At 39.7% G+C, this 72089-nt stretch overlaps 2 protein-coding genes across 2 annotated transcripts; one reads left to right on the top strand and one right to left on the bottom strand.

The window, feature by feature from the left end:
• Positions 1-31050: 31050 nt before the first annotated feature.
• LOC123289191 (uncharacterized) lies at positions 31051-39380 on the bottom strand. The gene is made up of 5 exons (XM_044778152.2): positions 39372-39380; positions 38707-39298; positions 35302-35395; positions 34606-34704; positions 31051-33214 (listed from the first exon to the last, which is right to left on the bottom strand). The coding sequence occupies exons 1-4, from the start codon at positions 39378-39380 to the stop codon at positions 34632-34634; spliced, it is 768 nt and encodes a 255-aa protein (XP_044634087.1). The 3' UTR covers positions 31051-33214; positions 34606-34631.
• ISL1 (ISL LIM homeobox 1) lies at positions 39104-49463 on the top strand. Its single transcript, XM_014854952.3, has 6 exons — positions 39104-39425; positions 40252-40441; positions 43138-43397; positions 45230-45516; positions 46774-46941; positions 48993-49463. Exons 1-6 carry the CDS (start codon positions 39398-39400, stop codon positions 49107-49109), a joined length of 1050 nt encoding a protein of 349 aa, XP_014710438.1. The 5' UTR covers positions 39104-39397; the 3' UTR covers positions 49110-49463.
• Positions 49464-72089: the final 22626 nt, after the last annotated feature.

Genomic DNA, 72089 nt, shown 5'->3' with positions numbered 1-72089 from the left:
CTCATTTGAATCACAAAACCCATAAATATAGGCTGGGTAACATTTTTCCACACCAACCAAAATGTAACCTAAAACCATACTATCATACTTTTAATTGCTTTATTCAGAATTCATTTCTTTTCAATTAGCCAAAGACTATTACATTTAAAAATTTTTTGTTGTAGTAAAATGTATGTATTTGTAATCATGAGACCATATTAAATAGATGTCCTACTTGGAAAGGTGAATTAAGCAAAATCCATTATTTATTTTAATATTGAAAGAATAGGAAAATCTGGCAAAGGAGTAAGCTGTCAAGCATGCAAGTCATTTTAAATTACTACTAGGTTTGCCTTTGTTTACATGACAATGGTACTCCCTTTCTGCAATAATACGGTTTTCCCATTTTCAGAATTCTTATTTAACACAAGCTCCAAAACTACCATGTGCCCTGTCACTCAACTAAATCTACATCTTCCAGTTTACAAGTAAAGGGAATGAAGTGTGCTGTTAAAATCCATGCTTTCAGAGCAGATTCTTTTAAAATGCTTTTCTGGTGTATGTTCCTAAGTTCTCAGCATGGGCTTAATATTTATATCTTAAGAGTAGATTATTTTATTTACACACCAAGCCCAACACATCCACTGAACTAGCAAAGCAATGTCATAAATGTGCCATTCATCATTTGGATCTGATGAATTATTAAATTTTATCAATTTTTTCAGTTTTCAACTTCTCTAGGAATATAGGAAAGGCTGTTTTCAGAGACATGCTTTTAATGCATTTATTTGCCATCCACAAAATTATATTATTTGGTGCTAAAGAGAAGAGACTTTTATTTTAGAAAAACATAGTTTCTAGCTTTGAAATTCCCAGAGGAGGCTTTGCTCAGTTTATAAAGGGACATTAACAGGAGTGCTGATATAAACAGATCAATTGATCAATCGACTGTTTGTAATATAAAGGGGATGATTCCAGACTAACTCAATATGGTGTCTTAGCCGAGTTTCCTCCAAATATCAGAGCCTTGGATGAAGGCCTGAATATTAGCAGTTTATATGGGAGTATGATCCCACATAGCAGAAGTACAGGATGGAGAGAACAGTCATTCTGGAATCATCGGAGGAGTCTTATGAAATGCATTTCAGAACTGTCATCCCAAGGGTCAAAAGGGGAAAGCATTATTCTATCAGCTCCAGACACATATTGGTCAAGGGTGACTCCACTGGCATTCATTTCAAGAAAATTCAGATTGCATGTGCATAAGTGCTGGTAGGTTCTCATAGTCATCCCATGCTAAGACATCAGAGAAGCCTGGAGCAGTAAATGAGAGGCAAGAAGCACAAACCTATGGTAAAGTCCTACCTAGTTGCATCTACACTAAGCCAGCCAAAGATGAGTTGGGTTCTGTCAATCCTGCTGGAACACTGGCAAAAATACAAGGTAGAGCTGAGAGAATATTGACGTGTCCAATACATATGGCAAATGCTAAGATCAGGGGTGCTGTAGAAGCAAAGAGGAAGAAGTTTTTTAATCCAACTTGGGCTTTAGGGAAGCCTTCTGAGATAACATTATGCCCAGATAAAGAAAAATCAAAATAAGAAGATGATATTAGATGCTCAGAATGGAATTGGACCTAAGGATCATCAATAAGAATATCATGCTTTAAGAACTCTGAACTACAAATTCAGAAGAATCATTAGCTGTTGAGATCAGCCACCTCTCCACAGGACTCACTGAAATGAGAGTCATGTCACAATGCCAGCTTCCAAGCAACTCTTGTCCATGTAAGACAAAAGCCTTGCCTCTTGATGGCTTACGGTATTCATAAAAGATAAGAATTACCTTTGCATTCATTTTACAGATAAGGTAACTGAGGTTTGGAGAGGTTAAGTAACTTTTCAAAGGACCCACGATAGAGTCAAGATTTAAAATCAATCTGCGTGCCTGACGCCACAGTATACTCTTAACTGGAGAATAGAGGAGCACTGAGGCCAGGTCAGCAGGTGGGAACAAGTTCATGGAGATCATTTTGTGCACAATCCTTGGCCAAACTGTAGGCAGTAGGCAATAGGGAAATTCAGAATGGTTTGTAGGCAAGGAAGTAATGTGGTCAAATCTGTGACTTCTGCCAAGGTTAACTCTTTCATACATCTGTTAACTTTGCTTTAGGCAGATGTGGAACTCTTAATCTTCACCCACTAACTTTAAAATTCCTTTTGGTGACTATAAAAACCAAGCAAAAGACAACAGGAAGTTGCGTCTCCTGGCCACGACCACTAATAGAAGAACATCTTAAAGGACATCATAACAGGGTCCACATTCAAGAATTAAGAGCCAGAACATTCCATTCTCAACCCTTAATTGAAAATTACACAATTCATTTGCTTCCTAGAATCACTTTCCACACAAATATATGAGTAACCAGTACTTTAAAGATCTTCATAATTGAACAGTTTTTGAAATTTGACTGTGGCATTTATTTTTTGCAGGAAAAGATTGATCACGATGTAATTTTAATGTTTATGCCTAGAATTTCATATGACTAATTTAAAGGTAATTCTTCTTAACTCTTATGAGTATTTTTTCGACGGATCTTTTGACATTATAAAATGAAATATAATCTTATAACACTTTAAAATTCCTTTACCCTGAGGATTTTATTTCATACCATAGGCAGCTTCACATCTTGAGAGTATGGAATTTCAACCCAATTCTTAGAAGAAAATTAGCACATATTGTGAAGTTGATTACAGTGTTACCCAATGTGAATAAAGGATCATAACAGGGACAGACTACTAACTTCAAGTCTTTGGAAAAAAGCTAAAATGCAATCACCTCTGAATCTTTATCAGAATCCTTATTTTAAAGAAGCCATATTTAATAGTACAAAATAAACCTAAAAGGAGACGTAGTTAATTGTAAAAATTAAAGCAGACATTCTTATATTTAGTATTCATATACAATCCACTACAATTTCAAGTTGCTAAAAATGTGCTATCACATTTTCTAGTGTTTTTATGTGTAGAGTTAAAAAAAAAGGGGGAACAAACAGTATGAAAGGACCCTCTCACCTAAATAGACAGAGATATTTGTAATTTTCTACGCACCACAAAATGCATGGCATTCTGGCTGCAGCATTGAAACCATAAAGTAATAACTTTAGATAACATGTTAAATCAAAGTTTTCCAGAGATTAAAGATTACACGGTAAATCTGGAAAAGAGAAAGGGTTACAAATCTAGGATTCTGAAAAATGTCTTTAAAACTCTTCTTATTCTCTCCCCAAAGCAAAGGCCTCAATATAACATTAACTTAAAAAAAGATTTTCTGCTCAAAAAAGCTGCCAAGAGATTATTGGATCTTTAGTATTGTAACACACATTTATAATTTGCAATTTATGGAATGCCACAGTTTCATGGTTACTTTTAAAGCTAATTTTGTTTCTTTTCACAGCACACAGAATGGGCGGGGGTTTGTTTTATCCTACAGAATCTGGAAGTTTACAGTATGACAGTAAAATAGTAAAGAGTACTGATGAAAAGAGAAGGCTGAGCAACTGGCTGAAGCTCCAGGACTCTTGCAGGTACCTTCTGAAAGCGAACATTTTCTTCTTTTACCTTACAAAACAAGGTAACAATCATAGTCAGCATGGTTTATACTCAAATAATAGAAAATGCTTTAAACAATAAAATACTTAGAATTCACAGTCAAGAAAATTTTTTTCATTTAGTATCACTGGTTTAGCTAAATGCATTTTAGGAAAAAGGTAACAATAATAATAATAATTCCAACAGAAATTAATTCTGATGTAATAAGGACGTTTGTGTTATTAGTGGCTTTTTAATAATGACTATTTATGCCAAAAGAGATTTGTTTTTGAATTAGTGAAAATAGGCAATGAATTATTGCAAAATATTTGTCTCAGTTCTTCCCATTTTTAGCAAAAGGTGGATCAGTGGAAAAAGAAAGGTGGATCAGATCTTAAAATCCTGGAAAAACTACTTTTTGAAAAGCTGTTGGAAAGTATTGCTGAGGTGGTCGGAAAATTAGGAATGTCCCCCAAGACCAGAAGCAATGAGAAAGCTCTAATTCAAAGAGACAAGTCAGTTTCGGAACCAGAGCATCTTGGGGAGCATGTGATGATCCCTAGTGTCCCTGAATTCCATTTTTTAAAAATTTAAAAAATTTTTTAAATTTTTTGCAGGCAAAGATTCATCCTGAGCTAACAACTGTTGCTAATCTTCCTCTTTTTTTTCCTCCTCAAAGCCCCAGTGCATGGTGATATATCCTAGTTGTAAGTCTTTCTAGTTCTTATGTGAGCCACTGCCACAGCACAGCAACTGACAGAGGGGTGGTGTGGTTCTGTGACCGGGAAATGAGACCAGGCCACAGAAGCGGTCAGCGCCGAACTTTAACCACTAGGCTGCCCTCAATTCCATTTTTAGTAGGCACTATAGTGGTCAGAAGATAAACTCAGGACTCATGAACGGAGAGAGATTAAAACAGAGACCTCTGCATATAGCCAGGATTCCAAAAGGCAATGCCTTCAGTGGGAAAACTAGAAAAAACCTACCTCACAGAAGGAACTGGAGGAAACTCTTGTTTGCCTGATCTTGGCTCTAAGTGGAAGAAAAATAATGAAAATTCTTCCCAGAAAATGTCTACCAACAAAGCCCTCATTTAGGCCTGGCACTAGAATTCTTCTATTGTCCGAATCTGAAAATACCAAGTCCAAAATTAAGATGAACTCAGTCCTGTGTCAATAGCGCCCCCCAAATGCATGTAGGAAGCACATGCAAATACTTTCGGGGGAGATGTAATATCAACCCTGGCCCCAAGGAACTCCCACAGATAAAATTCCAAAGAACACAAATTCATAAGGAAAAATTGCAGAATATATGAGAATACGAGAGAGAGTCAATAGATACAGCAATTACAGAAATATTCCCACAAAAGCTCTAGACTCTTTAATGGTCAGAAACAGAATGCAAAAGAAATGCTTAATATCATTAAAGAAATTGAAGTGAGAGAATCAAAGTCTGACTAAAACACAAGACATTATAACAAAATAAAATAGGGCAGATGAGAAAAGAATCATCAAATAGGACTACAAGAAAGAGAAAAATAAAATATGATAAATACAAAATGCAATACAAAAATACAATAATTAAGATTATTCAAAATACAAGAGACAGATTAGTCAGCAGATTAAACATAGTTGAGATATAATTAGTGAAGTAGAAAAAAGATATTAAGAAATAACTCAGAAAATAGCAGAAAGAAATATATATTTTTTTCAATGTATCCATTCTGCAAACACAAGAAGATATTCTAAAATTTAAAATCCTTTGATAGTCTGCTAATTTAAAACCTTAGGAACAATTGAAGTCAGTTCACAGAACTAGTTTTTAATATTAACATGAAAATACAGTATTTTTCGATGTTAAAAGAGAATGCTACTTAAAATGCAGTATGAATAATAATCTAATAGAAAAAATTTTATTTTATGTAAAATTAATTTCATGTAAAGTTAAGAAGAACCATACATTTTATTTAATTAAGTAATTTATTTACTTATTTTTGGTGAGGAAGATTGGCCCTGAGCTAACATCTGTTGCCAATCTTCTTTTTGCTTGAGGAAGATTATGCCTGAGCTAACATCTGTGCCAGTCTTCCTCTATTTTGTATGTGGCACACCACCATAGCATGGCTTGATGAGCGGTGTGTAGGCCCATGTCCAGGATCCAGAGCCGTGAACCCCAGGCCACTGAAGTGGAGTGTGCACACTTAACCACTACAACACTGGGCTCGCCTTGTGTACATTTTAAATATATCTTACATTATGCATTGTATATAGAAGAAATTTGAGACTCAAGTTTTTTTTAACTCCCAGATATTTTAAAATCTATTTTTTTAAATGAAGGCAGAGTAGGAACAATAACTTTAGTCACTTTCATAATCAAAATATATGTACAGGATAAATTCTAACTATGTGTTAATGTATTCATTTTCTTCTTCAGTTCTAAAGCAATTTTAAAATTGAGGATCTACTGTACATAATATAAAAAAGGGTTTATTTTTAGAAAATTATAAAAAATTGTAAGTCATTCAACATTACGCAAATTATGTAAAGGAAGTTCTGATCAATAAATATGAATAGTCCTCAATTAGCCAATCCAGATATATTAAGCCATCCTTTGCCCAGTATAAGATATACACTGCGGAGGACACGGGAAAGTGAAGATATGACCCACGACATCAAGGGATTTGGATTTACCAAATACATGAGTACATACTTTTTCACAAATTAAAAAAAATAAAAGAGAACATGTAGTAAACGGATAAAATGCATGCAAAAGAAATCAAAGATGCAATGTGAGTATTCAATCGCTTCAATAAGCCATTACAATATTATCATATAGGTTCAAAATTATTTGGACTAGTTTCAAATTCTCAAATTAATAGCTTTAAATTTATTCTCTACCTTAAATTCTTTGCCTGCAAATACTCTTACATTCATATTGTCTCTCCCTCTCTTTCTCCCTCTCCCTGCCTGTCCCTCCCCCTCCCTCTCGCCCTCTCTCCCTTTCTTTCTCTCCTATATAGGTGAATTAAATCACATAGTTATTTTTTTAAAGTATATAGTAAATATTTTAAATACTGATTACTAACATTGTAAACTAAATTTGCATCTTAAATGGATTTGCTTATGTATGTTTAATCTAAAAATTGTCTCATCTAGATAATATTATCGAAATACATACATAGATCATAAATTGTATAATTAATATCCATTATGAAAATTTAGCAAAATATATTATAAAGTTACAGGAGGCTTAAATTGAAATAATATTATGTGCTGTATAGTTTTTCAATTTTAAAAATGTATTTTAGAGATTTTGGCATTTTTAAAAAATAAAACATAAAATGTTGCATAAGGATCCTAAAATACTGTTAAAAGTAACTATTGGAGATAAATAAATAATACTAAATAGAAATACCCTGCTTTATCTTACTGGTTGACATTTATTTGCTGAATAAGTAAATTATTTACCAAAAAAATCATTTGGCAGTTGGCCAAAATAAATTCTTATGAAACTTAAAATTACTATTTTATCCTTACTTCAGAAAAAATTTGAGCTGCTTTCAAAAGTGGTTTATGCTACTACCTACTATTTAAAATCCGTTTCCTCCCCTATTTACTGTGCTACAAGTTATGTTATTGACGACATAATTTAATTTCCCAATAATTATGCAAATTCGTGAAAAAATAGAGTGTTTTTATCTCTGTTTTAATTAATTTATTTGTTATGGCAATAATAAATGTGCGTATCAGAACAATGTTATAAGCTCCATATGCTTTAAGAAAAAAGGAATATTGTTTCTCTAAACACAGATCATAAAGAACAATAGCTATGCATATTGAATATAGGATCATTTATTTCACTTTCTTAAATCATTCATTCAATCCTGGCAGAGACCACAATTAATTTAGACCTTTTCATTTATTTCCTATTGGACATTTGGCTACAATACAATAAAAAATAGCAAAATTCAACATATTTTTGAAAGATCCTACTTGCTTGAAGTGTAGATGCTAAAGCCAAAATTGAATGTGACTAGATTTTTCTATAAACTAGTCGATCTGTTTATTCCATAAATAATCAACATTCAGCCACACTAACCATGACAAATCATCTACCTTGAAGATTTATTGAACATACCAGTTCATATTCAGTAAGTATTCACGTCTATAGCTTTAGGTGGACCGGCCTACTCTTTAGATATGACAAATTACCACCTACTTCAGATATTTTTAAGTAAAAAACATTCTTGGATAAGAATAATAGTTAATAATAGTAAATGATGAATTTTAAGCTAAAATTCCTTCCCACTTCTCAGAACTGCAGGTAGAAACGAAAGGAAAGTATAGAGTTAGTAAAATTAACATAGCTTATTGAATGTAAAAGCTAATTTGAAAATGCTTCACATTCAGGATATTGTAGTACCCCTGAAAGATGAGAGTGGCGACAAGATGAGTGGGGAACTTCAGTCTCCAACTGATACGTTTGCTGATGAAGTTTCTTCATGAATTTTCATATCCATATGATTGGTCCTCAGAACAGAATCAGTGCCTGGGGAACAGAACGGAGAAAGTCAGAGTGATAGGGAAAAAATATGTTTATGTATGTAGCTAACTTGGCTCCTTGAAGAATAGAAAGAAAAGCTCTTGAAGATGAGTCTTAATTTACAGTGTTTATAAGTAAAGTTATGAGGAAAGAGTAAATAGTACTTTTCTAGTTTCTAGAAAAGGGTAAATATTAAATGACACTGAGTGTCTTATTTGTTTTATAATATCTTTAACACAAACTAAAATGAAACAACTGTAATGGAGGGTAGGAAAAAACCAACAAGGTTTTCTTAAAGTTTCCAGACCAAATGCCAACATTAAAACAACAGTATTAAGTGTATATAAATGGAGGTGGTGTGACTCAGACAGGCTGGCAAATATAACATTTAAGTGAAAAAGGCACCAAAATGCTTCCTCCTCTATTAAAACCACAAAGAATTTTAATTTAAACTTAATTAGAGTTTTAAGTAAAACATTACGCATTAATTATCCAGTCTCTAAGGACATGCAAAATAATGTCCTTTCGAAGGAAGTTAGTTCAGCATTGACTGGTTGCCAACTGTCAAACTAAAGAATTTTTCAGGAATTTGTATGCAGAGGTTTAAAAGGTAGAGGTATTAGGATAATATATACATGTATAAATAATTAGTATAACTCTTGCTATAATTCTCTGTGACACTATACTGTTTTATAATGAAAGAGAAGCATATTGCAAATGGAAAAGTATTCATTTAAATCTTTCAAAGATGAGAAAACATATTATCATTTTAAATAAATTATCATTTTTTTCTATTTTAAGGGAAATAACTTCAATAAAGAAAATATTCAAGTTGAGAGATTCACATCCTTACAATCTACAAATCTTTTCTAATTTATTCTTAAATGTCTATTTGTTTATTCAAGTAAACAGATGATGAATCTATAAATTAAATACATAAATGACGATAAATGGTATCTAAATGAATTTATAGGGTAAATGCATCAATTTCTCACACGCAAAATATGTCATTTATATTTATTATCTTCATACTTTACATGTACATAATATAAGTAATTTAACTCAAAACACAGGAAATCATCATTCTTAAAGATGTAAGGTTGATCGTGAGCCTAGACATTGTCCAGTCTTCAATAAATAAGAAACTTTAATCAAGGGTCATTTGCAAAAGCTCCAGACCACCATTAGCTGTTTGAATAGAAACTGAAGTAAAGCTTCCTTTGGGAAATTTCATGTTGCCTGAAATTCTTGCTCCTAGGGAAATAATAAAGTTGCAATATACCTCCATCTTCTGATAGTATTTTGCATATTACCATGTGGACATAGTTTTAAATATGAATTTTTACATGTAACTGAAAACTATATTCAAATTAAACATTTGTTAAGAATAGCAAAACATATTTTGTTTTTAAATTTTTTGTTATCATTCCCCATCCTTATTCTGCTTCCCATAACAGCCATTCTAAAATGTTTGATGCTAAAGCTTTTGTTTGTATGCATTCTTAGAAGATGCATATTGTGTTCCTTTTCTAAATTTAGAAAAATATTTTGCTTTAGAGTTCCTCCTGCTACTTACTTCGTTTTCATTTAAAGCAACACTTTAAAGATCTGTAAATTTTTTTACCTTTAGACTTAGGTACCAGCTCCCAAGATGATCCCCAATAATTCACATTTCTTGGTAATTACGTCCATATGTGATTGCGTCTCATGTTGAATCAAAGCTGTACGTGACCAATAGGATACAGTAGATATGATGCTGTGTGACTTCTGAGGCTAGGTCTTAAAAGGCAATATGGCTTCTGCCTGACTGCTTCTCTCTTGGACCTCAGAGCCCAGGAATCATCTTGGGAGGAAACCCAGGTCACAGGGAAAGGAGACATGTAGACATTCCAGTGAACAGCCCCAACCAAGGTCTTAGCCAAGAGGCAACTTCAAATGTCAAAAATGTGAGTCAGTCTTCAGATAATTCCAATGCCCAGTCATTGAGTAGACCCACCTGAGACCAAGTGGAATGAGATGTGCTACCTCACTAAATTTCAGATCTATAAGTGTGTCAGTTTGGGAGCTCTGAGAGGTAAGTGCTAAGGAGAGATCAAATATACAAGAGATTTGGCATGAAAATTGCCTGTGAAAGACAAATGGGGAGAGAGCAGAAGGAGAAGGAAGTAGCCTTCTGATTGTGATGCAAGTATGCCATTTTTCAAAAGAGAGAAGGAAGAATGGAGATTTGGGTAAAAAGAGCCTCAGATAACACTGCATTTCTGAAAAATCTTGGCTAGGCTTATGGGGACCCCCTAAACAAAGGTTGCCCATAGAGGAGTCCCACATTAGGCAAAAATGGCCTGGCTCTAGTTCCCTTGCCCTGCTCAGTCATTGGCTGCGAGAAACCCTGGGACTGGATGGCCTTGGCCGTGAACACCACATGTAGATTCAATGGTATGGCAACTGAAGGTTGTCAGTTAGCTATGTTCCACACTGAAGGTTCTCTTTCTGGCTGCAACAGGCTACTCCTTTCAATGCACAGATCCACTTCTCCATGCATCTTTGGGAAGCAGTTCCCTCCTACTCCCCATGGACTTCATCTCTTGAGAGGAACTTCCTTACTAAAACATTCTCTTTTATTGGCTCTGATGGTGCTACACACGATTGATTTTCTCTTGTCATCCTCAGTCTCCTTGGCTGATTTATCTTTCTCTGCATAACCTTTTAAATAAGGGGTCTCCTCAGAAATTGGCCATAAGTCCTCTTCTTAGAAGATGGAGATCAGTGGGACAAACTACAGCCCCTATGAATGCAGTTGTACTCAGGATCACAACCGGTGTTCATTATGTTCCTCCTCCACTATCCATTCTATCTATTCTTCTCTCACCCCTGCAGGTTTTGATGACTCTGTGTGTGTGTGTGTGTATGGGGGGGGGGGTTATAAGGAATTTGCTCATGTGATTATGGAGGCTGAGACGTCCCAAGATCTATAGCCAGCACCCTGGAGACTGAGAGGCAGTGCGAAATTCCAGTCTGAGTCCAAACATCTGAGGACCAGTGGAGCTTGGGGGTCTAAGTTCCAGTCTGAAAGCCAGCAGGCTCAAGACCCAAGAAGAGCCAATCTTTCAGTCTGAGTCCAGAGGCCAGAAAAGACCAGTGGCCCAGTTCAAGCAGTCTGGGAGGAAAAGTCCCCTCCTACACGAGGCAGGATCAGCCTTTTTGTTATATGCAGACCTTTCACTGTTTGGATGGGGCCCACCAACATCAGGGAGGGCAATCTGCTTTATTCAGTCTACTGATTCAAATGTTATTCTTATCCAGAAACACCCTCACAGACACACCCAGAATAGCGTTTGACTAAATATCTGGGTCCCCTGTGGCCCAGTCAAGTTGACACATAGAATTAACCACCACAGTGACTAATGTGGTGGTGCAACACAAGTCTTCTTTCCTGAGGGGACTGATTGCTTGGTAATCATATCCTTCTCAGGCCAAGGTTGCTGTACATGTCCATCCACAGTTAAAACCAGAAAAGATAGCACCTCAAAGAACAAAGGGGTTGACCTGGGTTCCACACGTATTCCTCCATGTCAGGGTCACCTGCAACGGTTATTATTTTGTCCACAAGATATTATTTTAAAAATCTGGTGCTGAGTATGTGTGGGTCTTCTTCTTAATCTAACATTGAGCATAGTTAAATGAATTCCTTGGTGATAAGTTCTTTGCTATTTAAGCTAAAAGTTCTTCAGTATTTTCATTATTTACTTCAATAAATCTAATCTCCTTTGCAAGCTCTAAGATTTTTTGCTTTGCATCAATCATTTTCTTAAACTTTGAGAAAGAGCAACAAATTGCGAGACAAGTGTCTTCCATACCTTGCTCTTTATATGTTGTGATACATTTTGTCAAAGCCTGATTGATAAGTTTTAAGGACTTCTTTATGGTAAAACTATTTCATAAATGTTTTAGTGGAGTAATGTCACACCAGATACTACACATACTATTTGAGAGGCAAAAAACCAGTTAAGATCTTTCTAATCAATAACACTACAAGCAAAAAAAAAAAAAAAAAGAAAAGAAAAGGCTACTTTAGAACAGAAAGAATGTCTGGGAACATTATCTGTTATCAAAAGAGGCTTGTTGGCAAGATTTTCTTTCTTCATGTATTCCATTATGAATAATCATGAAGATAAGTTTTCCTATAATCATTAAACACTTGCTTCTCGAAGCAGTCTTCAATGGACCCTTAAGGGTTATGTCGTTTGAGGAGTGATAAGCCAACACATTTTTAGCTTAACAGTACCTCATAATTTCCATGTAAAAGCAACGTTAGCCTATCTTAGGATGCTTCAGGGGTGTGGCACTGTTTTCTCCTAGTTATCTGAAATAAATCTACATGATGACATTCATCTCCAAAGATATCTAGTTTCATCGATATTGAAAATGTGTTTTGCAGAATAATCATCACATTTATCACATTCATCAATAGTTTTCTGCAATTTATTGGGGAGGATCAACACAGTCTCAGTATCAACAGCAGCTGCTTCACCTATGACCTTCAGATTATGTGGTCATGTATAGTTTTTAAAGCTTCTGGAGCATCCTGGATCTATTCAGACTAAGGTCTTTTGGTGAATATCTCTCTTCTCCATCTCCTTTTTCTTCGGATCTTTGAAGATGTTCAATGCTTTCTGCTGTATCGACATGGTTCTTGATAGCATTCCACAATGACAGGCTATCAATACACAGCACATGGTTATTTTTCTTGTTTTTTAGTACCAAAAACACTTTTCATAATGGTTTTTTTTTTTTTTTACTTCTCACATGTAGAAAATCATTGTATGTCTGGCAAATGAAGATAAATGCATTGCCAGGCTTACATCTTTTATGAGTTCTCCTCTCTCAATTCAACTTATTACTTACAATTTTTCTTCCAGTGGATGGGTTTTTCTGGACTTTAGGCTCACCTAATTTCTTAAAAGACATTTTCACTTAATATTGTAAAGAAGACAATAGGTAATGCACAGTACTTTTAGACAAACATCCTTTTAGGAGAAGAGCGAAGATATGACTAAAACACAATCTACATCGTCTCATTTAAACTCTTAAAGCAATTTAGATGTTTCTATTGGTACATTAAACTATATTTTCAATAATGAATGTGGGGGAAATTTTGTAAGTATAGTGAATCTGGCTAAGAGTTCAGATTACTAAAGATACATGTATATTTTAAATATTATTTGACTCATTGATGACTCACTCACATAAGAGAACATATTTTTATTTGGACCTATCAGCAAGTGGAATATGGCTGTCAAGAGGATTTGAATTTCTTAAGGGTGTGAGCAGAACAATGTTTTTAAACACAGGAAGAAAATGCTATTTACTTTTAAAAATGACACCAGTGGGAAAAAGAAAGATTGATCTGAAAAATAAGAAGACTAAATGAGTATTTTGTCATAAAATTAAACAGAAGAGAGATTATACAATGAATTACACCAAGAATTTGAGAAAATATCAAGTTTTATTTTCACATGAAAAGTTGGGACAGCCCTAACTAGATTTTTATGATGGGTTTAATTTTTACTCCAAGTAACCCTTACACTTTTGATATATCATAGAAAATAATAAGATAAAATATATAGTTATATTTTGTCAGCAAAAAATATTTCCATATAACACATCAAATAGTAGCCTCAGAAGAATGCCAGAGAGGGGACAAAAAGTAGTTGTCTTTGGATTCCTCTTAAAACTTATTTTGAAGTCTCAAGTCTATGCTGCCTAATAAGAATTCATCACCACCTTGTGGAAATTCCTTTACACTACAGACACATCATCCCAAGATCCAGACGGATTCAAAGAACAGACTAGCATATCAATCTACTGCACTTTCATTTAGTTTACTTTGACGATTATTTCTTTGTAGCTCACAACCAAATTTTAGTCTCTCAATCCAGCCTCTCCCTTCAACTCTAGTCCTTTCTTTCCAACTGCTTGGTTCACTTTCCCACCCGATGCTTTGCGGCCACTTAAAATACCATAACTTCCAAACCAAAATATTCTGTTTAAATTAATGGACATTCACGGAGTGTTCAGTCCCCCAGGCTAAAAACTTTGGCCTTCTTTCACTTACTCTCCCACAAAAATCTACTCCATCTTAAAATGAGTCACCAAGTTCTGTTAGGTCTAATTCCTAAATAACCTTTCCCACATATCCTCTTGTTTTTATCTCTACTGACCAAATCCTAGATTATCCCTTCAAATTGCATACCTAGGCCATTATGACAGTCTTATAATAAGTATCTATGCTTGTAGTATCTTCTCATCCCCCACTGCCACTGCTAATGATGCATCTCTCCTCTGTGTTAGTCAGTTTACTTGACTTACAATTATCTTAGTTGTTATGACCTCCATTACTCTTATCAGTGTCTATATGCTCCTCAATTTCTTTCCCACCAGTGTGCTGAATGTCTGATGCTCCAACCCTAGTCTCTACTCACTATGTCTCAAATATGCTCTAAAGCGTTCCTGTCTCCACTCCTAAGCTTCACTCCCTCTCTCTGGCACGCCCTTTCACCATACCTGGATGTCAAAATCCTTGTGAATGTTTAAACATTCTCACAGTGAAGTATAGGGAACTTGAAGATCTTTGACAGAAAACTGGTTCTCCCCAATCTGAAAGGATATTCCAATCCATATGTTAAAGGGATATACATGAAGTAAAGGATATTCACTTGACAAGCTACATAGCTAAATCCATAGGGGTAATGAGTAGCATATAAAAAAAGTTGACATATGAAGAAAGAGAGCGTCTCCTAACACACCTTAATTTTTATTCATTTGATGTGCTATATGGCTTTTGACCCTTCTGTGTGAAATCCTGAGCAATTATTTAGCTTAGAGTTTAGCAGGCCTTTTGACCTTCTAGTTTTATTTGATTGCCCAAATCTCCTTATTGACTAACGTTGCATTTTAATCAAATGAATTTCATTATTTTCAAAAGAATAACGCATATAAGTTTAGTTTTCAATGGATGATTTCTTTGTGCTGAGCAATATAGCATAGGGCGAGTTAATAATAGAGGAACTGACCATAGGGTGGTAGGCCTGGGTGATGACTCTAGCTGGGCATATGTTTAGAATCAGATCCAGTAACAATTGCAACAGGGGTTTTTCAAGATATTTGGTGGGATTGGGAGGAAGCAAGATAAATCACCTTTTAAGCAAAATATACTAGAGACAGATCAGAAGAGCAGTATTCAAAGAGGATTAAACATAGGAGGCAGTCTTTGGTCAAGTTTTTAAGCAGCACCAGGGAGAGCTCCCTACATATATTAGTCTCCACTTGCAGGAAACTAATGCTCTGTTATTTTACTGCTGGCAGTCAGGAACTTTTCAAATGGACCCGATTGCCAAAGGTTGTCTATCTGACAGCATACGTCTCAGTCCTGCTAAGTCAGATCCCAGTCCTCAGTGGAGGAGGTTCCATTCTCATATACCTAAAAATTATTGGGATACATAATCCAGATTGATTTGGGACTTGTGTTAAAAGATTGATTTTGGTGGAAAGAGATTCTCCTAAAGTCTCAAGTTCTCCTTAGTCAAAGTTTTCTTTCTCCATCATATAGTCACCCTGGAGAAAGGGGCTGAAGGGTCACTTTGTCCAAGATCAAGCGTCACTTCCTAGGGCAGCCCACAGCCGATGACTGGTTGAGACAGTGTTACAAAAGCCAAGCTCTCTTTTCCCAACTCTGAGCAACTCTGAAGGGCCACTAAAGCTTCAGATCTCTCATAGGCTCAGCTGAGGCCTTGTTGGGACTCTACAACAACCCAGCTTCTTATTTGGCCCAACGCTGCTTCATTCCCTTCTGCCTCAAGTGTTGATCCTGAGAACATCCACCATGGAAAAGACACTAAACAACCAGATAAATGGGACAATTCAGCCAGTTGACATCAATCCAAATCCATCATTAACCACCACAGTGCTGATACAATGGACACATAAATGGAGTAGCTGTAGTGGCAGGGATGGTGACTAACCATGGGTTAAACAACATGGGTTCTCACTCATCAAGGCTGATACAGCTACTGCTGCAGCAGATTCCAACCTGCTGGCAACAGAGACCACTGCACAGCACCTAATATGGCATTGTCTGTTGAGGAAACTTGTTAGGTATTTGGTGGCAAGTCTATTACATTTGATCTCTTCTACTATGGGAGGGGGCAATGATAGATTGTGTTTGTAACTGACACATAGTCCAAATGTGAGTGTAGCTTTATTGTCCACAGAGTCTCAACTAGCACCACCATTCAAGGATTTACAGAATGTTTGGTACACTGATACGTCATTCCCTACAACTTTGCATCAGACCTATGGGCCCACTTACAGCAAAGGCAGTACGAGAGTGAACACATTACGTATGCTGTGTTATCTGACCAAACTCTCACTTCAGAACTGAAGAAAGGACTCTTCAGCTAGTAGGAAATTTGTTGAAGGCTTTCAGATCTGCTCTCACAGAATCACCACCAGCTTAAGAGAGCAAGACGGCTGTCTTCCTCTCAGAGGAGCACATCCAATGACTAGTAAATATAAGGTTATAAAGGCTAGCACCCCTCACCTTAACTGAAGACAACCATAAGGACCCATGCCAGCCTTAGAGCTACCCATGAGGTTGGCTGAGGCCTTTGTTGCATTTGCATCACAGCCTAAATTATCCCTCTACCCAACCCTGTTTCCTTCCTTTTCCAAAAAACATCCTAATAAACTTCCTGCATGCTAATCTTCCCTTTCAAAGTCTGCTCCCCAAGGCACTCAGTGTGTCATATCTACAGTAGTAAGTGAGTTCGATATTTTTGTGTGCGATACAAGCTTTTGTTAATGACTAAAACAGGCATAACCTTCAAGGTCTGTGAAAGAAATTCCCATTATATTGTGTGTACTTAGTAATATCATCATTGTGTTCAATTGGTGGAAAACTATAAGTTCTCTGGACTGATTCTCATTTTTTACCCAATATGAATGTAGATACATACATTTCAAAACATCCTTAAATACCAGGGAAATATCTTAACACTAAAGAGAACTAAGTTATAAACCTTAATGTGCATATCCTAGAATCATAGCCAAAGATTACATCACATATATAGATTAATTTTTAACCTAAAAATCCCAGGTTTTAGTTTCAGGAAGATCATTACTCAAGCAGAGTAAACTCTGTTATCTGTCATGATCAGGAAAAAAACGTGTTGATTAATCATCTTATCCTTAATAGAGATTCCATATGTACTATGTTTTAATTACTGATTTTCAAATAATTCAAATACATCAATATACATTTAAAATCCAGGTGACTATGAAAATAACCTAATAGTTTTTTATGATTCAATAGACATTTTAGGATCTTGTTACATCACAGGTTTATCAACATAGATGTTGTAATTTAGACTTGCAGGAAAAACTGCTAAGGGAGACTTCTGATCAATCTGCTGTTGGATCCCGGAATGATTACTAAACTGTCATAACACATTTTGAATTACATAGTCTAGGTGCAAAGACCACCAGAGACCATCATGCTATCCCTTAACTGTATCCCACAACTGAAAAGGAATAGATGAAGTGTTGGTTTAGCTTTCAAGTTATAAACTAGTTGGTCAGTATGGGTAACTTAGGAATAGCTGGGAAAAAAGTGAACAGTTAGTAGTAAACAAATGCAAAAATACAATAGGCCAGTGTTGAGTTTCTGGTGTACCTATCCCCTCAGCTGCATAGAAATCATTGGCAACGTGAAGCTCCATCATTAGCATCTTTGCTCACAAAAGGAGACAGGGTTGCTCTGATATATTTCCTCTGAACAACTACAACTCACTTTATGAATACATCTGACATGCACTCAGTGTCATCTCAGCGCTTATCCTACCTTGTTGTCAAGGAAACAGACACTGGCATCACTTAGGAAGTAGTGAAAGGAAATCTATAAAACAACAGAAACACATTGCATATTGCAGGGGTAAGAGTTGCCTTTTCTGAGGGAGAACTTGATGAGTTTCCAGTGTTAATGAACAGAACCCAAACTCACCGCAAAACATGAAATCTGAGCATGACAGAAGATGCTATGAACAATGCTTGCTGATGGTATGATAATAACAAAGGTGAACTGGCCTTATATTTACAGATAGATTAACCACCTAATAGACTCATTATACCCAACATAAGGTGTGCTATGTCCACATTTGAAAATTAATAAACTGGCTTAATTTAGTGAGTTAGTCATTGTTTTTAAATTAATAACTATAAACAAGTATATAAGCAATTGAGCAAATGCAACTAATTTATTTCAAGTTATAAATTCATTTTCTTGAGGAATGTATTTTTGTTAAAGTCAATATATCCAAATGATTGATAGCTCAATTTCTAAGTCAAATATCTTTGTAATCAAGTCGCACCTAACTTCCAAAGGAAGGAAAAAAGATGGCACATTCGGAGGGGTTTAAATAAAAACCATTTAATGAAGAGATGATTTGCAGAGGTGTGGGTAAGTTGAAAGAAACAACAGGGATGGTAAAGAACCCGGGGAGTAGCAAAAATCGAAAGCTATTACTATCCCCAAGCACTCAAGAAAGAGTATTAGCAGAATTTGGTAGGAGTGGAAAGAGCACCCAACAGGAGTGATAGCTACATGGGGAAGCAAACCCTCTGTAGCAAGGTAGGAAGGGAGAAGGGAGAGGCACTAGGGTAGGGAAAAATAACAACACTTCTCTCTTCTTTCACCCTTAAGACTCCTGCTGAGATCTCCCTTTAGTGGAAGCCAACCAGAAGCCAGGGGAGAAGAGACCCTGGAGGATGTAGTTTGACTAGTTCAGCCTCCCAGAGCAGGACAGAGAAGAGTGGAAAATTGATCTGGGGAAGCAAATGGAAAATGATAACCAACACATCCACTTATTAGTTATATTATCTGAGACATACTACTTAACCTATGCTTCTGTTTCATCATCTCTAAAATATAGCTCATAACACTATCGTCTTTATGGATATATTGTGGAAGTAATATATGACATGGCTAGAAAATCATAACAAGTCAATAAACCTTAGCAATTATTATTTTTCCAAGTCAATTTTCTAATGATGTAGGTCAAAGTATTTATGCCATGAGATGTGGAGAGGGTAACTTGGGAAGTTGAAAATTTAGAAGATATTCAAAACCTAAAGGCCTAAATACATACAACGTTAACGTTAAATGGAACATTAATATTTTTTGAATTCTTCAAAAAGACACTTTTCAAATTATAAAATGCAATTCTTTCTTACTTGTACAATGTGTCAACATAGTCTCTAGTTTTAATCTCCTTATAGGAGAGACATCAACTTCTTCTATATTCATAGCTAGTTGGGGTCTGTGGTCTGCAGATAGAAAAATAGCTCCCCAAAGATGCCCATGTCCTAATCCTTATAGCCTGTGAATATGTTACCTTACATGGCAAAAGGGACTTTGTTGATGGGATTAAGCTAAGGCTTTTGAATTGAAGAGATTATTAGGTATTATCTGAGTGGGCGCAATGTAACCACAGCTTCCTTAGGAGACGGAGGCAAGAGGGTCCGAGTGAGAGGACATATGATGATGGAAGCAGAGGCTGAAGTGATTTGAGGAAGGGGTCATGAGTCAAAGAAAGTGTGTAGGCTCCAGAAGCTGGAAAGGGCAAAGAAATAGATTGTCCCCTAGAGCCTTCAGAAGGAAAGTAGCCTTGCAGGCACCTTCAATTTAGGACCTTTGACCTTCAGAACTGTAAGATCATAAATTTGTGTTATTTTCAGCCACTAAATCTATGTTAATTTGTTATAGCAGAAATAAGAAACTAACACAGGGTCTGTGCTAATTGTTTCTCTCTGACTCCCCAGAGTCCATCTTCCTGGTCTTTCCGTCCTTCCTGGCCTTGGACTGTGCCACAGCAGGCTAACATTTGGCTTCTAGCTGAGATCAATGAATGGAGGCACCGGCAGGCAATGAGAAGGTTGGAGGAGAGAGGTTACAGTATTCACCCCTGTGCGACCCACAGATCACTGCAGTTTTGGCATTTGATGCTGTCTCCTGACAGACTCCACTCATAAGAGGCATCCTCCCTTCCACAGCTTCCAGGATCCTAGCCCGGGGGTGGTAACAACTCCCCACTGCTGCTAGTCCCAAGGCTTCACTATCCCTGTTGGTTTCCTACACCCTGGCCACACTTCCATAAACAGTCCCTTCACAGTCATTCTCCAGTCAAGTCCTTTGAGTGTGCCATCTCTTTCCTGCCTCTACACTATCTGATTCAACACAGAATGTCTTTTTCACAGCTACTGTATTCATTTAAGGCTCAGTTAACTGTCTTAAATTTTCCTTGATGAGCTCTGAAAGAATACCAAGCTAAGAAAGTTTAAGACAGTAAAATCGTCTACCAGTAATTAAATTTTTAATTTGTTGATCTTTTGAATTGAGTTATAACATATGTGCCCCAACTCTAGGAAAACTGAACCCTCCCCTATTAAAAATAAAACACCACATTTATGGCAATTATTCATATTTACATACAAAAAGTAACATTTATAAAAAATGTTACAAAACATACCTTCAAAGAGAAAAAATGTGTCAGGCACTTTTTAACTAATTCGCACAGGCAGAAAGAAGAATACAGAGAGACACTTTTCATGAAGTAATACAATTAACTTCAATGTTGAAGGTCAATCAGATATAACAGATTATTACAGGAATAAATAAATAGTAAATAGAATTTCATTTTAAAAATATATTTGCCCATCAGAAGCACATTTATTTTGTTTATAGTCTATCAAAACTGTTACCAAGGCTGCTTTTTGGAAACTATATCAATGCAATGCCAAATATCTGGATTGATAAATAATATTTAGTCAATCTTCTGGAGGTTTGCTATAATACGGAAAATAAATACACAAAATGACTGATATCCAAAATGCACTCATCACTTTACATCTGGCTCTTTTATATTGAATGCATAGATAGATCAACTTAATTATAACTATGTAAGAGCTGGATCAAAGTTGCCAACAGAAGCAACTTTCCTCTGTAGATTCTTAAATCACAAACATCCACACTTCATTGAATTAGATAAATTAGGTAAAGTACTAAGATAGCATAATCTTTAAAACTCTCTACCTGTCCCCTCAAATTGGTTTTGTTGTCAGTGCCATTGAGTGGATTCAGACTCCTAGCAGCCCTGCATACAGCAGAGTGGAACCTTGCGTGGTCTTTTTTCGCCATCCTCTCACCTTCCGGTGCTCTATCAGACAATGCTCCGCTGCTATTAATAGGGTCTTCATAGCCAATTTTTTCTGAAGTGGGTGGCCAGGTCCTTCTTCCTAGTCTGGAAACCTGTCCACCATGGGTGACCCTGCTGGTACTTCAAATACCGGTGGCACAGCTTTCAGCCTCACAGCAACATTCAGCTGCCACAGAATGACAACCGACTGACAAGTGGTGTGGTTCCCTGATCAAAAACGAACCAGGGCCATGGCTGTGAGAGAGCCGAATTTTAACCACCCGATCACCAGGGCTAGCTTCAAACTGGTTAAATAACTGAATTTCATGCAAACCTTGAAATTCTTTCTCCATCTAGCAAATATCAAACTCTACAGATCAATTTATGCTACACAGGCAGATGATTAAAGATTCTGGGAAATAAAGCCAAAGTTCTGCACTAAGTGGGCTTGAGATTTCTCACATCAATTAAAATTGTTTTCCATTACGATTTTGCTACAGATTCTACCTCGACCTTTAATGCTACACCCTCTGCCCACCTTACTCAAGGATGAGTGTCACAAAGGAGAACAGAGGACTTTGGATGACTCAATACACGACTGCTCCTGGAAATGCCATAAAGAGTCTTACATATAGAGACACAATAGTGTCACTGCTCCATTCTCACTGAAACAAAGATACTAGAACAGGCTTCAAACTCTAGATAATGCATATTTTTAAGATGCCTCAAATCAAAGGATGTGAAAATATAAAACTAAGTAAATGTGCACGTTAAGATTATAGTTTTAGCACTTGCATTGAGCTATAAAGTAGGTTCTTGCTTCTAAAGGCATATGAAGAACAGAAAAGATTTATTCTCACATCATCTGCACTAATCGCTTGTTTGAACTATCCTGAGCTGTCTTCATTAGACTTACTGGTCCTTGTTAGTAAAACATAATGTGCTTGAAGTACACAAGTACGTGTGAATACTTGCATTTTCAAGGTCAAATTCACATGTTTACACTATATTGTAATAATTCTTTGTACTTTGCAGAAAACTAAAGATGGAACTCTAATTAATAGGTATGATAATTTGTCTGTCTTTGGCATGAGGTATTAGCTCTTCTTTAAGTTGATGTGTGCTATATTATCATACGTGTGGAGTCTACGTTATAATGTTGTGATATTATATTACACATTACATCAGGGATGGTACTTCTAAAATTTATGCACCACATTAATGAATATGTGTTCATATTAGTATTTATTTGCATGTTGCATATATATATACACATAGATAATATGTAAAATACTTCCCTGGTATCTCTAAGAAAATAGTAAAGCTATATATTTCTATATAGCTAGAAAAAATATAATCATCAGTGAATTATTAACTAGCAATTAAATTCTTATTGTATTTCTCATTCTTAAGTCTTTTGTCATTTGAACAGGAACACATGTACTATACCCTTCCTAATGCTCCTACTATCACTACCACCATTAATGATAACTATAGTAATAATAATAATGATAATAGTAATGGTATCATTATTGCTGTAACTAAAGTGCCAATAGAACCAATCCGCTTTATATTTACAAATTATTTTCACATCAATTATCTTATTTTTTTCACATCAAACTTGTGATATTAAAATATAATCTTTAATAGTAGAGGTATGTACTGCAGGTAGTAGGAAAGGAAAATTACATTTACTTGTCTTATTATCTCTTGCAACAAAAACTTACACTTTACCTTCTCTATGAGTAGATTTTACACACAAGCCTTTATGAAATCTGAAGCATATACCTTCAAATGCTTTTTCTGGGTTGCTGCTTGAAAACTAACCAAACTTCAGCTGATGTGGGACTGCCTGAATCCACCAGAGGCATCAGCCGAGAGCAATGAGGGTACTTCAATGACCAAATAGGAGTAGGGAACAAATTTAGAATAGACAAAGCGGGAGGAGGAGACTGTGCCTTACTGTATGATAGTCCAGATCATGAGGTTGGACACTTGAGCTCAATCAGGACCAGCATGGGCATCCAAATGACCCCCATAGAGTTTAAGAGTTTGGCAGGGTGGCTCCTCGGACATCTCGGCAACAGTACCATAACAAGTGGAAAGTGCTAAAGATCAACTTGCTTCATCATTCTGCCTTCTCATGAGGCAGTACACTGCCCATTCCCTTTTCCTTGGATTCACCAGGTGATACTGAAATGAAGCAGCATTTCAGTTTACAGACTGTGGGAGGCAAGTGGATAGAACAGCTGGCAGGAACAAGGACCAGGAAACTGAGTAATGCATTTGATGCCCTTTTGGCTGCAAAGCTAATCGATGGTTAATGCTTACTCATCTCAAGCAAGGATTCTATGTGAACGCATGTTCTATGGCACCTATCTAGGAGTTACGAAAAGGAAAGGAGGTGCGGTACTGTGCTTACATTTCACCTTTTTCAACAACGTTAAATGGAAAGATTTGTGGAAGATTTCATCCTTTGAATACTGAAATTCATCCCAGGCACTCAGAGATAACTTTCATTTTCTTACTTTTTTCCCCAAGAAATTACAAGTTATCCTAACTAATTGAGACAAGCAGTCCTCATTTTCTTCCAAAAGACTGTAATTACTTTGTAGACAAGGCTTATAAAGCTTACCCGAAAGACTAGAAATATGAGGAATGCACATTATTCCAGTTGCAACTGCAGAATGAATTTGGAAAGAGACTCTTTCTCTAATAGAAAGATGAGAAATCAGGCTGCTTGCTTGGGTAGAATCTCCCTTACTCCAAGCTCAGAGAGAAAATCATTATAGACTAGATCTATTTTAGACGAAAGACATTGGATTACTAGATAAGAAGGGAATCTCTGTAAATGCTAGAGGAGAGTTGAACTGTTCTTCATTTTATTCCAGTTGGAAATATTTATTTGCCCACCCAAAAAGTTTCCCAAAATATAGCTTATTGAGATTATTAAAAACGATAAATATTTAGAAGAACACAACATACTCAACATATTTTTAGAAAATGTTGTTGATATTAGCAGCAGCAGCTAGTTGTTTATTTTATACAACTTTGAAACAAAGACCAATCAAGATAAATCCTACAAGTTCCAACTAATATACTCATTCGGGATGTGATAGTTAATAATGCTTTATCTTAAAATATATATATATCTAATACTATAAACACATCTATAGATATCTTTAGAGTAATGCTTTCTCTTAAAAAGTATATATATATATATATTTGATACATGTATAAAACATATATTTTATATATGTATGTATGTGTGTGTGTGTGCAGGGGGTGCATGTGTGTGTATCTTACCAACATAGGACATTCTCAAACAACATTGAAATGTCTTGAATAAAGTCTAGAATTATCGACTACATTTTGTTCCTACATATATAAGTACATGTGTAATGGACAGTTTTTAAATGTTCTATCCCCAATTCAATGTAATGTATCACCTCATTTGTATCTTTCTTTTTCTCTCACTCGACAGATTCTCTGGGTTAATGAGAAAAGCAGCCCCTGACATCCAGGAACTTGGTCGGATGCTTACACTGGGCCTTCATATTCCTAGTTGTTAGGAGCCGGCCTGACCCTCACAGCCAAGGCTCAGTGTTCTCCTGTTGGACCCACCAAAACAATCTCTCAGAATATCAGCATGAAGCAAGGTTTCTCTGTGACTGTGAAGAACAAGACCACTTCACAATGTTTTCTTTTTTAAGATTGGCACCTGAGCTAACATCTGTTGCCGTTTTTTTTCTTCTTCTTCTTCTCCCCAAAGCCCCGCAGTACATAGCTGTATATTCTAGGTGTGAGCGCCTCTGGTTGTGCTGCTTTACAATTTTGTCTAAGCACAAGGCAAAAGCCAGGTCACTGTGCAAACCACAGAAATATCAAACAACTCCAGGCTAATTAAAGTGAGTGTTGCTTCTTTTACCAATTACTGATTTATTTTCCTTCTAGTTTTCTCTCCTTCTAGAAAAAATTTATTAAGATGCCTATCATAGAATTATCCCCACTTTCCAATAGCATCCAATGCAGAGTGAGCAAATCCCCACTTCCTTGAACCCTCTCCAAAATCACCCAACCAAAACACAAATCCTCTAAATCCTTTCTAACATCCTTTTACTAAAACACTCCACAGTTCTCCATGTGTGCAGTCTCTCTTGCTGCAATGAACAATAAACTCAACTTGTTCAAGTACAGTGAATTCCTGAAGGTCTTTGGATGGAAGGCATTAACATACATACAAATTTTACAATATTATGCATTGTATAATTGAATTTTTAATCAATATAGATGTGTACATATGTATAAATATATAGCTACATGTTTTATTATATATATAATATACATACATGGGGGGGTGTGTAAATGCACAGAAGAAGGACCGTGACTGATAGTATCTATCCTTAGGGAATGAAGAGATATTAGGGTGTTTGAAAGAGTGCTTTCACGTTGACTCTTTTTTTTTTAATTTGCAAACATGTTTTTGTCTTAATTTTGAAATTTTCTTTTACTCAATTATTCCTTTTTATATTTTCCATTTCCAGAAATTGTAACAGTTAGGAATTTTGTTTTGTTGCAAGTATTCGAGATGTGTCTATTTGGCGAAAGAAATGAGGAGTTTATCCTCTGAATGTAAAGGAAGCCCATGGTAGACAGTTGTGGTAGGCAGAATTCTAAGGTGGCCCCCACCATTCTTACCTCCTGATATACATGCCTTTTGAGTGTGGACAGGACCTTTGAAGATGGGTGATCACTCCTATGATTAGGTTACAGTATGTGGCAAAGGTGAAAGAACTTTGTAGAGGTAATTAAGGTCCCAAATCGGTTGATTTTTGAGTTAATCAAAAGGGAGATTACCCTGGGGGGGGTCACTTGACTTCATCAGGTGAAAGCCCTTAAAAGAGGGACTGGGCCCTTCCTGAAGACAGAGATTCTTCTGCTGGCCTTGAAGAAGCTAACAGCCATGTTGTGAACTACAGAAGTGGCCACGTGGCACAGTTGTGAAGTAGAGGTTAAGAGTAGTCCCTGGCTAACAGCTAGTATGAAATGGAGACTTCCGTCATACCACTTCAAGGAAATGAATTCTTCCAACAACCAGAGTGAGCTTGGAAGCAGGTTCTTTCCCCTGTCAAACCTCCTGATGAGAATGCAGCCTGGCTGATACCTTGATTGCAACCCTGTGAGACCTTGAGCAAAGGACCCAGTTAAGCCACGCCCAGACTGATGACTCAAGGAAACAGTGAGGTAATAAATGGGTGTTGTTTTAAACTGATAAATTTGTGATAATTTGTTAGCAATAAATAACTAATACAGCAGTTCAGAGATGGTATGGTGGTTCTAGAAAATAGTCAGAGATCCAGGCAACTCTTCCATCTGCTGCTTGTGCCTTGTTCCTCCTCAAGGTCATCCCAAAGACAGAAGATGGGCAGCCACAATGCCCAGGTTCCAGTCAAGGAGAAGAGGAGAAATAGGAACAAGAGAGGTACATGCTAGTTGTTAACCTTTTAAGTGGTTTTCAAAGAAGACTTACATACAAACCTCCAAGTAGACTTATCGGCCACTCCTAGCTACAAGAGGCTAGGCAGTAGAATGTTTTAGCTAGGAATATATCCAATAGGCAAATAAATAAAAACAAACAGGATTCTATTAGCAAGGAAGAAGATGGGTGGGAGGGGCATGGACGTTTGGTGAGCAAACGGCAGTCTCTTCCACAGACAGAAAAAAAAGGAAAACAAATTTCCTGGTATGAGCTTTTCAATGTCCTTTTTCTGCTTTAAAAGTTTTCTGGTAGGAGAGAATTTTTCTAAGCAGAATGCTTATAGAAACACAGAATTATATTAAAAGACAAGCTTCTGAGCAGAGTACAAAAAAAGGTTTTTAGTCAACACTAATGCTTTTGATCTTGCTCTATCTCCTCTGCCTCCAAATGCCTCCTACCCTGCCTTGTCTTTAACAGAGCTATTTGCTCACCCACTAGGTACTTGTCTTGCCCTGTGGGAAGACCAACAAATATGAAGCAAAGAAAGTGCCGGATCCTTTCCCTGATCAGTGATGTTTAAACCCCAAATACAAAACACGAAGAGAAATAAATCTTCTATTTAAGCAACATCACATTTAAGTCATTTCTCTTTCCCCTTCTCTCTGCCTCACAGAAAAGCCTGTGTGGTAATGAGTGATTAAAGATACAAGCAATATGGCTCAGATACTGAGGTCAGCTCACAGCAACTTAAGTTTACAAGGAAGAAGGAATGACCTGGGCATATGCTGAAGACCCATCCAAAAGAGACAGAAAGAGGAAGGTGGTTGACTTCTCTGGTAAGCCTTGGGGTGCAGCCACGTGTTGGAAGCAGTGCCCAAAAGGTATGAAGAGCTCAAACATGAATCAGGCTGATGCACGACCCACTGGGTAACAGAACAGAGTGCCCAGGAAGTGGTGCATTTGTTTAGGTGAACCGACTGTTAACATCTGGGGAAGGTGAGCCAAAGGCAGCAGGACTCCAACAAGCTGGCTGAGAGACCATTCGATAACTCACCAAAGGTTTGTAGAAAGCCAGTAGTTTATAATAATGGACTAGAGGTGGACTCTCTTCTTAAAAACTGTTGTTTTTAAGATTTCTTCAAGATGGTAGAAAGACCTATACCTAAACAAAGTAGAAAGTGATGTGTTATAAGAAATTACCCACAAAGTGCTAGAAATAGTAGAATTAATTTGACTTTGGGAAAGCAGGATATTTAAGAAGGCTTCTTGAAAGCATATCTTGGGATCTCTAATAGTGAAACTACAAGAGGAAAAGAAAGTGCTTATAGTTACAGGATTAGGCAGTGGAAATTCAGATTGATGCTGCTGAGCAACCACTGACAAAACTCCAATCAGGGCAGTGGTGGAGGTAAGTTCCCTCTCCTCTCTCTTTGAGCACCTTATTTCATCATGTACAACGCTGTGCACTTGCCCTTTCCCCATCATCTCACTGTAAAAAGTATATATTAATGATAATAACAACAACAATAATAATAAAGAATAGGGCAACGCACAATACTCAGTTTCTTGAGGTCTTTTTTAAAATAGCTTTATTGAAATATAATTGACATACAATAAATGGTACATATTAAACTGCATAATCTGGTAAGCTTTGACATATGTGTTCACCTGTTAAACTATTACTACAATCAAGATAATGAACCCCCAAAGGATATATCACCCCCAAAAGTTTCCTGAAGCCCCTTAGCAATCCTTCAATGCTGCCTCACCCTGTCACCCCCTCCATTCCGAAGCCCCCACTCATCTAATTTCTGTCACTATACACTAGTTTGTATTTCTAGAATTTTGTATAAATGGAATAACAGAGTGTGTCGATTTGTTGGTCTTCTTTCACTCAGGCTATTTACTTTGAGCTTCACCCACATTACAGCATGTATCAATAGTTCATTCCTTTTCATTGTTGAGGTTTATTCCATTGTATATCACTCATGTTTAGGTCTACCATCCTTGTTTCCTTCTAGACACCTTCCTTTCTTCCTCTTTTCTTATTGCAACATACTTATTATAGAAACTTTCATAATAGTACAAAAGGGAAAGAAAGAGGAGAAAATCACCTACAGAAAACTTTGATATTTGAATTGAAAACCAACAAACAAAACTAAACAAAAACTTCTGAAGACTAAAGAGCCTTTATGAGAGTTAAAGCAAAACCTTGCTAGAATTTTTTGGTGTCCCTTTGATAGATACTCGGGGTGGGGATGATATTTCAGTCTTTGTGGCTTTGCCTAGAGCCCTCTAAACTGCACCATTTAGGGCTACCAATTCAGTCCTCCAAAGGCTGTCATGTAAAATGTTTTGCTTATAGAAAGGGTGTCTCAATGAGGAGAAATTATAAAATGAGGCAAGATGCTAAATCTAGAAATACAGAGGGTATACATTAAAAGAAAAGTCTTAGAGATCCACAGGCTAATAGCAACCTAATAATAATCTTTATAAATTGGTATTATCCCAAAGTGAATGGCATGAGCACAGAAAGGGAATGCAATTTTGATTACGATGTGTTATCAGGAGTATTTCTACTGTTGAACCACAAATAATTTTTCTTTTTTTTAAACACTAAAAATCCTTAGGTGTTCCCCCTCTGCCGTGGGATGCACTCAGTAGCTGCGTCTTTTAGCCTAGCAAAGATCAACCTGACCTTGGCCAACCGGCTTGTACTTTGAAGAGAGTACTTTGTGAGACATGTGAGTAGAGAGGTATTCATGCTTGGCAGAATTTGCTGTCTCTTTTGCTCAGTATTTTACCATGATTAATCCCCATTTCTCTTCGCTGCTGCTGCTGCCGCTGTCGCTGCTGTCAGTCTCATATTTCTTCTCTATAGCAGATGCCTTTCAAATGTTGTTGGATTCCGGCTGGGTGTGACCTTTTATGGGGCATTGCTGCCTCCTATCAGGCTTTTATGGGCCTGTTGGTTTGTGCACATGTGCAGACATTCTGACCTCCTGACCTCCAGAATAGATTCTATGAGAACAACTGTATCTGACCTTTCCAACATTTTGGACACCCAAACTCTTCCCAAGTGCACGGGTGCGAAGAACGCTCCCTCGTGGTTTTGGCTTACATTCTTCTCACATCAGAAGAACCACTCTAGGAGAACGTGAAGCCAGGTCAGAAATGCTAACATAACAGCAACGTTACTGGCAGCCCTTAAATTTGCCTGGCATGAATTTGCACATAAGGCAGTGTTTCCACATCTTTGTTTTTATTGTGGTTTAAGCAAGCAGTTCCAAATAGGTGAATTACACTTTCTGGGATAATCCAATCTGTAGAAGGTCAATGGCTAACAAGAACTCTGGAAACTTTGAAGCCATTTTTTAAAATTCCTTCTCAGATGTAGTCTTTTCTCCTTTCTGAGTCCTGAATCCTGTTTTTAAATGAACCTACTTACATAAAAAAGTTATAAGAATCCATTTTATGCTATTTCTAGTACCTTTAGTTTGTGTTTTCTGTGCTGTTACAGTTTACCAATAGTGAATTTACTTTTGGTAAGCGTCCCAGGATAATGTGTTTAAAGATTCAACACAACTTTTTAAAATAATTGCCAAATAATCTACTTTTCTACAAAAAAAAACCCTTAAATCAGAATTTTAAAGTTTTAAATGTCAGATTAAAATAACTATAAAGTCCACTTTTTCCCAATCTCCATCTACTTTGCCAGTCTCCAACTACTAGAAAGATCTGGGTTTTGCCCTTAAATGCACAGTCTATCAGGATGAACTGGGTCACCAAGATCTGTTCCTTCCTTTTGTTCCTCTTGACATTTACTCCATTTTTTCTTTCCTTTAATAAGCTTTCTCTTTCTTGTCTCAAAACCGAATACTTTTCTCATCTTAGTGTAACACCTATTTTCATTCTTTCTTTTGACAGCTGATAAAGTCATGTACACTCAATTCTTTTGCCACCACCGTATCAAAAGAGTGATTTTCCATCCACTTACCTTTCCCTCCACTTTGAGAGCCGTACTCAAGTTTCTTCTTCACTGCTGGCATAATTCAAAAGAATATATTGGCCCTGGCCCAGCACATCCAGGGTCACGTCAGCAGATCTACAATGGCTTGAGTACAGGACTATGAAGAGGCACATCATGTGACATTCGGGACAGCAAAATCAACATCTCAAGATTGGAAGAAACACCATCAAGACCTAAAAGATACGATTTCTATTTTTTAATATACTATACAAGAATCCAAAGCCAGTGAAACTATATTCAGTGCTTCTCATCACTATAACCAATGGTTTGTGCAGCTCATAAAAAGGAGAGTATATATAATAAATTTTAAGACTGGGCCAAGAAGATGAAATAGCACATTGTAGCACATTCTGAAGTGAGACATAACATAATCTGGGTCCTGATACTTAAGTGAGAGTCAGCAGGATTATGGGGAATAATATATTTCTGAATTAGTATCACAGTTCAAGATGCAGTGATCTTTCTAGGTTGTTACATGTAACTGAGGAGTGAGAGAAGAATATATGGCAAAGTACCAATTTAACTACATTCAAGTGAGAGCACACATTATATAATAGTTCAGTGTTTTTATAAGTAGACTGAACACTGATAGAGTGGATAGCTACCTATTTGTTACACATATGAATCATTATTATGACTATATTTTGATAACAGACTCTAACTAGACATTATAGAAAGTAAAGAAGTTTGTTATACTTGCTCTTTTGCTTTACATGATTTTTTTTGTAATTTATGAGGTGGTGATATTATCTAGTTATATTAAATATATTAATATTCACATTTAAATAGAGGTGGGCACAATATTATTAAACATCAAAAATTAATCATAATCATTCGTTCAGCATTATCTAGGACTTATTCAGATTTTGTTTCTTGCTGCTATGATGTGATGGGAGATTTCAGAATAGTAAGTGGTAAAATACACATTAGATGCACAACTGAAATAAAATAAGATTGTGTAAAACAGAAGAGTGTTTTCTTGTAGTATTAACCTGTAGCAACCTAGTATGGACCATCATGTTTGGTGGGACTTTGGTTCATGAAGTTTCAGATTTTGTTTTTTATAAAAGCACCCCTGAATATCATTTTTAAGCCTAATTATTTTCTTGGAAAGAGGCTATGTGTATGAGAAATAGCATTTCAAATTCTTCTTTATGGATATATTGTAATAAATGATATCATTAGCATATAATTATAACATACACAATTATCCAAAAAGATAAGCTAATACTTTTGATATCTTTCACATATATGTGTGTGAGGTATATACAATCCATAAACAAAGCCAGTTAAAATAGAACTGTATTACCATTATCACCTTTTTACCTTAACATTTTTTTTTATTTTTCACTTTTGGATCGAATTTTGTACAATAGAAGCGTTCTGGATATAAGTCAACAAGAGACAATTGAGAAAAGGCAACAAGGTAATTGCTCTGCCTTGCCTGGTGAACTCTTAAATCAACAAAGGAGTCCGCCTCTCTAAGCTAATCAGCCCGTGTGGGTCCCCCGCCTGACAGTAGAGCGCTGAAGTGAATCTACGCTGCGGGGGTTTCTCTCTTGTTTTCCAATTCAAACGCTTGCAACACAAAGTGAATAAAATAATCCTAAAAAATAATGCCAACTAATACTTCAACGTATCTATATTTTAGGAGTGATATTAAGAATTAAACTATTCACTCCAATGTTCTGCACCAATAACTATGCTATCATTTCCGGACGCTGCCACCAACGCAAATGCAGAGGGAATGTTGTCCTTACAATTTTCTTGAACGTAGGCGCTCAGAGAAAGTTGAGCCTCTGGCAGATGGCATAAAGAGGTGATTTGACAAAGAGTTGGAAGCAATTAAGAAGGTACTTTGATTCTTTCATTTCCACAAGTGTATTCATTCGGGGAGAAACCTAGGGGACTGGGCCATGGGAGGAAAATAGGGGCAACCTAAAACAAAGTTTATTTAACCTTCAGAAAGGTTGCATCTCTGAGTCTGCCGCCACAGGTTGCGGTTACTTCTGCACTCTTCGAACCTAGGAGGCTGGAGGATCTCCCAGCAGACAGCCCCCAGGTAGCAGGCAGGGGCCCTTCCCCTTTTAGTGATCGGCGCCGCGGGTGATCAGATTCACCGGATTCACCTTTGCTTTCGCGTCCCCAGCAATGCGCTACCGAGGCTCTCCAGAGCTCTGGTTCCAAACGGGAGTGGCAAGCGGATTCACACTGAGGAACAGAATGACCTCTCCGGGCTGCGCTCGCTGTCTCGGGACTGTGAGAGGTGTGCGGCACGTGGATTTCCTCCTTTAGTCTAGCAGGAGTTAGGGCAGTGGGGTGTAGATTCAGTTCGATTTTTCCACTTCTGTCAACCGGAAGATGGGATAGAAAAATGCCCTTGAGCGCAGAACACTCAGGGTTGGGGGGTGGTCGGCTACAAGGCTGACAAGTTGGAAATCGGGAAGGGAGGAGGCCCGAGGGGATAGAGGTGGGGTTCTCTTTGTTTCGCACTACTCATCCCTGGACTGGGGCTGGGCTAAATATCTAGCGACATCTGTGCTTGAACCCGGGCGGGTGGGGTTCTTGGCGAGACCAGAAACTTGATCGCAGGGCTCTAAGCCCGAAAAGGACCGTAGGACAGGAGTTCCTGGGCCCCCAGTGAGAGGCTGTCTGCATAGAGCGGTTGACCTCGGCGCCGCGTGGCTGCGCGGGTGGGAAGGGAAGGCGTTCTTGACCTCCTCCCAGAGCAAGTTATTAACTCAGTGGAGTTGATCAAATGACGTTCCTTCTGAAAGGGGTCGTCTCCTGGGCCCCTTTTCTCAGTTGGCATTTAGCAGGTAGAGGGGCGGGACAAATTCTTCTCTCAACCGTAAGTCACAAAGAATTGCTGAGTTACCTTACCAGCTTGGATCCGGAGGCGCAGATGATTCTAAATGCACACGCACCAGGACCTCATCCTCTCATTCACCTCCAAGCAGATGGCGACCTTCAAAACTGTCCCTAAAATCTTATCTCCCGAACTTATTAGCCATTTACTGCGACTTGAAGATTTTCCTCCAGCCCTGACACCACATTCTCTTCTACCCTGAGAATCTGCTTGTGGATGCCACCAATGATTGCCCCTCACCTTAAAAACAGCCCCCACCCACGCATCTCAGCTAGACTAAATGGCCCGACATGCTTTAGTCACCAGTTTAATTCATAGAAAGTAGCTATAACTCTTGACATCACCTCCGCAGCCCACCCGAGGACACCTGATTATGAGGCTGTTTTTCGAGTGCTGAATTCTGAGACTTAAGGCAAGGTTATTTGAGGCATCCTGGTAGATTTCCGGGCTTCCAATTCCCTCCCCCGCTTGGCTGGTAATTTTCTGCTGCTGCTTCTCCTCCTCCTCTTGACCTCCTCCAAGGTACCTTCGCCTCCCCTCCCCCGCTCGTTGCCCGTAAACCTCCAGCCAGCGGTGGAAGTCAATCCTTTGGCGCTAAATTCAGAGCTGCAGGATTGCAGTGGGGGAAAGGGTGTCATTTCTTTCAGAAAGAATGTCATTTGATCAACTACACTGAGTTAACTTGCCGCGGCTTTCCCGAGAGCTCTGGTGGGCCCCTGGGTGTTTTGCTACATTCAGTGCAGATGTGGTAGCGTTTAGCCGAACCGCCCAGTTCTTGGGAGATCAAGCTTTTTCGCCTCTCCAGACTCCAACTACCCCAGTGAGAATCCGATACATTTAATGAAGGCTTCGCCAGATGCAGGGCTCACCGCGTCCTTGGGCCAGAACCTCTTAGTCAGCACATTGCACTCACTGGCTGCAACCTGGGCTCCACGCAGAACTCCGGCGCAGATGAAAATTGCCTGTTCCTAGTCAGTTCGAGTTTCAAAAAGAAAAAAAACAAAAACAAAAAAAACTGAAAAAAGGAAGAGAAAAAGGTTTCGCGTGACACTGCCAGCTGCTTTTGTGAAATCATAATAAACACTTCCAAAAGCACAATGTTAAAGGAAGGGTGCAAATTTCTGTCCTCGCTTGGCCGAATTGCTACCGGCAACGAGGTGCGGAACCTCGCATTCTCAACACTGATCTGAGGTTTGTGGCTTCGCCGCTGCCGGGAGCGTGGAATTCTATCTTGGCTGAGAACCGAGCAGCAGACCGCACAGGAACGCTGCCTCCCGGGCTGCCGTCTGCCAGGAACGCTGGGGACAGAAACAACTACCTGAACTAAGAACCGTAGGCTAGGAAGCTCTGCGTGCAGAAAAAAAATTCTTGCCAATTCACCTAGATTGTTTTAACTGGTTAATAAAGCAACTGACACTCAACAAAACAACAGTCACAGCAGGAGTTCTCGGCAATAAAATGGGAATCACAACTATGGGGTTGTTAACTGCCTTCAGTATTATCATTGATTAGTATTACTTAAAAAAAAAAAAAAAGACGGCAAGAAAAAGATAATCATTTCATACCCAATGGTACATAAAGAAGATCCCTTCCCTTTTTCTCTGAAATTAGAGCGCAGATTCTCTTGATTCATCGTCAATAAGCCGTCACCAAGAAGAACTGGAAGAGAGGCAAATGAGCCGTAAACACCCACAGTCCTGATCTGGGTGGAATGTAAATGGTTAACCGTGACTCCCTTTGAAACGCATATAATTTTATCTGACCTTTGGACGTGATTTAAGATATGGATGGTTTACGTAGCCATGATTAGACTACACAGAATAAGTAAAAGCAAGAAGGGGGAATGAGGTACATTCCATATCTATTTTCTGAGGTGAAGAAAATATGTTCATGTCTCATTTTCATCCCCAAATTACAAGTTTGTGGATATCAGGAAAATACAAATCCTTCAGTTATAGTTTTCCACCTGAATACCCTACTCATGCAAATTGGCAGTCCAACTGTTATCCCACCCTTTCAAATGAGATTCTGATGTGGGCTAAACAGAGCATCACCTCCCTGGGAATAAGTTCCCAAACAAATCCATAGTTCAGGAAAAGCTGACCCAAACCCCCTTTCCTTTCCAATCTCGTTTAGTTGGGGAAGAAGAAGTCTTCTCCCTTTCTGTACATACTTTCCCAAAGAGCCAACTTAAACTTCATTTCTATGAACTTTGCCAGAGGTTGTTGGGCAATAAATAAGTTCTAAACATGTAATACTACTTTTCAATTGCAATTCAAACCTATTTAGATTTTTGAAAAGTAGTTTGAGAACATGATATTTGTTCAGGAATGTGTACCTGGCATTAAGTTTGATGCAGAATGTTTAAATTTTAATTAAAGCAGAGACAGAAAGCAGCAGCACACAGAAATACAGACGTAAGAGCCTACCAGGAGTTTTAGGTGTCACAGCGGCTTTTGGAAAGTGTATGCAAGTGCACATGGGCACATGCGACAGACTCAAGAGGAACTTATTAAATCTCAGCATCTCTTTCATAGTCAAAGACACTGTAAAGTATATTTGGGTGGCCTGGAGATAATAGGGACAAATATTGAATAACTACTAATATTCTGGTTTTTCTTTCGTCAATATAGGGGTTCAAACCAGGGGATTCAGAAAACTGATATTTTGAAGGATATATTTTTGACCTAAGAGAATAGGCAAAGGTCAAAATGAGTCCATGTTTGACAGGACAGGGTCTAATCCTCCCTTTGAACACAAGAGGTCGCTCCTGTGATCAAGTACTGGAGGAAATATTGCTAATCACTGTTTGATGTATTCTATAAAAATATTGCCAATTTTTTTTACAGATATATTTGATTCATTAAATGCACCTATTGCAATCAGCTAAGGAAACAGCAGGATAATCTGTAATTACATTTGAACTTCAAGGTGAAGTGAAACAATATGCCTGCTATCCTAACTTTAATTTTAATGCAAAGTGTATTAGCAACAGACACAGAGAACTCCACAGCACAACCATCATGGCACAACATAATTACTCAGTTCTCTCAAATTTCCCCCCTTAGCAGGCGGTGTCTTCTACAGGACCTTTACCTCTATCAGCTTAGGAACTTGGTAAGAAAATACTTGTTTACAACAACAGTGGGGGCTGAAAACAAGGATAAAATGTTGCCTTCAGCATTATAATGAAATTGCCCATTCCTAAAGGTTTCCTCCAAGCCACATGGCAGTTTTTCTATCCGGAATTGTTATCATCAGCAGCAATAATTCTTTGGAACAGCTTATTAGTTTAGGGAGTTAAAACACCACACTGTGTGCGCGCATCTGGTGTGAAGAAGGATGGGTAGTGAGGGTACTTTGTGGATCTCAAATACAAGTCATCAGGCTTCTGGCAGCGTCTGTTGTTTAACTGCATGTTACAAAGGTGGCATAATGGAATACGACTGGAGAAAATCCTCTATTTACTTTCTGGCGTTATAGTTGTATCTTTTTTTTTTTTAACTCCAGTCAACTAGGTTCTCTTTTTGGGGTAACATGCCCATATACCGGAAGACTTGCTTCGTGTTGTGATTATCAGTATCAGTTTTGCAAAAGCAGCCTGACAAAAGGCTCCACACGTATAAGACCAGAGACTAGAAACTTGGACCAAAAACCCCCATGAAACAAAACAAAACGCACAAAAAATCTGATAAATTTATCAACCTATGTCTAGCCAACTTTCGATTTCACACACGCACTCTGATATAACTTCTAACAAAAACAGAAGGGATGGGATCCAGTTAGAAATCTTCCTTCAGAGAAAACAAAACAAAACAAATACGTGTTCTTGGTATAGCCCCACTAGTTCAGGAGTAAACTCCCGCATCTTAGCTTCTCTTTGCCTCTGGAGAAGCATAATCATGCAAACCGAGCCACTGAGGCCAGCTAAGGGCTCATAGCTCTTATCAAGGGTTAGATCTGAGGAAAGATAGAACGAAAGGAGTTTCCTAACACACCAGGTTTTCTCGCGGCAACAAGACACCGAAATTAAGCCTTCTACTGCTTGGGTTTGTGAGCCTTTTCAGATAAAACTGCAGTCACATTAGATAACGAATAGCTATTTAGAAGCTTGGGGAGAAGTGTGGGGGTTCTTCGTGGCCTTCCCGTGACTTTGTTTTTGAGAGACTGCAGAGGTGACGGGAACATGTAAGAAATTATTGGAAAAGGTTACCGGCGAGTTGCAGCCAACATTTTTCTCTCTCTAGGTTGTTTCCCGAGAGAAAAATATCAGATCAACATACCCAGTGAAGTCAAATAGGTATTTCACTATTCTTCTGTATGAGACCCCTCCCTACTGACGCCTTAAGACTAACGTAGTTTTTAAAATCTCTAGAGAGACATGGAGATTTGTCCTTTTAATTATCAAAACACCACCAGTTAATTTCACACGTTTGCTTTCAAAAAAGGGCAGGAGACTAGCAAACAGAAGAAGTGGACAGGATATAATCGTTTGACAAACTGTAAACTACTGAAAATCATTTCGATCTTTGGCTTCAGGTTAGTGCGCTTCCTAATTCTAGAGTTAACTGCAAAGCAGACCTCGAGGGTCGGAAGGAGAGAGAGCAGCCTGTGGAGTAACCTTGGTTTTACCTGTCCGCTTCCAACCTGATTCTCCGCTAAGGCAAGAAGCGCCGCTTTCCTCCCACCCTAAGTTTTTGGAGATCTGAGGTCGGGGTTAACGGGGTGCTGGGGTAGCAGTAGCGAACAATTCCTCTGGGTCTATTCATTCCCGGTTCTTCTTCCCCTATGCAGCTCCCAGCGCGACAAGCGCAGCCAGTTCGGGAACTCACCCTCCCCGGCAGCCAAGCCGGGCCAGGCCCGGAGCTGTGCGCCAAAGCGCGAGACCAAACCGAGCCAAACGGCTTGTTCCCAGACGCCCCTTTTCCTAGGGCCCAGGAGGGACCTCGTCATCAGGAAGACCTACCCACCAGCCACTCGCCACCAGCGGCAGAAAAGTGAGCCCCGCGCGCAACACGGCCAGCCGGACAGCGGGGACCCCAGGAGCGCAGGGCGGAGGAGCAGCGCGACAGGAGGCGAGGGCGCTGGCGGCGCGGCCGGGAAGGAGCGCGGGAGGGGGCAGGAGGAGGAAGAGAGGGAGGCCAAAAGCCAGAGCAGCCGGGCAGCCCGAGCAGCCGGGGAGAGCGGTCTGAGCCCCGAGCAAGTTGCCCCGGGAGCCCTAATCCTCTCCCGCGGGCTCGCCGAGCGGTCAGTGCCGCTCGGCAGCGACGAGGCTGAAATATGATAATCAGAACAGCTGCGCCCCGCGTCCCGCAGCCAATGGGCGCGGCGCTCGCCTGACGTCCCCGCGCGCTGCGTCAGACCAATGGCGATGGAGCTGAGTTGGAGCAGAGAAGTTTGAGTAAGAGATAAGGAAGAGAGGTGCCCGAGCCGCGCCGAGTCCGCCGCCGCCGCAGCGCCTCCGCTCCGCCAACTCCGCCGGCTTAAATTGGACTCCCCGATCCGCGAGGGCGCGGCGCAGCCGGGCAGCGGCTCTCTCAGCCTTGGCAATCCCAGGGGCCACTATTTCCCACTTAGCCACAGCTCCAGCATCCTCTCTGTGGGCTGTTCACCAACTGTACAACCACCATTTCACTGTGGACATTACTCCCTCTTACAGATATGGGAGACATGGGAGATCCACCAAAAAGTAAGAGGCTATTTTACCTTGTGGGGCTCGGTGTGCTGTTCTTGTGCGGGGGTCTCTCTCAGGCACGGGTGCCAAGGGCTCTTCGGAGTTGGAGTCATTGCCTAGAGAGAGAGAAAAGGTGGCTTATTCTTTTTGCCGCCACGCCTGCATGCTTGCTGTTGGTTCCGATCTTCGGGAAACTGATCGTACCTTGTGTTTGAATTCGCCTGTGTGCCCTCCAAACCCTAGGCTTCTAGTGCTAAGCGGTGGTTTCCTCCTCGGGAATCCTGAGCTCTCCGAGAAGGTTATTCTGTTGCGAAGGACTGCCTGCACATACAATACCCGGAGATCTGAATTAGCATTAGACTTGCAAAAAAGAACTAGTGACAACTGTATTGATGTCTGCTCTTCCTAACAATATCCAGTCCTGTGTGCTATTTAAGAGCATGCTTCATGGAAAATATAGACATCCCTGCGTTCACTTAACGCTTCTAGTCAAAACCTTTTCTTTGACTTGACTTATCCATAATCTTTCCCGATGATTATGGCAAAGAGGGAGGAGGGAGGAAAAAGAAATACAAAATGAACGGGTTTGATTGCGTGCTAGGCTTACAAACGTAGACTACTCAAATCGCATTTTACATATATTCCACCTCCTTTTTAAAATGAGTCAAGGTTTTGATGGCACACTTCAATTACCATCCCAAAGTGCAATACTCTTAAAAAAAAGAAAGAAAGAAAGAAAAAAACCTCCCAGAGTACGCCCTATAAGAGAACGACACTAAAAGTGTGTTTATCTCTGTAGGAAGTAAACGGTTAGTCAATCATGTATTTATTTTCATTTCAGAAAAACGTCTGATTTCCTTATGTGTTGGTTGCGGCAATCAGATTCACGATCAGTATATTCTGAGGGTTTCTCCGGATTTGGAATGGCATGCGGCATGTTTGAAATGTGCGGAGTGTAATCAGTATTTGGACGAGAGCTGTACGTGCTTTGTTAGAGATGGGAAAACCTACTGTAAAAGAGATTATATCAGGTACGCCATTTATACTGCTTCCTTAATTTTGTGAGAGTTCCCTGTCTCTCCCCACTCCTTGTTTATTATTTGATGTGGCTTTGTCTTTTGGGGGAAGTTTGCTTTAGTGGGGTCCAGCATGCTAAAGTTACCATCTAAGTGAGTTATGTAAATTAAACTATACTGTTCATTTCACTTTTTAGGGAACCCCCCCAAACTCAGTGGTGGTTTTCCTAAATTGCATAGTATTGAAGCTTGTTTAATTGCTCTTGGAATTTGTGATGCTCAAATTATTTTCCTCTTCCACCCTCCCCCTTCCAAAAAATAAATTTAAAGATGGATAAGTTGGGGTTTCTAAACTTAAAAAAAGGTTTATTTTTTATTGTATCCTGCAATGATTTTTCCTTCTTTTGCTTTAGTTCAGTAATTTATTAGTAACGTACAAATTCTTTGGAGATGTCAATGCAAGATCTAAGCATGTTTAGAGATGCACTTTGAAAGCAAATAGAGGTATTTCACCTTTTACTTTTAGGGTAACAGCTCCTTCCTGGAAAATTTCAAAACCAACCCAAATATTCCCTGCAAAAAGGCTGGAAATTTAATCTTTTTAAATATTAACCCTTTGGTGACATCTGACTATCTTTTCTTTCTTATCTTATCTGAGCTGATGAATTAGACAGAGCAGATCAAATTGCCCATCATCTGTCTACGAACAATTGGTATATTTAGATAATTGAACAGCTTCCTTTCTCACATTAAAATCTGGTAACTGATAAAATGAGTGAATTGCCCATACTAACAAGGGTAAAACCACAGAAGGAACTTTCCGAGTTTCTTTTTCTTTCAGTTTATTCTGCATCTAAACTTCGTGCTTCGCTAATCTCAAATTTTCTCTGACCTGTGTATATGTACTATGTCAGAAACTTCATTTGCTGCTTTAGGAAGCCAGTAGAATTTCTAAAGGAAATTTTGTTATTTTAATAACAAACAGAAGCGATAACACTCTCAGTGTTAGGTTAAATAATATCAAAATATTATGTATTTTTTAAAAAATTTCTCCAGTGGCTATTAACAAGTAATTAGCTTTAAGTAATAGAGTTTCTGGAGCTGTGAACTTATATTAAAGTTTAGTCAAAATTTAAGTATGTAGTCACAATTTTTTCTTGCTCACTTAGTGTCTAGCATTTTTTTAATTTTAAAATCATAAAGCGGAGAGAATAATCTTGATAGGTAAAACTAAACAGTGCCCCCAAAAAAGGTTATTGATGCTTTGGTTGGAGGGGCAAGTGGGAGGAAATAGGGGAAGTGGGGACTGGAGGAAGGGGAGGGATTTTCCAAATTGTTTGGTCACAGGCAAGGTAAAGTCCTCATCCTATGAAATGGAAGATCTCATATAGAGTAGGCGGAGGGAGGAAAACTTTTGAATCTACCTTCTAACCTCTGACAAACGAGCTGGTTTCATTGTTTACTTGATTGGTGTGTGAACTCAAGATTCTGGAGAGGGAGAGCTCTCTTCGCACCTCCAGGAGTATCTTTACTGCTATGGAGATAGTGTTTTGGTCCATTGCATATAGACCAGCATTTGCCAAATTCTGGATGCACTTTTGCAGAAGGAGCCAATCGATTTTACCTTTTCCTCTCCACTCTCTCTCAGCTCTGTGTGTGTGTGTTCCTTTGAAATCCTGTAGTTGTAAAAGCAGAACAGAGAGACCATTTAGATTTCCGAATGCCTTTCTTCCCTTGGGGGAGCGAGATGCCCCAGTTCCCCGCTTTGTGTGGATCTTTCCCTCTCTTCCATTCTGTCCGTTTGTAGGAATGCCCTCGCTTCTGTTATTACTGATACATGGAGAGGGAGCCAGGGCAGAGCCGCCTAGGCAGAACCTAAAAGGATTGTCCCTTGGTAAGGAAAGGTTAGTGAGGAAGATCTTAGAAGTGAGTCTTTTCATTCTTCTGGGCGGTCATAGCTCTCAGGCAAACTGAAACAGTGGTAGATGCTTCAGTGATTTGAAAAAGATTGAGGGAACAGAGGCACATTTTTAAAATAATAATAAACGGAAGAATGGAGAGGAAACTTTGTTAACATTGTTGCCTGAGGAAAAATCTTTAGTTGGGGAAAAATTGCAACGGGCGTATGGTGCAGAAAGGGATCTGGAAGCCCTCAGAGGTTTCATTTTGTTATTCTGCTTGTGCATTTGTGTCTGTTTGCAAACCGAGTGGGGTGACAATCTGCTTCCCCAGCCTCTTTTTTTCTTAGAAGGAGGAGTTTTTGTTACAGTTTGAGACATTTCTAGCAGTAGAAATTGGAGGATAGGGAGGAGAAAGTGTGAGGCCAGTGGCTACTGGAGTCCCCCTGGACTCTTTCCTGCCAGGAGCTGCAGGGGCCACCCTCGGACTGATCGCTAGAGCAGCAGCCCAGGTTTAGAACACATCAAACATTTTTCCGTGGTATGGACCACGGGTTCTGAACTAAGAGGTACTGGACGGAGACACGGAGGTTCATAGGGAAGGAAAAGGGAGTAAAAGAAAGGGAGAGAGAGAAGGGAGAGAAATGGACTCTTCTCTATCCTCCTCTTCCCGGCTAGTCTGCTAATGCTGATTTCAGTGTCTCAGGGCGTTGTGGCCGGCCTCGCCGGCAGTCTTGCGCCAGGGCAGTGCCCGCCTGAAGTGACCCCCTCTCCCTGTGCTTCTCTCCCGGCCCGGGCCCGGCCCCCGCGTAGGTTGTACGGGATCAAATGCGCCAAGTGCAGCATCGGCTTCAGCAAGAACGACTTCGTGATGCGCGCCCGCTCCAAGGTGTACCACATCGAGTGTTTCCGCTGCGTGGCCTGCAGTCGCCAGCTCATCCCAGGGGACGAGTTCGCACTGCGGGAGGACGGGCTCTTCTGCCGAGCCGACCACGACGTGGTGGAGAGGGCCAGCCTGGGGGCCGGCGACCCGCTCAGCCCCCTGCACCCGGCGCGGCCGCTGCAAATGGCAGGTACTCCTTGGCGCAGAGGGAGGCCCGGCTCGGAAGGCAGGCGTCGTGCTAGGCCAGCGCCGCCCCTGCCAGCGCGCGGGCGGCCCGGCAACCCTGGTAGGCACAGGGCGGTCGCAGCGACAGCGGCGGCGGCCGGCAGTTAAAGGAAGTGTTGTGGGGGCAGTTTGTGCTGTGCTTCGCTCTTTTGCGGCAAGGTTCAATGCACTCGCTGTGCCCTTGACTCCTCCAGCATACCTACACGTCTGTGTGTCTATATATGGGTACACGTGAATGTACACCACTTGTGCACACGTATACACACGTCCAAACAGTACTTGTAGTTCACCTTGGCCTCCAAACCGTGGCTTACTGAAAACGGACTTCAGCAGGTATGCTGTCCGCCACTGCCTGATTAAAGGGGTGGAGCTCTGGGCCCCTGGAGCTTCCTCCTTTAACCCAATGAAGGAAGTTTAGGTGGCCTTAAGTCATTTAGCTTCTCAAATCCTTTTTCCTTGCAAACTGCCCTACACTCCAAAACATTTTTAGAATTTATTTTTATCCTTTTGTGAAAGAATGGACCTGAAATGATACAGTCTTAGTAACTGCAGGCCATTGCACAGAGCTGTAATTTAAAACTGTCAACAAGCTGATCTGCAGTAATTGCCTTTTAAAGGGTGCCTGCCTCTTTAAACCATTCATTCTTCGTGATTTGGTGACAATTTCATCTTCAGGCCTGTGGCTGTAACACTAAATTGACCCCATAGGTGTTGACCTGACCCTAGGGGCTCCTGGAAGGTGCAGGATTTGTACTATACCAATCAGACGGCCCTTTCCCAGGAAGGAGAGTAGAAACAGAGCAAGGTTGGCCAGGAGGAGGCCCTGGGTAAGAAGGCAGACAATGTTTCCAAACCTGCCTTCCGGTCATGAATGGATCTGCCTGGGTGCATTTCTGAAGTATCAATTCGCACTAAACACTGGCGGTGAGAAAAGTACAGCTCTCTCCCCTCTGCTTTCTGGCAGCCCCAAGATTTCTGTCCTGGGGGATGTGTTACTACCTTGCACGGGGGCAAAACCAGAGGTGGCAACTTCTGTTCCGTGCAACCTGTGCTCTGCTTGTGAGGAAACAGAGGAGGACGGAATATTGGGAGGGAATCAGGAAACAGAATACTTTCCAGCTGGCGTTTATCTGGAACCTAGGCAGCTCAACAGTTTCGGTTTTCCTTTGCTTGGGGTCAGCTCATCTCAGGAGCATCCAGGTAGATTTAGTACTAAGGAAGACCAGGGACTGGAGAGATGGCCGAAATATCGAATTTCTTTAGCTCCTTGACATGACTGTCCTCTCAGGACTGAACTTCAAGGCTTTCTGGCAGAATCCTCCTCGGCCTTCGCGTTGCAGATCTCCTGGTTGGTGTAGTGTCTCTGGCCGTCACTGGAGTGTTCTGCTTTTCCTTCCCTAGTACTGTCTGTGGACTTCGCCCAAGAACCTGGAGGTGGCGAGTACTCGGTGTAACCTGGGCCCAGTCTGGGTCCGAGGAAAGGAGAGGAATAAGAGAGAAATAAGGCTGAAAGATGCCGCCCCTGCTGCAAGCAGGGGGACAGACCCTGAGAAGTGCTCCCCATTGCTAACGTTGTGTTGACAAGAGCAGGGGCAGAGGCTGCGTTCCGGGCCTGGATTACTCAGCATTGACCTCTGCGATTAGAGAACACGATTTTATTCTTCCTTTCGCTTCCCTTACCCCCACCTCTGCCGCCCCTGCTTTGTCTCTTGAGGCTGCAAAGCGCTGGCCACCATCTGGGAGGGCGAGGGCGGGCGAGGGGATGGGCCAGCGCTCACGGCGCCCCTTGTCCCGCAGCCGAGCCCATCTCCGCCCGGCAGCCGGCCCTACGGCCCCACGTCCACAAGCAGCCCGAGAAGACCACCCGCGTGCGGACTGTGCTGAACGAGAAGCAGCTGCACACCTTGCGGACCTGCTACGCCGCAAACCCCCGGCCCGACGCACTCATGAAGGAGCAACTGGTGGAGATGACCGGCCTCAGCCCGCGCGTGATCCGGGTCTGGTTTCAGAACAAGCGGTGCAAGGACAAGAAGCGGAGCATCATGATGAAGCAGCTCCAGCAGCAGCAGCCCAATGACAAAACTGTGAGTGGCCCTGCGGCCAGGCAGGGAATGCGAGGGGGGAGCGGAGGAGGCGCACGAGGTGCGTGAGGCTGCCTGGCGCGCGGTTTCCATCCTCCTCTGGAGCAGGAGCCCCGAGTCGACCCCTCGCCCCACCCAGGGCCCGGGCAGAGGCAACCCACGCCAGGGTCCCCGCCCAGGACCGGGTGGTCCGGAGGCGCTTGTACTTATTGGAGCCGCGCCCTCGCCCTCAGCCCGCGTGGGTGGGGTCGTGACCTTCAACCTCGCCCCCACCCCGGAACCGGAAGGACGCGGCGCCCCTCCGTGGGCAAGCAGTAGCGGGGCCTGGCCCTGGTTTTGCCAAGTTCAGGCCGTTAGTTCATCGCAGTGAAGAGGGAGGGAGAACTCCATGGTGTGCTGTCCAGCCCAGGGCTTCTGTGGGGGGGTCACCTTGGGGGTCCCCTGGGCGCACTGCCAGCCCTGGGCGAGGCCTGCACAGCGCCTTCAGGCCGGGGAGGTCCCGGCGAAAACAGGGCACCCTCAGCTCGAGGTCAAGCCCAGGCCTCCAGAGATGTCAGAGCCAGGGAACTATTTTCCCCTGTCATCCCAGGCCGCCGGCAGCACCCAGCCTACAGGCCTCCAGGTTGACTTAAGCTAAAGAGTTTCTTTCTTTTTTTACTTTTGATTTTTACTGCCTCGGCCCTATTTTTAAATGCTATAAAACCCGCTGTCATTAAACTTGGCAGGCCCGCCAAGCCTGGGCCAGGACACCTTCTAAGTTGGTTAGTGCCTAATAGCACAATAGCCTCCAGACCCAAACACTTGGGGGTGGGGGTTGGCTCCGCGGGGGAAAACTGTCTGGAGAAAATCTAACCAAAATTCTCACTAACGGCAACTGCAGGAAAACCACAGTGTCTAGAGGCTGAAGGGAGGCCTATCCTGCCTCAGCTTTCTGCTTCTGGGATGCTATGGCTTGGGAAGGCAGATGGAAGGAACTGGGATGAACTGTGAATGAAAGGGGAAAGAAGAAAGTCCTAGTAGAATTTGGTTTAATAAGGTCCAAGCAGACTTAACAGTCCAGCCCACAGAAGCAAAAAAACAAAACACAATAAAACAACACTGAACTGGGGCTAACATCCATCCGTGCAGGAGATTAAGTGAGTCAATAAAGGCTGCTATATAGATAAGATAATACCAGGGTATATTTGCTTAGCCTGGGCAGACAATGGAGGGAGGGAGTTTGCTCATTAACATGTTGGGATTGGGGGCGCCTATTCACAGAATATCCAGGGGATGACAGGAACTCCTATGGTGGCCGCCAGTCCAGAGAGACACGACGGTGGCTTACAGGCAAACCCAGTGGAGGTGCAAAGTTACCAGCCGCCTTGGAAAGTCCTGAGTGACTTCGCCTTGCAGAGTGACATAGATCAGCCTGCTTTTCAGCAACTGGTAAGTGTCAGCTCCTGGAGTGAGGAGGCTGAATCTTCAACAGAAAGGAGATTCTGGTTTAACTGTCATACAGGAGAGATTCAGGGGGGAGCATGCCTCCCTGGCCCCCGAGTTGGGGAGAGATGAAGGGGGGTGATGAAGAGCAGGAGGCAAGCACTCAAGGACTACAAACCTCTTGTGAGTGTTTTCTGTGAGAGCTCATAATTTGACCATATAGATTGAATTTTCTATCACTTAGGCCTACTTTGAGGGATTAAGTTCAAGATGCCCAACTAAATAGACACGCATGGGAAGGTGTACAGGGTTGCACAAAAATCATACTTCTTAGACTTTTAGAATTGGAAGGGCCTTTAGAGATCCCCTTGGCATTTTGATCAGCACTTAGTAAATTCATTCCCTTCTCAGCTCCTAGAGGTTGGTATATTTAAGGACCTAAGTCAAGGTGATTGTAATAATAATCAATGTTGTAATACATAATCAAAGTTATTATCACTGGGCAGCAGGTGCCTGTTTGGGTGCAATTTTCAGATATATCAATAAAGAGTTCAGTTATTCAAAGATATGATCGATACTTTTTGTTACTATATCCCTTTCTGGGACTATCATAATCTAAAATGTACAACTGCTTAAACATTTTTAAGTGTATGAGTTCAAATGTCATACACAGTCACATACTCTGGGACGTGTATAGCAAAAGGAAAATGAGTTCTACCAATGAGAGAGATAATATGTGAAAACTGTTTTAGCATTAATATGTTTTATTTATATATACAGAGAAGAGAAATTAACTCACTTTTCACCTATAAAAGGCTTAAAGGTCAAGGTCAATAAGATTATTAAATATATGTGTTGTTTGTGATATGGTATATGTAGACATATGATTTTTTTCTTAAATAGTAAACACCCCTATAGAATCTTATCTATAAAACAAGATCTATCCTAAAAACGTGTTCCTTTCTTTGAAAATAAGGCTTTGTTGAGGTTAACTTCTTACCCTCTTATTCACCCGGAGGGCATTTTCTTTCTCTGTGACAATAGTTAGGTAATGGGCCAGGGGCAGTGGTTAAAAGGGGTTGGCCCAGGTTTATGTTTGTAAGTGGGCCAGCCTAGAGGCTAGGCAAATTTGAGAAGTCCCTTGACCTCACAATGGGAAATTTTAATAGGGTAGAAAGGAAGGTAGACTCTGGAATTAGGAAAAAGAACTTATTTTAAAGTCAGGTTAATCTTACGAGTTACTTGAGTGAAACCTGGATCACAGAAGGCAGGTAAGGGGAGGGTTTAGGGCAGCCATGTGTTTGCACCTTCTGAAACTTTAGTGTCAGATGAGAGCAGTGGAAGGGAAGCCAAGGCAGGAGGGGGCGGCTGGGGGCAGGGCGGAGAGCTTTACAGCAGCAGCACAATACTTTCGGCTTGAAAGAAGGAGCCAGATATTTATAATGCAATGACCTTAGAATATATGGGTCTTCTCTCAGAAGAGCCTGATTTAAAGAGAAAGAGAGAAAGACAGAGAAAGGCCAAAAGGCAGCAGGACCAACAACAAGGAAGAAAGCCCACTCTGTGAACCCTCTGAGGAGTTAATCATTGTTCTGTGGAGCCTCTTCTGAATCTCCTGTCACACGATCTGAGCGTGTGTTATGGATTTTCCAACTCAAGAAGAGAAGCTTTGATGCCTAGAGACTGAGAAATCGCCTGCTCCCAGGGCAACATGTAGCCGGCAGGATAATTTTATTTCGAGCATGCATGGTAGACTTGCGATGCCATTTTACAGTGGGAAACACATTTGTTCTTAAATAATTTAATGGAACATAATGTTGGGAATTCACTTTCGGTTAAAACAGAGATCTCTTGGAAGATGGGAAAGCGAGAGGATTTCTTCTCAAGTTCCTTCCCTTGTAGGCTTTCTAAAATTCAACTAGATATGCAGATTTCTCTATCTACATATCTATCTATCTACACACACACACTGGTATGTGCATACATATGACGGGTGTACAGTCCTTTTCTGAATACGATCACAGCCTCCTTTATTCATTTCTCAACCTTCTATGCAGGTCAATTTTTCAGAAGGAGGACCCGGCTCTAATTCCACTGGCAGTGAAGTGGCATCGATGTCCTCTCAGCTCCCAGATACACCTAACAGCATGGTAGCCAGTCCTATTGAGGCATGAGGAACATTCATTCAGATGTATTTTTTTCCCTGTTGGAGACAGTGGGAATTATAATGTTGAACTCCGAAACAAAAGTATTTAACGACCCAGTCAATGAAAACTGAATCGAGAAATGAATGCTCCATGAAATGCACGAAGTCTGTTTTAACGACAAGGTGATATGGTAGCAACACTGTGAAGACAATCATGGGATTTTACTAGAATTAAACAACAAAACCCAAACCCAACATACGCTATCCAATGACCTTAGGAGTACTGAAAAAAAAAGACGTTTTTAAAACGTAGAGGATTTATATTCAAGGATCTCAAAAAAAAACATTTTCATTTCACTGCACATCTAGAGAAAAGCAGAAATAGAGATTTTCTAGTCCATCCTATTCTGAATGGTGCTGTTTCTATATTGGTCATTGCCTTGCCAAACAGGAGCTCCAGCAAATGAGCAGGAAGAGAAACTGGCCTCCTTGGCTGAAAGAGTCCTTTCAGGAAGGTGGAGCTGCGTTGGTTCGCGATGTTTTTAGTTGACTTTAACAAGGGGTTAATTGAAATCCTGGGTCTCTTAGCATGTCCTGTAGCTGGTTTCTTTTTTACTTTTGCCTCTCTCCCCCCCTTTTTTTTGAGATCCATCCTCTATCAAGAAGTCTGAAGCGACTTTAAAGGTTTTTGAATTCAGATTTAAAAACCGTCTTATAAAGCATTGCAACAAGGTTACCTCTATTTTGCCACAAGCGTCTCGGGATTGTGTTTGACTTGTGTCTGTCCAAGAACTTTTCCCCCAAAGATGTGTATAGTTATTGGTTAAAATGACTGTTTTCTCTCTCTCTGGAAATAAAGAGGAAAAAAAGGAAACTTTTTTTTTGTTTGCTCTTGCATTGCAAAAATTATAAAGTAATTTATTATTTATTGTCGGAAGACTTGCCACTTTTCATGTCATTTGACATTTTTTTGTTTGCTGAAGTAAAAAAAAAAGAGATAAAGGTTGTACCGTGGTCTTTGAATTATATGTCTAATTCTATGTGTTTTGTCTCTTTTCTTAAATATTATGTGAAATCAAAGCGCCATATGTAGAATTATATCTTCAGGACTATTTCACTAATAAACATTTGGCATAGATAAATAAATAAATGCAATGATTCAGGGTCCCTCTTTTATATGTTTACAAGTAAGCCGTTAAAGTGTCTGAAATTAAGGACTGCATGTGAATGGGGTAAACTGACATTCAATAGGTGTGATATTTTACTGCAAATACTTAAAGTTGAACTTGCAAGTTTACTTTTCAGTAGTTGGATCAAAACTGGTTGAAAGTCTTTAGTTTTCAGCTGTGATAATGTTACTGGTTTTTTGAAAATGAGATGCTGTCCTCTGTCCTGCTCCCCACCTTTCCTTCCTCTTGTCTCTTTTCTTGCCCCACTTCCGACCGCTCTCAAAATAGGAAAAGGATCCTGCTTGCAATGGGTTTTGATTCCGAGTCACTATTTTATTTTCTTAGAGTAAGTGCTTTATACCAAAGGCTCCTGCTTAGGATTGTTGAAATCACCCATATTTCAAGTATAAGCTCTTGCTAAAAGAGAGGCTTTCTGCCGAGTCAGTGAGGTATGACCATTATTTACCAGTGGCGGCTGTCAGCCGATTGAGAAATGCTGCTTTATTTGTGCGGGAAGAACAGGCCCAGAGAGGAGAGAGTTTTTTTCAGCATTTCCCAGACCAGTCGGTGTGTGTCTTTTCTTGCCTCTCTCCCCAACTCTGCTTCCCCGCCCTTGTTTCCTACCCTCCCCCGTCTCTCCTTCCCCCCCCAACTCCAATTCCAAAAGCCTTGGAAGGGTGACTGGCTGGGGCGGAGAACCGCGGCGGAGGCTCCGTTGGGGACCCGCCTTTTATGGGATGGGGGCCGGGTCGCGTGCTTTGCAGGCCCCCATCGGCGGGCGGTCGCAGTTACGTGGACTGCCCTTTAACAACTTTTTCCCCCCTTGATGTTTAGCAATAGTTCCTGTGCGGGAGCCAGAACCCAGGGATGGATAAATGGCCCTGCCCGAAATCAGGCTTATCGGTGCTTCTTCATTTGCGGGTGTAGAGTTAGGAATTGGGGCTCCACCCTGTCCCGTCTCCTTCCTCCCCCACAGGATGATACTTTGACTCTTTAGAAACTGGATTCATTTGTAAGCGCGAGTGTAACGCCGTTTTAAATATCTAACAACTCTTAATAAACATGAACGCTAACATACCCTAATGGTGTGTCTTGTGGCGTGTGCCCCTTCGGACCCCTGACCAGGAGCGGGGCGGAGGCCCAGCCGGAGACGGAGACCGGGCGAGCCCCGCGGCTCCCCAGCTCTCAAGTCGCTTTCACCCTCTCCAAACCTGCGGCAAGTCGGGAAACGAGCCTCAATTAGGCTTTTGTTTGGCATCGTTCTACATAACGGGTTAATTACAGGCTCTAACGTGGGGGCAGAGAGAAAACAAACTTTGCATTGAAAATGTTACAGTGCATTAGACATGCCCGTTGATTACTTTGATTGTTGTGTCTAATTCTTGACAGAGGGGTAATAATTTGGCCGGCGGTAATAATGGCTTGTAGTCGTCTGTTGAGAAAAACAGGAGTTATGTCTTAACTTACACGGATCTTCTCCGGGAAAGGCTGCCCACCCCCCCTTTTCTGTCCCGTCTCTCTCTTCTAATCTTTTACGCTAGACTTGACTCTTTTAGCTTCCCGTTCAGTATTTTTATTTGCTTGCCTTTTCAGTTTTACTTTTTCCTCACCATCATATCTGGGATGGCTAATTAGTGCAAGAATGGCAGGTCCAACGTGAATATTGGTGTCAAGCGTGCAAAGTTACTGATCGTCCAAGCCCTAGTTTGGAAACCATTCAGTCCCTGGTCATAGCCGCTGGTGGACTCTTGAGAACCTTAGGACCTAGAGATGGAAAAAAACTTTATTTGAGGTTTGAATGCAATGGAGGACTTAAGTGAGACACACATCTTTATGATGCTTTTTTATCCTGACGTTTATTTCTAAGATTAGGTGTATGGGGGGGGGGTGATGTTTTACATATATAGATGTCAGTCTATTCTGAAGTCCACAGCTTGAATTTAAGTACAGTAATTTGGGAGGGGAGTGAGGAATGATTTGGTTTCACTTGGTAGATTCAAGATATTTGTTGCCTGATGGCTGAGAATGGATTGATGGGTCGATGGCATTCTAGTTCTTGTATTATTCATATGAAAGGTGTGTTCCCTTCTAGACTCCTCAGCAGGTGCTCTAAAATGTGTAGCTGAAATGTCTTCTTGTTTGCAAACCATCTCTTACACGTACTCTCCTTTTCCCTGCATACCCCTGGAGACGGAGTTTTGAGCTATGCTCTATTGAAATTCCTCCTGTTTGCTATTATCTTCGAGCCTCCCTCCTCTTATTCCTCTGGACATTATGACTCATTTCCTCCAGCTTCTGCGAGCTAAAATTTAATGCAAATAAAACCATCTAGGACGCTCTTCTTAAATCAGGGCATCCTTATCAATATCTATACTCTTAAAGACAGGATTTTCCCCCCTATTGTTTCAGAGCAATGACATCTTCCATTTCACTCTACTTCCTCTCTCTTTCCCTTTCATCAAATGGACCTGGTTTTCTTACCATTAAAAAGGGTTCTTTCTAAGTTAGAATCCTATTTGAAGAGATTTATTTCTTCGTTGAAATAACATTTCTGGTTATTTGGGATTCTTTGTGGGTGTACCCACTTACCAATTCACAACTCTTTTTGGAATTCAAGATTAAATAGATGACTTTGTGATGCTCTGCTGCTATTCACCCTGATCAACTTGTTAAACTCATCGTATTGGCCTCTTTTTTGGTCTGTCTTATCCTTTTGATTACCAACCAAAAAGGCAATGTGCTTTTAAGGAGCCTAGAAGTACTTTGCATTTCCCTAGCACCTTGAAGTTTAAAGCCCTAAGATCATTCTCATTGAAATATCTCTTCTAAGTCCCATGTGGATTTACTTAGCCTTTCCCTTTTTCTTAAAAAAGAAGGAAAAAAAGTTAAAACTTGGTCAAGCCATCATAAAAGCTAAGTTTGGATGGAACCCAGCCAGTTTGGATTTTTAATCTCACCCCTAATACAAGTAAACTATCTAAGCAGAAAGTACTTATTTGTAAAGTTCGGTTTAGTCAACTTTTGTAAAGGAGATTTATAATCTAAATTATACTTGAGTTCTATTCATTAAGAACTATTTACTTCCTCTTTGCTAATCAACAATTAAAGATTAGTCACAACAAGGCAAGTCTTTTGCGGGCGCTGGGGACAAAGGGGGAAGGGAATTTTTTGTGCCTTTATTTAAAAAGTGTTACTTTCAAAAATAGTCCCAAATCTTGACTGCTTGTTAAGCATTTAAAATAAAAACAATTAACTTGTACAGTGTGAGTCAGTGTTTTTAAACTAAAATGCAAGTAGTTAATTCAGGGCGCTGGCAGCGATTCTGTTTACTGATCTTTTCTGATTGTTGTTTTCTTGATAACCGAGCAAGCCACTGAATGGCTGTTTGAGCCCAGGCGCCACAAACATAAACTTCACAGCTTACAATGTCCCAAGTCGTGATGGAGGATCTCTCCACACCTCCCAGAGACTTCTGAAGTGTAGACAGAGAAGTTGGTTCACAGGGAGCAAGGGAGGGGGAGGGGCGGGAGGGGAGGCTGCCGAGTGTTTGCTGTGAGCATTGTTACTATCACATCCTTTAATTTTTATGGCGCTTAAGCTGTTGGGTCCGAGAAGCCAGTTTCTATGCCTTGGAGAAGCCGGTCTCTCCTTAGTGTCGCAGTTAAGCCTACTTGAATGTTTTTTTTTTTTTAAATTTATTTTGCAAATCTTTCTGCTTAATTATCCCTTTGCAAAAGCGCTCAGCAAAGATAAGCAAAACGTTCTAAAAAGATTTTTTTTTCCCCAAAGGAGACGCCTAGATTTGGGAGGGAAAAATGTGGGGTAAGATTGCTTTTCCCCAGGTGGGGCACACTGACCTGCCCTTTATGACAGCCCTATGCGAGGTTCCACTTAGCTCTCTCCTCGACTGGGCTCTTCTTTCCATTCCACTGATCAGAAGTTCGTGTTCATTTCAGGGTGATGTTATTTGTGGATTCGATTGAGTTGGCTACTTATTTTTGCTGGTCCTCCTAGCAGTTCTTCCCTCTGGTGCTTTTCCCATGTCCGGGCCAGGGCAGTACTTGTCTGCACTCAGGTTTGGGGTGGGTGGCTGCTAGGAATGGGGGACCCGACACTGGTCTAACCAGCCCCGCGACTCCCGCGGGCAAGTCAGCCCTTGATCCCTTAAAGAAGGGACAATCGTGGTCCAGGAGAGGAAAAAAGGGTGTTGCTGGGCCCTTCTCTTTCAGGAGTTGATCAGGTTGGCAGATCTGGAGGGCTAATCCAAACAAGGCGCTTGACTTGTGAGGTCGCGAGTCTAGACAGAGCTGGTGGCTCGGCGGCTCCTTATCTTTCCCTGGAATCAGCCGAAGAGGCGCTCCCCGGCCCACTGCGCTCGGCTCACCCTTGCCGGAGCCACCGCACGGCGCAGACGGCACAACAAACACAGCACCTGAGGCTTTACAGCTCGCTTTATTGTTTAATGGGGAATGCTGCGAAACAGTTATTTGTTTTCTCTGCCCCGCGCCCGGCCGCTTCGCGCTGCGGCCGGCCACCGCCGCAGGGTGGGGGCGAGCGCCAGCGCGGCGGCCCTGGCACCCGCGGGAGAGCGCGCCCTCAGCTCGGTCCTGTCCGCTCCCCTTCCCCGAGCCCCCAGCGAGGGCCGGTCTTCGGGAAACCCAACCGCCGCCCTTTGCTTTATTCCGAACCCGGAGGCGGGCGGGGTGGACGGGCTGTGGGAGAAAACTCAGGGCGAGGTGTCTTGGACTGATCCGGTGTCTCTTCTTGCTGCCTGGAAATGACAGTTCTGCGTCATGGCCACTTATGGTTTGCGGGGTCAGTGGGCTCTGACTCAAGGGCAATCAATAAAAACATTTAGTTCAGTAATAAGCTGCTTCCCCCCCACCCACCCCGAATGTACCGAGAAAGATGCGTCACCTCTTGGACAGGGTGTCCCTGAGCGGCGGAGTAACCTTTCTTTACCCCGGAGCACAAAAAGTGGCGTGACTTTCCAGTGTTTTCGTGACCACTTCACTGGGCAAACCATGGAAGCCTTCCTTGAACCTCCAGCTGGCTTCCACTACAGAGAGGCTGGCACTGCCATCCACTTGGGAGCAAGGGGACCATTGAGACAGAGCTTGTAATGCCTTTTTTGGAAGCTTGGGGAATTATAATCAAGGATTTTATGGTTCGCATGTCAAATTAATTGCGTGAGATTAAATTAATGGTCATTTTGGTCCTTCTCTGTGAGATTTTTCTCTTGTTTCAAAGAGGAGGGAGAGTTTCTAGTTACATCTTGTTATTCACTATTCTTCTAGTTTGCGGACAACATTATACATGTGTGTGTCATTGGCATGGAATAGATAATACTGCCTCTGTTTGAAAACTAACTGTAAATGTAGGTGAGAGTAATTTGGCTATGTGCTTAATGTGGTGATAGCACGAACACCACAGTCTCCTAGCTCTGGAGACAGCAAACCCACATCAGGCTTTTCCCTGCCTGATCTCAGCCTCACAACTGTGTGTCAGATGAAAACAGACAAAGTATGACAAAACCCTAGTTTCATGAAATCAAAGGATTTCTGTAGAGAGATTTTTTAAAAAAAACCAAAACACTTCTTTCTCCAGAAAATAATCCTTAACTGTAACTCAGGCACTGACTATCCTTTTTCTCATGGGCAAGAGTTGCTGTTTATTTTGACCTGTCACAAATACAATGTGTTGTTTGAAACTTGTTAAACTTAGCAGGTATATAGAGATAATACTAGACAGGCCACTGAATATGATAAAGTAAAATACGGTGGGAATTAACTTTTAAGGGCTATGAAGTATTTTACTTCTTCGCAATAGCTTTTTAATTGATATTTCTTTAAGGTGTTGCATCTATTTTCTCACAGTTCTATAATATCAAACAGTAAACTAGTTGTTCAATGCACAGTAAAGATGTGATTGGCAAAATGCTACTTTTGCACTTTCTATTCTGCAGTTATTTTGATAATTTAAATTATTTATATTCTCAATTAGTTTTAAATAAATTTTCTTTTCCCTCATTAAAAAATGCCCACAACTAGGTAAAAACATGTTTTGTCTTAAAATTTTCAATACTTACTTATTAGAACAACTATTAATTTGTTTTTTTAACTATATATAGGAGGCTTACTTTAAAAATAGGTTTAGCAAAAGGAAAAGTATATCTGATTTGGGGAGAGGACTAGCAGGAAACAGAAAAAAAATGAGTTAGATTTAGGAAACGAGCATATACTTTGATACAGTATATTTTAAGCAATAAAGGGAAAAAAGACTTATGGGCCAAATAGTGAAAATCTCATTTTAAAGTCACAGAATATAACTGATAGTTATTTAAAGTTTTATATCAGTAGTCCAAGAATTTTTGTTGTAAGATTTCAGTTCTCAAGAAGAAATACTTGAAATAAAAATAGCCTGGCAACCTAAATAACATTTAAGATTTAATACATTTAAAAAAAAATGACTGACTTTATTTGTAAAATACAGTAATTTGCTTCTACTAACAATGAATGCCAATGTCTAAAAAGATTAAGGAAAATATGGATTATCAGTTTCTGGAGAATGAAAATGCTTAGTAAATTATGAAATCATTCATTTACTTTCTTCAGTAATATGTGGAAATATTTTAGAGATTATTACTTAGAATTTTGTTTTTGTATCAAAGTACATTTCATAATTTTAAGGCTGTGATGTTTCCTTGAAGTCTTTATACTGCAGAGACACTAATCCCTCTTGCGTTTTATGTGTGGCCAAATTTCTACCTGTTTACCAGAAGTTGAACACTTGGATGAAGGATGATATATCACCAATAAAAACTCACATTTAGTTGTATTATCTCATCAATGGATTCATAAATCTCGTTAATGTTAATGGAAAATGTCCTTATGTCACATGCTAAACAGGGATTGGAGATGTTTCACCCAGGAGTTTCTTTATAGCAAGTATTCTAGGGCTAAAAGGACCTAAGTTGTTTCAAAGGCATTGAGGCCCAGATAATATGCATCTCACAGGTGAAAATGAGCATGTGAAGTGGTGGGATTAGAATTGACTTTAAAAACAAAGGCATTATTAAAAAAAAAAAAGACCTGAAAATATTTCCCCCCACCTTTTGGAATTTTAGAAATAACCCTTAGTTAATTAACTGAGAGTTCAGAAATATTTCTGCCAGGCAAATAGTATAGCTTCTCTCTCTCTGAGATCTAGGACTGAACTGGTTATATACTGCTTACTCACCATATAGAAAGTTGTTTCTATTGAATTATTTACTGGAATTTGAGTGATGCTTTGTTTATTTGTTTTCATTTTGTAGTGGTGATGGACTCTATGAAATTATTCTTATAGATAAATGTATGCATTTGTAATGTGTGTTATCGCAGCCTTTGGCTGTGGCATAGAGTTTTCTCTAGGGCAAAGCTAAGTGGCTCGTATTAGAATAGAATCTGTAACGTTACAGAATTGAGTGATGATCCAAGAGTATAAATGATGAGTGTTGTTCATCATGAATGTTGTTTTGTTATTCAAGTTAAAATCTTCTAGAATCACTATATAGACTAAGAATATTTTAAATCTTCTTTATAAAGAATCTCAAGAAAAAAGGCAGTTTTTCCTAGAGCAAGAGATGCTTAGTGGTTGTTTCTGCCATGACATGACACTTTTCTATCTGTAAAGCACTTTACAATCATTAGTTATGCATGAGAGTCGGCAAAGCCTGTTTTCCTAATGACCTCTGTACCTGTTTCTCAGCACAATTCTCAATTCCCTTGTCTTTCCTTCGTATGTATAAGAGCAGAACATCAAAGAAGCAATACTTTGTCTTCGATGACTTCAGTGAGGACTACGTTAGATCAGAGAATGGAAACTATTTTATAGACATATTCAGTGATGTCCACTCTCCTTACTTCCAGGAATTGAGGGGAGATGCTGAGTGGTAAAGCGGGTGGGTGCGTAAACTAGCAAAACTGTAATTTCTCTCCTTAAAGCTGGGACTCACACTTTTTGATTTCAAGACCCCTTTATACTCTTCGAAATTATTGAGGATCTCAAAAAGCTTTTGTTTATATGAGTTACGTCTATCAATATTTACTGTATAATGAGTTAGAATGAGGATTTTGAAATATTTATTATTCATTTAAAATACCATGCTATATGTTAACATAAATAACTTTTTAATAAAAAATAGATGTAGATTACAGATGAAAAATTTAGTGAGAAAAGTGGTATAGTTTTCTATTTTTGCAAATCTTTTAAATGTCTAGCTTAATAGAAGACAGCTTAATTCTCATAGCTGCTTCATGGTGCACTCTGTGGCAATATTACATACCGCGTAGCCTCTGGAAAACTCCATGTCCACATGCGAGAGAATGAAATTAAAAAGGTAAATAATGTCTCAGCATTATTATGAAAAGACTTGAGACCTTACAGACCCCCTGAAAAAGTTCCAAGGACATCCCCTCAGGGGTTCCCAGAACACACATTGAGAAGCCCTGCCTTAAAAACGGGCTTTTATAAAAGAATTCTAGAGCAACTATTGCTTGAGGGAATTAATGCGCTAACGATACAGGTTTGTTTTTAAGTCAAGTCCAGGTCACAGTTTTATTTTGTGACTTTTCAATTCCATCATCAAACACTGATCTGAAAGTCACTTATATCCAGGGCCTTGAAGAAAAAAAAATTGTGATGTTATACAACTGAAAATTGAAGGTTCCTTTCTAAAAAACTCTAAGAGAGACAGACACATGACTGGACTAGTGTAATGTAAAATGTATTTTTTACCCTTTTTCCCTGTGACGTTGTGGAGGATGATGAACTCTGAAATCTATAACAAATAATTCAGATTTGACGTGGGTGGGAATTGCTAGCCACAGCATTTTGAGACAAGGAATTAAAGGTGATAGTTATAATTTGGAAAAGTCATTTGGCTTTTGGAATGAGATACGTTTGTGAGATGAAAGACTGAAGGCTAGGAAAATACCAAATCAAGGATCACAGTGGTTCGGGCAGGAGGTTTTTATAATTGGCATGAACAGAAAGGAAGGAATTGGTCTGAGAGATATTCTGAGAACTTGATTGGTGTGGAGGAGACAGGCAGTTGTGCATCAGAACTTGCTTTCCCCTTCTTTATAAGCATATGGATAGACTGCATATCCCAGGTTCCCTCACAGGTGGGTGGGCCACATGACCATGTCCTTGCCGATGGGATCTAAGCAGAAATAATGTAGCTTGGAGATGTGCTTCTTTCCTGTTCTCTTTTCCCCTCCAACTGACTGGAACCCATGAAAGTCCAGCTTTAACTGAGCAGATGATGAAAATACCCTATGGGTATGATGGACCAGCATGATGGAAATAACTAATGTTCTTAATAGCTCGGGGAGTGGAGCGGCCCACCGACCTGAAACATTCAGCTCAAACAATAAGTGAGAAATAATTTTTATCTTCTTTAAGCCACTGAATTATTATTGGGCCTATTTATTACATCAGCTTAGCCTTACCCTAATACAACAGGATAGAGAGTAGAGCATTGAGGTAGTAAGAAATCAAGATGACTCTAAGGATCTGAATCTGACAGATTCTGAATGAATCATACATTTATTCACTTACTCATCACTCATTTGTTAACCCATTCAAATATTTATCTAGTGCTTACCATCTGCCATACACTATTCTAGATGCTGGCTATGTAGCAGTGAACAAAGCAAAAAGTTCTTGCCCTCATGAAGCTTATATTTTTGTGGTACATTCAAATGACATACAAATAAATGTGCATTCTAATGAGGTAGTGATAGATTCTAAAAAGAAAAATCAAGCAGATAAAAGGAACAGAGAATTTGAGGTAGAGTGACCAAGAAAGACTTCTCCCAAGAGATGACTTTTGAAGAGGTGGGAAACACTTGAAAAAGTGAATATGAGATATGCATGTACTACATCAATTCGTTATTGAAACTGTATATCTGAGTTTTGATGTGCCCTTGATGTATCTAGGACTGTTCAGAAAGAAACGGATCAATGTTAGAGAGGTATCTGTAAGCTATTCACTTACATAACTTAGTGAAAGCAAAAGAATCTGTGTAGAATAAAAAAAAAAAAGAAGCAGGAGGACACAGGAATACAATAATTCATCAAAGATATTTTGGAAGAAAAGTGACTGGAAAGGTATAAGTTAAAAAGAAAGCATATAAATGCAAGAAATAGTTGAAGAGATTAGGGTAGTGATGAAGAAAAATAAAAGACAATAGAAATGTCTCAGGAACTAAAACCAGAAGTCTTCAAAGGGGCAGGTATGAAAAGCTGTGCCCCATACATCAGAAAGATCAAGGAAGATAAGGACAGAGAAAATGCCTTTGAACTTGGCTGAATTGAGATCATTGGATACCATAAAGAGGCAAAGATGGAAGCCAGATTTAGGAGGGGAATTAGGGGGGAAATATTTTAAATATAGTTCGTCTAACTCTTCACCATTGTTATTGGACATTTATTGAGTGCAGTGATTCTGTGGAGCTCTGCTCTGATAACCAAAGTGTTCGCTGAGTCCAGTTACCAGGTTTGTGAAGAATGACTGAAGAAGTACCAAAGTCTGGTACTTCTATTAACCCTTTTAGAAGGACTAGAGGACAGAACTACCTAAAATGTTTTTAATCCCTGTGGCCGTCTGGCTTTGCCGAATTCAGGAAGACTCAAGAAGCCACAATCTAAGCCCACAAGCCAATTAGATGTTAAAATCCCAGAGGCTAGAACTGAACTGTCAAAAGAAAGTGAGTATGGAGAGGTAATTATCCAGTAATTATAAGAATCTAGGCAAAAATCTAACAGAAAAAAGACCTATTGGCATGTTGTAAAACTGAGAGGTAGCAATTTGCTTAGTTTTGTTGACACTAGGCTGAAATATGTGATGTTTCATCAGAAGGTAGTATTCCTTGGGCTGTATATTACCATGCAGTTAAAAACTCAGCTGAAAAGACTGAAAAAAAGCAACATGTTTGAAAACTACTTGCAGTAGAGAAAAAAAAATCGTTTGGGCGTTAGAAATTCAGGTAGCAAGAAGCAAAGTCCTCACATATTTTGTATTGTGACCCAGAATCCAGCTGATGCTTCTGCCAGTCTGAAAACACTGGGGAGTCCGATGTATGTCATTTTGCATCACTTATGTGTCCATGGTAAGAGAAAATCAGTGATAATATCTGCCATAATTTGCCTTTACTGGAAATGCATGCCTACCAGGAATTTGTAGTTTTTCTTAGTTTTACTTTCCTCTGCAAGAAATAGTGAGTTGTATGCAGCTATAGGTATGCCTATAATGTAAGCCCACTGGGGGAAACATAAAGACTAAATCTAGTTAACACATCCAAACACACTAGGTTAGTTAGTATTTGTAGTTCAAAATAATTTTAAAAGATTAATTATCCTCCACCCAATACTTTGGAGTGTACATAAGAGGATAAAGCCTAAAATATTGGTAAAGATAGGAATGAATAGAGGAAGAATAGAAAAGGCTTACTTGATTTTCAGGGCTAACATAAAGGAAATAGAAAGGAAAAGCTTATCTGATGAGTAAATGCACAGGTGTGGTGTGGAAAAATGTCTAGACAAAGCAAAAGACTTAAGTGAGTGTAGTTGAAATACTCGGTTTTAAAAACCTATCGGTATGGTGATTTTTTAAAATACTCCCCCCACCCCAAGAATGATAGAGATTCCATCGTTTTTTTCTCCCTGAGCTCTAATTTTGGGATTGTGTTAAAGTACATAAAGCAATAAAATGAAGAAACCTCCATAATTATAAAGATTTTAGTTATTCTGTTCCTTGTGGAATCCAGAATTGGCATATAAAATGTTTTCTAATCTAATATTTGATTTTTTTCCTGAATGAAATATCATTTGTGTTTGCCCCATGCACTTTCTAAATGCACATCATGTACAAAGTATATTAATAGTGGAAATGTAATTTACCTCTTATAACTAGATTAATTTGATATCACCTGATATCAGTTGTCTTTTTTCAAAGTGAAATTCTTGATTGTTTGCTTCATGGAAGAAAATGCCACAATAATCCTAACTACATTTGTTTTCAGAAAATTAGTTTTCTTCTAGAGAAAAAAAGAATTTTTCTTCAAAATGAATAATGATAAATCTATTTTTATGCTTGAGATTTAACAAGAATCATTTTCTTTCCCACTACCCACTATATCAGAATGGCTGCCTGAATCACTCACTATTGCTTAGCAAGAATATAAGCAACATGTTCTGGAAAGTTGTAGAGTTAAATAAAGGTCTCAGTTTTGTAAGGCATAATGCAATTAACTATCTCAGAAAGAAACATGCCAGGATAAATTCATGACAGTCGAGCCCTCTACAGGACTCCCTAAACCGCTTGGCATTGATTTCATTAGCTCCCTAGCAAGCCATGCATAAGCCAGATGGGTGGCCAGATGACAGAGGCAGTGAATGAGAACTTTTGTGACACGTTCTCCTGAGTTTAGGAATGTCCTGACTGTCCCTAGAGGTCAAACTTGGATCAAGGCTTCTGTTCTGACGTGTAGCCGGTGATTTGTGGTATGTATTCTTATATCAAACATGAATGCATAGGAAGTAAGGGAAAGACAGAAAGGCTTTTGAAACATTAATGCAATTGAAGTTGGCTATTAGCAAAATAATCATATATTTGAACAGCCAGTCAGGATTGGGAACCAAGTGTGAGGCTGATGAGAAGATGGCTCTTCTCTCTTCTTGTCACCAAAATGAGACTTATAGGCATTTGGCTTTCTAAACTCTTCTATTATAGCTACCATTTAATGGTTGTCTTCTATGTACCAGGCACCAGACTAGGTGACAGTCTTATATTGTTTCTCATTCTCATCTACAAACATGTAAGGTAAGTGTATCCCATTTTTCAGAAGAGGAAAGCAAACTCCAGTCAAGAGAGCTTACCCAGTGTCTCACAGAATTTGTGGATACTGACACAATTATATTTAAATTAATTGCACTGGTAATTGGCATAGCACGACTTAATTTAGATATGCTTATTCACAAAGCAGTTTTTATTGTTGACATGCAATCATGGAAAGCCTAGAAAGTTTTACATTATTCATTTTGACATCATGAATAAATTTTCCTTAAAAAGCAAACCCTCCGGTTCTTCAAAAAATGAGACTGTTCTAGATATAAGAAAGTACCTGTGGTTATTATTGCACTCCAGCTCTATAGGCCACTTTCAGTTTCTGGAATGCACCACGTTTGTTTTGTTTTTGTCTTCTTTTAATGTTTTCCCCCTTTGGCCCCCTAGAGGGATTATTTCCTAACTGTGCATCATTTATCTGCCTAATGTCAACTCATCCTTCCGTTTTTCAGTGCAGATGCCAGTTCCTCAAGAAGCTGAGGTCACGTATCCCAGCTATGTGCTGCCACAACAGACCGCATTTGCCTGCTTGCATGTTTGTACCCCCTACTTCTCTGCTGGCCCTTGGAGTGTCTGTTTTCTGCAGCTTTGTGTCCCCGGAACCAGCACAATGCAGAGTAGGTGTATATATTTATTTACTGTATATAAATTAAATTATGAATCAATATAGGACCTGCCAAAGTCAGATGAGAACCGCACTGCTTTATTAAGGGCTAAGAGCAAGGGAAGGAACAGAAAAGAGGGCTATTTCAGAATGATGACTGCTGGAACTTACTTATAATGGTAAGAGAGAGGGAGAGCTGTAACTTAGTGGTTCAAGGCATGGAGTCAGTTACTCTTGGATGTGAATACTGCTGTTTGACCTTGGGCAGGTTACTTAGCTTCTCGGAACCACAGTCTACGGATGTTTAAGAAAGGCTTGTGAACTAGTTTGATGTGTGCCTACTGTGTGATAAACCCTATATGTTTGATTTTTATTAAGAAGAGGGTGAGAAAAGTCTTATTCTCTTGAATGAACTTACTTGAGCTGGCTGCTGAGTCTTTATGTGTTTTCTTGTTATTAGGTGGAGTGGAGGATGCTTTATGTTTTCACACTCGTTTTCCTTTCTGTTGGTACTATTTTCTTCATGAGGCTATACGTATACTTTCATGGTTTTCTTTAACTGAGTAGAATATGCAGCATTAAAGGGATGTTAACAAATAATTAAAAGACAATTTTTAAAAATCATACTATCCTAGCAAAACCCATTTTTTTGCATATTACTTGCCACAAACACGGATTCTTTATTAGTTACGATTATAGTTATAGTGTATGTGTGTATATAGATGTATATATAATATTTTTCTATTTTTGCTTAATATCCCATAATAAGTATTATCCATTTGCACTTCCAGAATAAAAAACTCCTTGGGAAAATGGCTTTCTTACATCGGTTGTCCCTTAAGCCTTTCTCATTGGTTAGCATTGCACAGTCTAAATGCAATATTCCACCTAAGATTATTGTGTACATTTTATTATTTCATCACATTTCTTGTGGCATAGATTCCCAACCTTTTAATTCTGGCAAAATATTCAAAAAGTTAATGAAACAACCCCCAAAGGAGCTTCTGGTGCAATATAGTAGCAGAGGCTTATTGTCCCTGGCTTAAAACTGATGATGTGAAAGAACAGTGTGCACCTCTAGAAAGGCTAGCAATTCTGCCATCAGATAAATGATTGCAGCCTTTAGTGAGCTGGCTCCCTTTATTTAAGCTACTGGTTGTAGAGCTGGGAAACAGAAGCCTGCATGGAGAATGAGGGCCCAGACTTTTTTTTTTTTTTTTGCTGAAATGTCAAGCTATGTGACTATGCCTGGCAGAAGACGACCCCCTGCGAGATGTGATAAGCCCCAGGTCTGCTCCACACACTACACTGGAAATGCCGTGGGAGGGCTTCCCAGGCTGATGGAACTAATGACAGTAATAGCTCTGGGTAATTTGTCTTTTTCCTTACTGTGCACATTCTCTACATGTGGTGCACTTTACACCTACCACCAGGCTCACATCTGGAATGCTACGACCCTCTCAGTCCTGATTCAGATAGGTTGAATTCTCCTGTAAAGTAAATCTGACCTCTAATTTTCTTAATAATTCAGAATTATGCTAATGTTACTCAGCAACCAATATGGAATGGTACAGGAGCACCGAAGAAAGCTTAAGCCCTTGTATTGGAAGCATGACCAAGCTTTTCTTGCATATTTGGTTAAAATTTTTCTTCCGTATCATTCTAATAAAGAAAATATAAATTTTGAAAAATGTGTAATTTACATTGTTTATGTGTGTTTCTGGTTGTGGGATATCCTCTGCTCAAGAAGAAATTTTCTGTTTCTTTTCTTCGGTAAACAGATTTTTCTGCTAAGGATTTACAAGAGTACTAATGATAGGTTTGCGTTTTTAATTCTGACTGTAAAAAATACTTAGATAGTTAAAGAGACTGACAAAATAATTTCAGGGATAGATAAAACAGACTTCGCAGCAGCTTAATCTCATAAATGCAGAGTGCTTTCACGACGATTTTAACAATAAAAATCCTTTTTTAGTGCTAGTTCCATTGCAAGATTGTATTTCTAATATTGTATTTATGTCTTATATTTTCTGTATTTATGTAAAAAATAGCTGTGTTATTAAAAGTGCAAACATTTGAACATGTCTTTTAGAACAACATAAATGATCTTACGTTTTAAGGAATATTTGTACTACATTAAAAGGGTAGGCTCTTCAATCCTAGCTCTCTGTGAATAAAGGAAGGATAAAAGTATCTCCATAAATTAGTATGTGAAAGCTTCCCCCAGAGAGCAAGATTTTCAGCCATTGTGGAGATATGAGAACCATGCTATTTGCCAGAAAAAATATGTATGCTCATTAGTATGGGTATTTGAATCATTCTGTCAAAATATTTGTAAAGTTACTTCTAAGTTATAAATAGACAATTTTATTATTTTTTTTCTTCAGTTTAGGTCCATGAAGGTGCTAGAGAAACATTTTGTTTCAAGGAGTAAAGATTGTATACAGAAACACAGAAGTTGCAAATTGTTTATACTGTTTAGTAACTAATGTTTCTCATAAGCCATATAGAGATTGTAAACATTTTTCTATAAATAATATCTGTGACTATAACTGGTCAACAAAAATATAATTCATCAGCCATGTTCAGTCTCTCTCTTGGTATCTCTGACTGTTGACTCGATTACTTATATTTCAAACCGGTTTGAGGGCAGAAGAGTTTGTGTCTCTAAATGTTGGGTCTCTTCAGAATTTAATTATAGGCTCTGACCACTCCATAAAATTCCTTCTGTACCCTTCAGATGGATGGTACTGGTGGATTCTAGAAAATAAATATGTCTTTTGAACTTGGACATCCTAAGAGGTAGACACTTACCCATTGTTTTAGGATAAAACCAATCAAATTAGGAAAGGAGAGGCAAGAATGGTATGCTGAGTGTTCCAGTGCCCTCCCAAGACCATTTCCTTCTGCCAGGTCTGAGCTTTTAGGAAGGACTGCTCTAGGAAAAAATAAGGGTCATCATTATCCCTGGGTGAAGCAAAGGAGCCTGCAGAAGGGCTGCTGGAGAGGCTAATTGTGGCAGGTGTAGTGTATTGACCTTCTGGGCTGCATCCCTTTGGGCAAGATTTGTGCACAGAGTTTAGCCTTCTGCTATATGACAGATCCTGTGAGGTGAGGTTGCTGAGAGCAGCTTAGCTCGTGGGTTTGGGATTAGATAAAGCTCTGCACCATTTTAAATATTACACTCTCTTTTACATATGTATGTAATGTGTTAAGACGTTTGACAAGAAAACTCCCCAAAGAACAACAATAAATTAGATGGTGTCTATGCAATTTAAGCAGAATCTGTAAAGGGTGAAAAATCAGTCAGTTCATTTCATTGAATTAGCTGATGACCTGGTAATGAGAAATCTACGAAGACACCCTGTTCATGACAAGATCAAGGTTGACCATACTGGCTGTTTTTACCAATAAATGGAAATTTATTGAGCTAGGATCCTGATATGCATCATCTTACACAGTCCTCATAACAGCTCCAAATGGTCCATGTTATTATTGAGAAGGAAGCTGAAGAGGAGAGAGATTCAGTACAGGGAAGGTAAGAAGGTGTGAACCTAGATCTGTCTGACAGCAGAGCCCTCCTCTCATTTTGTCTCTCATCCTCGAATCCCCCCTCCCTCCTCTTCCCTGCCCCCTTCCCTGGGCATTTGTGGTTCTACTCTCAATAGACAACACAGTGCCAAGAAAGCAAAGTCTGTGGAAAGAAAGAATCAGGCAATAGGAGCTTAAATCCCATTTCTGCGGGTTGGGTGACCTTGGGAGGTTACCCAACTCCTCCAGATCTCACTGTTCTCCTTGACAAACCATGGATAAGCCCAACTCATAGACGATTGAATGAGAGACTCAGATAAACTGCTGAGCACAGCAGGCACTCAATGAGGGCCATGCATTCATTTATAATGATAAACCTCCCAGTCAAAGTTTGAAAGCTTTTTTTCTTTCATTCAAGAATCTGAAGTAGAGGTCTTTATAAAAACATATCCCTTTTCTTTAGAAGCCACATAAAACTGAAGCACATTTATACATAAAGGCATATTTATTTACATTTTTATAGAACATGGCCTCTTAGGATATTCAACACTTTTTGGACACAGTTATTATGTGTAAAATAATACTTCGGAATATTTTTCTTCAGACCAATTTCTTTAGTTTGTAAAAATGGTAAGCGTGGCATTTTGATTTAGTAAGTAGTTAAGCTTTTATAGCCGATTTAGCTGATTCTTGAGAAATGCTGATAGTCACTTATCTTGAGCTGCCTTCCTTCCAGTACCACCCTTCTTTGAGAGGTGCTTCTTTGCAAATTGAAGGTGGAATGGGGATGTTAACTGGTCCTTAAGAGCAGAGAGCTTGCTGGGTAAGTATTCTGGACACCATCAGCTGTTATGTTTTCATTGCTTCATTGATTTAGCATACGTTTATTGAACTCTTACCAATGTCTAAATTCTGTGAGATTACAAAGCTATGTAAAAAAGGCCCTTTGACCTAAAGCCACTTATTGTTGAGTAAGGGAGCTGAAGCATATATATAAACCCGTTTGAGGGGGAAAAACTGAGTTCACAGGAGGAAGGAGTCCCTTCAGCTGAAGGGATTAGGGTTCATGGATGGGCGATTTTTGAACTTGGTTATAAAGTTGGTATGATTTGGATGAAGACAAAGGGAAGACACTTCAGTTGGAAGAAAGGAGGAATAAAACGAACAAAGGCATGAGAGTGGTAGAGTGAGGGCTGTGTACCGGGAACAGTGAGAAGTCCTGCTCTGATGAATGCAGAGGGGGTACCACCTTGAGCTACAGCAGAATCACCTGCAGAGTTTATTAATTGTACATATTCCAAGGCCCCACCCCAACCTCCCCAAAATCTGCTTTAGTCCCTCTGGGATGAGGCCCAGGAGACAGCATGTTTAATGTGAATCCTTGTTAATCCCAATGGAGCCACTGGGAAAGGCTGAGTAATGGGAAATAATGGAATAGCTGGAGAGTAGACAAGTGATTCTTTGCCCAGGCTGTGCACCCATTTGGATCACATGGAAAGGTCGTAATTCCTTCCTTTCTTCCTTCATTTGCTCCTCTTCTCCCTTCTCCTCCTGCTCTCCCTCATCTTCCTCCTCCTCCTCTTCTTCCTCCTTCTTCTTCTTCTTTTCTCTCTCTCTCTTTCGTACCTGAGCCCCAGGCCTCTGAGAGTAGGGCCTTTGTATCATGTATATATTTTTTACTTTTTATTATGAAAAAATTTAAATATATGTAAAAGTAGGTAGAACAGTATAGTGAACACCCATGCACGCATCACCCAACTTAAATAATTGTAAACTCATGGACAGTCTTGTTTCATTTGTACCTTCACTACCCTCTATATTATTTTGAAGCAAATCTTGGAGATTATAGAATTTCATCCATAGCATTTCAGTATGTGTCTCTAAGTAAGGATATAAAAGTGCCACAATACCATTATAGCACTTAAAAAACAATAATTTTTTAATATCATGAAATAGCCAATTGTGTTCTAATTTTTCCCTGTTTCATATACATGAGTGTGTATGTATGTGATTTTTTACAAATTGTTTGAATGAAGATTTTGACAAGGCCCATACATTAAGGTTGGTTGATATGTCCTTTTTAATTTATGTGTTCCCTCTCCATTTCTCTCTCTCTCTCTCTTTTTTTTTGTTCAAGAAACTAGATTGTCTTACAGAGTTTCCCTCCCTCTGCATTCTGCTGATTGCATTCCTATGATATCATTTAACGTATTGTCTAGTAATCTGTAGATGGTTGGATCTAGAGGTTTGCCAAGATTTAGGTTCCAGTTTCTTTTTTTTAAGACTATTTTCTAGGTCTTGATGTGTTCTTCCATTAGGAGCAAGTAACATCTGTTTGTCTCTCTTATTGATATGTTAGCAACCACTGATGAGCGATGTCTAGAGCCGTTAATTTAAAAGAAATTGCAAAATGATGATATTCTCTCTTCTCTTCATTTACTTGCCGGAATACTTCTGTAAAGAGACGTTTTCTCTCTTCTACTAGTTTCTTAAACAGTGGTCCAGTTTCGATAGAAAAGGCAGGATGTATGATTCTGTCCCTTATTTACCATTTTTGAAATAATGAATTTGTTCATTAGCATCGTGCAATGGGATCCAATTATTTAATTAATATGTTTATTTAGTATTATTATGAATTTAGACATATTTGGCGTATTCCAGTTCATTGAAATGTTGCTATTATTGATTCTCAGATTGTTCTTTCTTTGCCTGGTGGCAACCTCTTCAGTTTTGCTTCTGAGTTCTTTTGACATGACCCTAATAGTAGTTGAAACATTTTTTACTTTCTGGTATGACAAGATGTTCCAGGATTGTCGTGTACATTTCCTGCCCCAAACCTGCAATCAACTATTTCTCCAAGGAGTTCTGATGTCCTTTAGTGGGAAACCATGTTTTATGATTACAACCTGGATGCTAGAGGTTCTCATTGCTACTAGGCAATGTTTCTGAGCCTTTTCAATGGAAAGGGCTAGGGAAGATTTTATTTTCTAAGATACCGTCACATCACAATTCTATACTGATACTTTCAATTCACATATAGGGTTCTATTTTATGTCAGTATGTTCTTTTCCCCAGATTCCCCCAAATCTCAGTTCTCAATGACACCAGGAATGTTAGAATGAGAATATTTTATAATGAACCATTTGCTTTGTCCTACAATGCACACACAAAAGATTCAGATTAACAATACTAACAATTTTTCTAATAATATTACTACTTAAATTTTGTTCTTTTAATCTTTTTACTCTTAGTGTGTATGCCACCAGGGGATGTACAGTCAATTTGTTCTGTTTTAAAGTTACTTTGAATAGTTCATCTATTTGATTGCACTAGCAATTGCTTACATACTAAGCCTAATTTGTTTTATTTTCATTTTTATTTAAAAAAAATTTTTTTTTCCTTTATCTCCCCAAAGCCTCCTAGTACATAGTTGTATATTCTTAGTTGTGGGTCCTTCTGGTTGTGGCATGTGGGACACCACCTCACCGTGGCTCGATGAGCAGTGCCATGTCCCCGCCCAGGATTCCGCCGAAACACTGGGCCGCCTGCAGCGGAGCGCGTGAACTTAACCACTCGGCCACGGGGCCGGCCCCCTTATTTTCATTTTTAAAGATTAATTTATAAATTTAATTTTGTTTTATAATTACATAGGATATCTACATAGTTCCAAAGTTAACTTTACAAAACATATTACTGTCAAAGTAGTTTAGCCTGGCCCATCAGCCTGTCTGCTTCCTCTCCCTATGGGTAACCATTTGAATAAGGCATGGTTTGTCATTCTATTGTTTATGTTCAATACATAATTGTAAAGTTCCCCCGGTGATCTTGTGTGGAGTCAGACTGGAGAGCCTTTACTGTAGAAAGCGATGAGCTAGAATGTTAGCCTTGTGGAGCAAAGAGTGTGCACAACATTTTTGAAGCTGTATTTTCTACATCTAGATTAATGGCTGGAACCTACTAGGTGGCCAGTAAATATGTGTTGAATGAATGAATAAATACTTATTAGAAGTTTGTGATCAGAAGAGTGAGAGGACCAAAGCTGTGTTTTTTCAAAAGTTAATCTGACAGCAGTGGTTAAGGTAGTTTCAGAGGAAAACCTGAAAGCTGGGTCATCAGTTTGGAGACTTATTTTGTTAATTGGATGATAATAATTTTGAAGGGAAAAACAAAAAGCTCAAGAGGATGTGTGAGTGTGTGTGTATGTGTGAGCTCTGTGGACTGGTGGGGTGCTCTGTCTGGGCTGAGCCCATCGATCTCTGCTGGGATTACTCATGTGTCCATGATCAGCTTGCAAGTTGGCTTGCCTCACTTAACATCACTGGCGGTTGGCAGGCTTTTGCCTGAAGGCGGTCTAATTGTTGTCTGTGTCATCTCCTTTCTCCTTGAGGTCTTTCATCATTCATCCCCCAGCAGTCTAACTTGGGTTCTTTTCCATTCAAGGTTGTCTCAGGAACCAAGTACAGCAAAAGGAAAGCCCTGAGGGGCAAGTGTTTTTCATACCTTTGCTTGTGTCATATTTGCTAAGGTCTCATTAGCCAAAGGAAACTACGGTGACAACCCTGATTCAAGAGTAGAGAATTTAGCTCTCAATGGAAAGGAAGAATTTATGACTGTTTTGAATTTCCCACAGTGTGGGATGTGTGCACAACAGATATGTGGATAAAGTTATCTGCTTCTTATAGCTTTTAGTTCCAGTCCCTTATATGTTCGTTAGTTTCCTCCTCTGTGTCCTTTCTCATGGTCTGAAATGTTTCTCATCCACACAGTCCATTTTGAGTTCTATATCCTCACAAAAACTTCCCTTACCAATAT

Source organism: Equus asinus, chromosome 10 (assembly GCF_041296235.1).
Source record: "Equus asinus isolate D_3611 breed Donkey chromosome 10, EquAss-T2T_v2, whole genome shotgun sequence".
Classification (NCBI taxonomy): Eukaryota; Metazoa; Chordata; class Mammalia; order Perissodactyla; family Equidae; genus Equus; species Equus asinus.
Note: the sequence above shows the minus strand (reverse complement) of the source record. Positions and strands in the feature narration are given on the sequence as shown.

Bases quoted from the DNA above. Each gene is read 5' to 3' on its own strand.
- ISL1 (XM_014854952.3), top strand. From the start codon at position 39,398: ATGGGAGACATGGGAGATCCACCAAAAA. The intron at 43,398-45,229 runs GTACTCCTTGGC...CTTGTCCCGCAG, and splicing joins GCGGCCGCTGCAAATGGCAG to CCGAGCCCATCTCCGCCCGG. The intron at 45,517-46,773 runs GTGAGTGGCCCT...GCCTATTCACAG, and splicing joins AGCAGCCCAATGACAAAACT to AATATCCAGGGGATGACAGG.
- LOC123289191 (XM_044778152.2), bottom strand. The intron at 35,396-38,706 runs GTGGGTAGGTCT...CCTCTCTTCCAG, and splicing joins CCGCTGGTGGCGAGTGGCTG to TTCTTCTTGGTGACGGCTTA. The intron at 34,705-35,301 runs GTATGAAATGAT...CGAACTGACTAG, and splicing joins TCTTCTTTATGTACCATTGG to GAACAGGCAATTTTCATCTG.